Source organism: Pan paniscus, chromosome X, assembly GCF_029289425.2.
Source record: "Pan paniscus chromosome X, NHGRI_mPanPan1-v2.0_pri, whole genome shotgun sequence".
NCBI classification, from domain to species: domain Eukaryota; kingdom Metazoa; phylum Chordata; class Mammalia; order Primates; family Hominidae; genus Pan; species Pan paniscus.
Window position 1 is genome coordinate 41,295,992 of NC_073272.2, and position 72,089 is coordinate 41,368,080.

The 72,089-nt window shown below is 45.5% G+C and overlaps 1 long non-coding RNA gene across 2 annotated transcripts; it reads left to right on the plus strand.

Annotated features, from left to right (window-relative positions):
* Positions 1 to 2,393: 2,393 nt before the first annotated feature.
* On the plus strand, positions 2,394 to 22,580 carry LOC106634290 (uncharacterized). 2 transcript variants are annotated; one of them, XR_008622821.1, is made up of 3 exons: positions 2,394 to 2,577; positions 20,248 to 20,364; positions 21,864 to 22,580. It is a non-coding gene; the product is annotated as an uncharacterized LOC106634290 (long non-coding RNA). The 2 variants fall into 2 exon arrangements; XR_008622822.1 differs by lacking the exon at positions 2,394 to 2,577 and adding an exon at positions 16,182 to 17,739.
* The last annotated feature ends 49,509 nt before the right edge of the window (positions 22,581 to 72,089 follow it).

The following is a 72,089-nucleotide window of genomic DNA, read 5'->3' on the forward strand; positions in this document are numbered from 1 at the left end:
TGTGTCCCCTGAGACAGACTCAGACAGAAAACAAGCTGCAGCAGCGTCTCTGTGGATGGTGGGCCCAGGGATTCACAGCCTAATGAACTAGATCATGAAATCTCATTTGCGTGTTTGATAGCTCCTGCCATGCGCTCGGGTTCACTTAGGACGAAAAGAAAAGGGGGGCACTGGGAAAGGGCTCGTTTTTCGTGCTTTCAAAGAGTGGGAAGATTGATGGGGAGAGAGGTCCCAGGGGGCCTCCCAGGGAGGCAGACGTGGCCCAGTAAGCTGAGAGAGCTGGGAGGCCTGAGTCGTCACCAACAGCTGAATGGATGTCCTACACAAGCCCTGGCCAGCACGGCCGCCTGCATGGAGCAAGCCTTGCTGTTGACAATTCATAATTTAACTTACAAAGAAAGAAGCTATGCACATCCTCCTACCATCTCCCAGCAGGATGCTGTAGGAGGGTAGCCATGAGACCCCACAGAGCACCGCTTCTCAAACTATTGGTGATGAAGGACTAGTTGTTTCTTATTTTTTTGTTTTCCCAATCTGTCATGGACAAATCTTTGATAAAATACAACAAAAATAAATCACTGGAGAAAGAAACGAAAAGTAAAAAGTCCAAAGTTTTAGTATTTGGATTCAACAGATGTAAAATTACTCTGTCATATTGTTATAGAAGTTTCAGAATGCTTATTCTCAGTCTCGGTGCTATCTCGTCATTTATGGGTGACAAATTGTTCTTGAACCTGCCCTGGTCTGTAGACCACTCTTTAAATAGTGCTGTTGCAGAGGACTTCAGAACAGCTTTGTAGAGCCTCCTGCCCCCAATTAGTTATCCAGCCTGAGGGTTTGGAGGTGGGGATGAGACATCCCTAAAGAGAAGATCTCTGGGCAATGGATTTGGCAGGACAAGAATCCATGGCAACCTTTAGTTGAAACCAAAATTCTACAAATGTTGGTGCTTGTTACACTTTCATTCATGACAACTCCCTGAGGGACCCATATTGCATTTGGTCTTCCTTAAACGGGGAAACCAAGGCTCAGGGCCGTTCTGGGACTTATTCAAGTTCACAAGGAGCTTCCAAAGCCCAGGTCTTCCTCCTCATTTCCAATAACCTGTTCAACCAACTTCCTCGTTCTGATGGGAGGATGCCATTATCTACACAGGAGCCCCCTGAGGGAGATGTTCTCTTCTGCAAGGGCCCCTCTTCCTTGTGGTTGCTGACAGCTTCTGTGGGCATTGCTCAGATTCCTCCTAACACTCTTATCTGCCGTCCTCATTCCCTCTTTCATGAGGAATGGGATCCCAGTCCCTCCCAAAGGAAGGAGCTGAGCAAGATGCTAAATCACAAAACCTCTTCTTGTTGGCCACAGGAACCAGGAGATCCACCTCAGACATTTCCTCTCGCCCACTGTTGAATTGTACCTTCTGGAATTGAGAAGACATCCGGAACCATGGAGGTCTGGACCCTCTGAGCCCTTACTCCTGAACCCCTCTGTCTGAGCCTGTTTTCCTTATCACACTCAGAAGGGAAGGGGCTGTCCAACCCTGTTTCTCATCTAAGCCATCCACAAGCTCACGCTTGTAGACAGACCACCATCTCCCGGCCTGGCAGCTGTCAGCAACAGAAAAACCTGCTTTAGCCAGTTCCATCTTCGCCAGCAGATGTCACTACAGCCTGACCTCAGGTTACCCAAAATGAGTTCCTAATTTGGGTCGTGAAGCTCTAGGAGGACCACGGACAAACACGCACCCAGAAGAGAATCCTTTTGCCCTTTTTCTTTTCTTCTATGGGGCAAACTTACTGACTGCCAGTAAGATGTTTTTTATACCTCTGTTTCACCATCTGTAAAATGGACATTTCCAACATGTTCCCTATCTTCCCTACAGGGATGCTGTGGGATTCTGGAATGCCTACGATGTTCCAGAACTAATTGGTTCCCCTCCTCACAGGACCTCAGTTATTTCCTCAAACAGAGGATAAAATTAGAGCACCTTTATGATAATTGACTTGCCTCGCATTTGCCTTAACAGGTACCTGGAACCATCTCCACCTACTTCCGTTTCCATAGTAACAGAAGGGTCAAAAAAAACTAACAAAATAAGACACCTAAGAGGCATAAACAAAATATGCGATGGTGTGGGAGGCTGTAAAGTTTTTATTGCCACCTGTTTGGGAAGACCTGCATAATTCAGTCGTGCTCCTGGCATTTGTGAGCAAAGCAATCACCCCAAAGTTGTGGCAATAAAGCCTTTATGGCCCCCCATGCTGGCACGCCCGCTTTCTAGGTACAAAGCCCCAGTTTGATAAACTTCCGCTTCTCACATTTGCATAATGGAAACGGACTAGATTTTAAACCCAGGCTGTTGGGAGGCATAACTCGCAGCTCTCCTGGAAGTGAATCACGAGCTTTCCTGGGTGGAGGTAGCTGGAAGAGGCACCGAACCCCACCGATAAGACCGCAGGGCAGGGCAGGGGCACCAGAAAAGACCCTCCCCGCTCCCTTGGATGTAAGGCCGGGCCAGGTTTTGGTTGAAGGTCACATTGCTCCTGGGTCAGAGAACTATAACATCAAAGCGCCTTTATGGTAAGCACACTGGCAGAAAGAGCCTGTCTAGGGCAACTTTGGGGCAGAAAGGGTGGTTATAACCCAAGTATGTACGTGATGTTCTTTCCCCTCCGACCCTCCACCCCCATGCTGCTCTCTGGCACCCTCACATTTTCTGGTACCCCCTCCTTCAACCTGCCATCCATTGCCCACTATTCCCACAATTTTTTTGCAAAATGTGCACATTGCGGATGGGGGGAAGGGGTAGCAGTGGCTGCGCTTGGTGCCTCCCCCTCTCGGGAGATTACTGCAGCCCTGCCGGCGCTCAGTGGTAAAAGTTTGAACGTGTCTGCAGAGCTTAATCAAATGCTAATTCCGTGTGGTGAAAGAATTTGCTGGAATCTGCAAGGGAGCTCCTGGCAGCAAGAAAATGCGTTGATTCACTCCCAAATCTGCTTTGCCCAAGCCGGGTGCGATTTAGACTGTAAAGCTGCATTAAATCACAAAGTGCTGTGTGGATCACACAGCCATCCTTTGTGTCGTTAATGAAGGGAAAAACAGGGCTTTATTCTGAAGCTTTGTGTATAATCAGATGCCATGTTGTAAAGCTCTGGAAAACACACCAGAAATCATAATTGGGAGGAAATAAAAGGGTTAGTCCAAAACAGCATATGATTTAAATAAGAAGGAAAAAGAAACTGCCCCCAAGATTTGTGCGTTTCAAGAATCAACTTTTAATTCATTCGCAGGGAGATTACAGAAGGGGAGGAGCAGCCTTTAAAATAGTATGAAAAGCTAGTTTAGATGTAAATGAGAGATAATGGGCTTTCACCAGGAAATAAGCAATGGGGCCAAGTTTGTGCCCAGGGCTGGGGGATGGGGGTGACATCTTGGCCTGCAGGGCTCCGGAGCCCTCTAGCTCCAGGTGCCGCAGACAGCGTGGGGTTTGCGGCCTGTTAGGAGCAACGGGAGGATTTGGGGCACAGGGTCTGGTAACCAGCATTCGGAGGAAGAAAAAATGGTGTTGCCTGCCCGTGTTGGTTCCCAAGGGTCCTGGGGCTTGGCGGAGTTGGGGCTGGGGGAGGTCTTGATTGTTGCTTTAACACAGAAAATCTCCTTGGTGTGAACATTTTGAGGTCGGTAAGGAAAGGGGTTGGGGCTTTTACGCTTGTCTTACAGCTGGAGTTAAGGAGCGCTGCGCGGAGCCCTCCCCAGCCCTAATTCACTAATGATTTGCTTATTAGTTCAGATCAGGGAGCCAGCTTCTGGAGAGATGTGAATTGGCATTGATTTAATCCTCTTCCCAGCACGCGTTCCCGGCCCAGGGTGAGGCTGGGAAGGGAGAGGGGGGCTGCCAGCCCTTTCAAGAGCAAGTTGCTGCTTCTCCTGTCTGGCTTTGTCTGCTTTCCTTACCATCTGCTCTCAGGCAGAGAGGAGACATGGATGGAGGGGGCGAGCCCCAGAGTCCAAGCCCAGGCTCTAGATCTGGTTGACCCTAGTAATGCTGAGCTCAGTGGCCTCCTGGCAGGTACAGCATATAGATGAGATGCTGTGAAGGTCCCTCAGCTCTGGCATCTATCATTAGAGGGACTGGAGCCTCTGGAACATCTTAGTGGGGAGGAATTCTGCCCATAATGTATTTGGTGTCCTGTGAGCCAGGTGCTGTTTCATGTATGATGTCACCTGCCTCTCCGGTAGATACCATGATTATTCACACTTTACAAGGGAGGAAGCCGAGCCTCAGAAAGGTTAAGTAACCTGTCTAAGGTCACACAGGTAAAACATTGGAACCCAAGCTGTATAACTTAAGTCTTTGATCTTCACCACACATTATGTGGTTTAATCTGAGCTGCTTCTGCTTGAACATACCTTCTTGTTTGATTATCTCTTTATAAACTGCCATTGAGAACATTTTTCTCCATCCTTCTTCTAGCTAGATGATTTAATAATGGCCAGGGACTTAGTATTCTAGAGCATACTGCCCATGGTTCATCTTAGCAACTAAGTACCCTTTTCTGAGCAAAACAAGAAGTACAACCCAATGTTTGTTTTTTCCAACGTGATTGGCCCAATTCTAGTCCCAGCTCCGCAGCTTTGCTTGGGTGGTTCTCATGATCTACACTCCCCATCCTTTCCTTCTCCACCTATCTAAAGCCTACCAATACCCCCAAGACTTAATTTAATCCATTAGCACTCACTCTCACCTCTCCCACAGAGAGTTCTCTTTTCTAGACCACCATTGGGCACTTAACACACCTTCCTGCGCCTATCTTTCCATATGTATCTGTGCTTTTCTCCTTTGTCAGCCTGAGCTTTTAAGAATGGAAACTGAGTCTTCCACTTCCCTACATTTCTAATTCTACAGTGTCTTGAACATAGTGCTCCCTCAGAAAATACTTGCCTGTTAGCTGATTAATAAAACTTGGGACTTGACTTACGGTTTCTTTGGAAATCTCTGGTGCATATCTTTTCAATCCCTGTAAGCCTGGCTACTCCTCAACAGAGATCCATTACAGATCTCACTCAGTTTCTGAATGCTATTAAGGGTCCAAATAATGTTTGAGTTTCCAAGAAATCCCTGTAGTTGGCTTGTCCTCAAGTCAGTTCCAAAAGAATCCAACCAACATTTATTAAACTCCTACTGTGTGCCCAGGCACTGTGCTAGGCATGGAGGATATCAAAATTAATAAGATGTATAGGGTTTGTCTTTTCATCTGGAGTATGATTATATCCTGAACCAGCGAGCCATTGCATGGGGCTCCCCCAGTAATGGTAAGCTTTGTAAGAATTGGGATAATGCCCAGTTTTATTCACTATTCTATCTCTAGCACATTACACAGTAGAAGGCATGCTCAGTAAATGTATGTGGAATATGATTATGCAGAGAACTTTGCCATGTTATCTCACAGAATCTTTACCCCAACACAGTGAAATTCATATATTGATTTCCATTTCATTGACGAAAAAACAGATGCAGTGACTTTATATAAGTTTCTGGAGGTCATATGGTAGGGGAGAGGCGTGGACAGACCCATGTCTGTCTGGCTCCAAACTCATTTATCACATCCCTCACCCAGGACACCCAGGACTCCCTCCTGAGTCGGTAGAAGATGGGGCAGAAAGGTATGAACCAATTCTGGCAAAAGTGTAAGTTACCATCGACCCCTCAACACCCAATTCATAGACTAGCTTAAAAGAAATTGCTCAAAATGAGCCCACCTAGTCCTTGGTTTCTAAATACCATTTCCCATCAAAAGGAGGCAGCTTCCTCGGAGAAACAGATTAAAAGAGGCTGAAGAGACATGACGACTAAATGCAATATTGATCCTAGACTGGACTGTGGATCAGAAAAAGAACGTGCTACAAAGTACAGTATAGGAACTACTGACAAAATTTGTCTATGACCTATACATTAGATATTTTTCTATCGGTATAAATTCCTTGAATATAAAAATGGCCTTATGGTTATGTGGGAGAATGTCCATCTTCTTAGGCGAAATATATAGAGGTGAAGTGTCATGATGCCTGTAAATTACTTTCAAATGGTTCAGGAAAAAGATAGACAGCCAGATGTGTAAATATGGCACAATAATAATTCATGAATCAAGGCATGGGGCATATGGATGCTTGTATTATTTTTTCTACTGTCTGAAGGTTTAAAACTTTTCAAAATAAAAATTGAAAGAGGAGATAATTATGCAGAAATGGCCCTGAAAATGTTACCCACATCCACCAGAAAGGTCTGGAATGGAGACTGGGGGTCACAGTAAGTAGATAGCTGCTGAGAAAATGGGTACATTAGCTGATGTCCATTCTTACAAGAAGACTTTCAAGAAGCTTTTGTGGAAACAGACCGTTTTTTATAGGGTTTTTAAATGCGAAAGCAAATTAACTACTACATGCCATTAAATACAGAGCTATACCTGTGAAAACCCTTGAGTGGTAACCCAGGAGGAGGCAGAAGCAGGTTTGAGGTATCCCACCTCCACTTCAGAGACTAAAACCTGGGCCACTTATTACCTAAGGTAACACCTAAATGTCAAAAGGCAAGGACGGAGCCAGAGAGCAAAGCTTGCCTGTGAATACAAATGGGAACAGGCTTTCAAAATAAAGCTGAGGTTCAGGTTCCAATACTCCAAATGCCAATCAAAAGACTCATTTATTTTTTAAATATGTGGGTGAGAGTTGAGAATTACATCTGAAAGGCCACTATCCTGGAATAAGCATAGAATCATCCTGTAGATTTCTGAATATGCTTGTCTGCCTCAGCTTTGGCTTAGTGAGTTGGGCTGTGTGTGTGTGTGTGTGTGTGTGTGTGTGTGTGTGTGTGTGTTTTAGAATAACATGAGGAGGAGGCATTGCTAATTGAAGTTTTCATAAACGAGCATCTATTTGTGATTTTTTTTTTCCAAAATAAAAATTGGGGTGAAAGAAAAAAGAAATGCTCAGACCTGGCCCTGAAAATATCTATCAAAAGTGGATCTAGGGAGTGGAGATAGAATATTTGTAATTAAACCCTTGAGTGGTAATTACAAGGTGGCTGGGCGCGCTGGCTCACTCCTGTAATCCCAGCACTTTGGGAGGCCAAGGCGGGTGGATCATGAGGTCAGGAGATGGAGACCATCCTGGCCAACATGGTGAAACCCTGTCTCTACTAAAAATACAAAAACTTAGCTGGGCCTGGTGGCATGTGCCTGGAATCCCAGCTACTCAGGAGGCTGAGGCATGAGAATCACTTGAACCCAGGAGGTGGAGGTTGCAGTGAGTCGAGATCGTGCCACTGCACTCCAGCCTGGCGATAGAGGGAAAGTCCGTCTCAAAAAGAACAACAAAAAAAAGAGGTTGGGGGGATGAATTTTAGGTCTAAAATTTTGCCATAAGTGGAACAATCATTGATGACAGTGATGAACTTTTATGTCAACACTTTGAGGAAGGGGTCAAACCCAGAAGGCTTTCTGGAGACAGCCTCCCTGCTAATAAAAGTTAGGATGCTTTGGTTTAAGAAGTCTCTGATTTCTGTTAGTGAAGTTCTGGTGATGCCTTTAGTAGCTAGTGGCAGAATTTCCTCCTAACACCCGGCAGTTGAGGGGTGGTCTCTAACTAGGGCAGCTTACAAAGCAGATGACCTTGTTCTCAAGTGGGTGAGTTCAGCTCACTGCCAAGGAAAACTCTCACTGTCACCATGATCACCCTGCTATACCAAATAGCCACTCTAAAAGCCAGTTATGGGTAGAAGTCCTGCTCAGGGCTCAGGAGAGCAAAGCCTCTCTCCTTCCTGGCTGGGGGACATTTTGTTTCTCTCGAGGAGAAACTCAGAACAAAGGCAAGAACAGAGCTGAAGAGAACCAGGGGCAGACCCTGCCAACAGAAGATAGTTTCATTAAAAAAAAAAATAGGGACAGCCTTGTTCTTTGCTATAGGCCATGGTTATTGCTGTTTGGGTTTTGCTTTTGCTTGTGGGAGGTAGATTATTGCAGAGAACAGAATAATTCAACCTTCTGCTCTGCCTTTGAAAAGTTCTTATAGAGAAGTGTCCCCGGGCTGAAATAAAAAATGAGTCCCAGCAGGCCGGGCGCGCGGTGGCTCACGCCTGTAAGCCCAGCACTTTGGGAGGCCGAGGCGGGCGGATCACCTAAAGTTGGGAGTTCGAGACCAGCCTGACCATCATGGAGAAACCCCGTCTCTACTAAACATACAAAATTAGCTGGGCGTGATGGCACATGCCTGTATTCCCAGCTACTTGGGAAGGGTGAAGCAGGAGAATCACTTGAACCTGGGAGGCAGAGGTTGTGGTGAGCCGAGATCGCACCACTGCACTCCAGCCTGGGCAACAAGAGCGCAACTCCATCTCGGGGGGGAAAAAGGGTCCCAGCCCTGAATGACATTGAGTCTTTGGAATGTATTTAGATTGCCTTTTTGGTAAGTTCCTTTCTCTAATTTTGTAAACGTGCCATGTGCATTCAAAAAGAATATGTAATCTGTTGGTTGAATGTCAGATTCTATTCATATCCGCTAGTTAAAGTTTATTAATTGTGTGGTGCAAATCTTCAATAGCTTTATTTTTTGTCTCCTTTATTCATCAGTTTCAGAGGCAGGAATCTTAACTTCTCCACCTACACTTCCTGGTTTATCTATTTTATTCTCTAGTTCTGCCCATTGTTGTTTTAAATACTTGAGGTTGTGTTGATAATTGTATAGAATGTAAATTCTAATGAAGATAAGTATTTCTGTCTGTTTTGGTCTCTGCTATCTCCTTCAAACCTAGAGCAATGCCTAGAATATTATAGGCATTCAATATATTTTACTGGCCGGGTGCAGTGGCTCACGCCTGTAATCCCAGCACTTTGGAGGCTGAGGCAGGCAAATCCCTTGAGCTCAAAAGTTGGAGACCAGCCTGGGCAACATGGCAAAACCCCATCTCTACAAAAAATACAACAAAAAGAAATTAGCTGGGTGTGGTGGTGCACACCTGTAGTCCCAGCTCCTCAGGAGGCTGAGGTGGGAGAATGGCTTGAGCCCAGGAGGCATAGGTTGCAGTGAGCTGAGATGGCGCCACCGCACTCCAACCTGGGTGACAGAGTGAGTCTCTGTCTCAAATATATCTACATGAATAAATGTGCTTTCATAATTGTTATATATTCTAGAACTATTATTCCTTTTCTCCGTATGTATGATTCCCCTTTGTCCTTTATGATATCTGTAGTTTTTAATGCTGTTTTGTCTGATATGAAAATTGCTGCCCCAGCTTTATTTAATTTATATTTCCTGATATATCTTTTTCCATTCATTTAATTTCAGCTATTCTGTATTCCTTAGTTTTAAGAATACAAAATAGATCAAGGACATGGTGGTTCATGCCTGTAATCCCAGCAATTTTGAGAGGCCTAGGTAGGAGGATTCCTTGAGCCCAGGAGTTTGAGATCAGTATAGACAATGTAGCGAGACCCCATCTCTACAAAAAAATATTAGCCAGATGTGGTGGTGTGTGCCTGTAGACACAGCTACTTGGGAAGCTGAGGTGGGAGGATAACTTGAGCCTAGGAAGTACAGTGAGCCTTTGAGGGTACAGTGAGCCGTGATTGCACCATTGCACTCCAGCCTGCCCAACAGAGCAAAAAATAATAATAATATAAAATAGCTGAAAGTAGACAATAGCAGTCTGGGTCCTGATAGGTGAGTTTGGCTCACTTATATTTGTTGTAACTACCATTAGGAATTCATTTTGCCATCTTATTTCCCATGTTCTACTAACTGTAATTTCTTTTTGTTTTCTTTTTTTCAGACTATTGACAATATCAAATGTCTCTCTGCTAGTTTATAAGCTACAAATTCTAAGTTTATTCTTCTGGTGATTACCTATACCGTCAATCAATTTGTTAAACTTATCAATACCTATACTGTGGCAGCTCGTATTTTCCAAAGATGGTCCCAGCAATATCCCCCGTGTCAATACTATTCTATGTCCCACAATCGTATTCTACAATGGCATATTGACACTCCTCCCATCCAGACAGAGTTAGGGGTGGAGGGTCTATATCCTCTGCCTTAACTCTGGGCAGACTTGTGATTTGAGTGTAACTTGAATGCATTGTAAGTGACACTCAATGACTTCCAAGGCTAGGTCCAAAAAGGCGACACAACTTCTACCTTGCTTGTTGGATCATTGGTGCTGGAGCCCTGAACCACCATTTTTAAAGTCCAACTATCCTGAGGCTGCCATGCTATAAATAGCCCAAATAGCCCACGTAGAGAGGCCAATTAGAGAGGCCCTGAGACCGTGTGAAGAGAGAAGAATGCCCAACCAGCCCTCAGTTGCTACAGTTGCCTGTTGTTTCAGCTCGACAACAACAGGCGGCTGTAGCAATGGGGGGCTGGATGGGCATCTCAATGTGCTTCTCCCACATTGCTTCAGACACAGTCTAATTGTAACCACATGAGAGACTCCAAGCCAGAACCACTCAGTTAAGCCTTTCCAGAATTCCTGACCCACAGAAATCATGAGAGATAATAAAATGATTGTGGTTATTTTAAGCCACTAAATTTTAGAGTAATTTTTATATGGACATAACAACTGAAATAGATACATTTGCCTTAGAACAAGAAAAGTACTATATAGCATGTTCTAGCATCCTTCTCGTTTCTACCCACACTGCTACTGTGTTGATGTCCCTAGAATTTTGCTCTGGATTGATATGAATGTACTTGGTAGAATGGTGTCTGTTACCTTTTTGTTTATTTACTTATCTTTTAGCAACAGGGTGTCACTCTGTCACCCAGGTTGGAGTGCAGTGGCAAGATTATACCTTACTGCAACCTCAAACTCCTGAGCTCAAGCAATCCTCCCACCTCAGCCTCCTGAGTAGCTGGGACCACAGGCACAGGCCACCACGCCAGGCTAGTTTTTTGTTATTTTGTTTTGTTTTGTTGTTTGTAGAGACAAGGTCTCCCTATGTTGCCCAAGCTGATCTTGAACTCCTGAGCTCAAGCAATCCTCCTGCCTCAGTCTCCCAAAGTGCTGGGATTACAGGCATAAGCCCCCACTCCCAGCTCACTTTTACCTTTTTATAGAGCAATATGCATACTAAGTTATGAAATCTATCCTGCTGAGGATTCTGAATCTATGTATCATAAATTCTGAAAAATTCCTAGCTATTATGTCATTGAACATTTCTTCTCCCACATTGTCTTTATGCTTTCCCGCTGGAACTCCAATTAGTTATATATGAGAATTTTTTATTCTATTCTCCATATCCTTTCACCTCCCTTTTCTTTGTTTCTCTGTGCTGCATTCTGGGTAATTCTTTGACATCACTCTCTGGTTCAATAATTTCTGTTTAACTTATATACTGAGATTTTTTATTTCAATGACTGTGTGTGTGTGTGTGTGTGTGTGTGTTTTGTTTTTTGAGGTTTCTTTTTTTGTTTTGTTTTGTTTTGAGACAGAGTCTTGCTCTGCTGCCCAGCTTGAAGTGTAGTGGTGCAATCACATCTCATTGCAGCCTCAAGCTCCTGGGCTCAAGCTGTCCTCTTGCCTCAGCTTTCTAAGTAGCTAGGACTACAGACTCACACTACCACACTCAGCTAATTTATTTATTTATTTATTTATTTATTGTAGAGACAGGGTCTTGCTATGTTGCCCACACTTGTCTCAAACTTCTGGCTTCAAGCAGTCTTCCCATCTCAGCTTCCCAACACTCCAGGAATATAGGTGTGAGCCACCATGCCCAACCTCAGTGACTATATTTTTTTATTTCTAGAAGTTCAATTTAGTTTCTTTTAAAAATATACATGCATGTTCCTTTTCACAGTGTCTGTTTTTTCCTTTATGTTTTCATTGTTTAAAAACATAAGCTTTTAATCATCTTAAACATGCTAATTATGGGCCAGGCATGGTGGCTCACACCTATAATCCCAACACTCTGGGAAGCCAAGGCGGGTGGATTGCTTGAGCCCAGGATTTCAAGACCAACCTGGGCAACAAAGGGAGACCCCCATCTCTACAAAAAAAAATTTTTTTAATGAGGCAGGAGGATTGCTTGAGCTGGGGGAGTCGAGCCTGCAGTGAGCCATGATTGAGCCACTGCACTCCACCCTGGGTGACAGTGAGCCCCTGCCTCAAAAAAAAAAAAAAAAAAGCAAATTTTATGGTCTCTAATAGATTGTTTCATTATCTGAAGTTCTTGAGTGTCTAATCCTGTTGTCTCTTGCTCATAGTGAAATCTTTTTTCAACTGTTTTATATTTTTGAATTGTGAGCTCATCATAAACATGGCTTTATGTGTAGGAATTTTGTGAGGCCTGATTAATGGGGTCTCCTTCTGTGAAGTTTTGTTTTTGTTTTTGCCAAGCTGTCCAGAGGTTTCACTATCATTTTTATAATGATTTATGGCTGGGCACGGTGGCTCACACCTGTAATCCCAGCACTTTGGGAGGCCGAGGCGGGTGGATCACGAGGTCAGGAGTTCAAGACCAGCCTGGCCAAGATGGTGAAACCCTGTCTCTACTAAAAATACAAAAATTAGCTTGGCATGGTGGTGGGTGCCTGTAATCCCAGCTACTCGGGAAGCTGAGGCAGAGAATTACTTGAACCCGGGAGGCAGAGGTTGCAGTGAGCCGAGATTGTGCCACTGCACTCCAGCCTGGGCGACAGAGCAAGACTCTGTCTCAAAAATAAATAAATAAATAAAATAAAATTTCTGAGCTTGGGGCTCCAGCACCACATAAGGAATATATATTTAATTCCAAACCCTCATAAGATATAGTTCAAAAATTTCTCAGGAGACATTTTTTTTTCCCACTTGGAGCCTAGACCATGACAGACAAACCCCTCTGGGTCAATGGGCAGATTTTTTTCTAATCTACCCTCACACAGAGGTTTCCACTTTTACAGAATGTATGTATCACATGTCCAACTTTTTTGCCTTACAGGGACCCAAAGCATCAACTCTTTGTCACCCCCCCACCCACCCCTCCCACGACCTCAAGTGGACATTAAATGGTCTAAGGACCTAGAGTACAGAATCATTGTCTCTCCCCATTTGTCCCCACCCTAAAACAGTCACATAATCATTCACAAGCTCACTGCCCTAGTTTTCAGTACCTTTTTCATTCACAGCCCCTGTCAATTTCCTGTGTGCTCATCTATTCATTCAAATAAATATTCGTTTATTTCTAGATAACTGAGGAAAATGGGTTTTCAGGTTATCTTGATCACAGTATTTCCAGAACTAGAAGCAAAAATGTATTTATATAAGCAAATATGAAATCCACCAGTTTCTGAGATTTCTGGCCGTGATACTGATATTCTTTACTTAAGTATCTCTGACAGATAAATGTACTGGTTTACATTTGTGCACATATTTTTAAACATTGCAATGATAAGGGCTAGCCACTGCCCTAAGTTTCACTATATGCGATAGTAAAACTCCTGGCAGAATGTTTGGCCTGCTGAATGGAATTGTTCCTTCATAATTAGAACTCTGTCTTAGTATCTCTTCTGTTGGTCTCTACCTAAAAATACTCTTGCCTTTATATTTCAGTAGTACTATTAAGTCATTAACCAGAGAGGTAATTCTGAGTATGAGAAAAACATATATGGGCTTTGGATTCAGGAAGACATGGCTCTGTTTTGCTTCCCAGCTGGGTGTCCTTGGGCAATTAGTTCTATCTGAGCCTCAATTTCCCCATCTGTAAACTGAGGATGATGATACCTATTTTAACTGTATATTAGTCAGGGTTCTGCAGAAAGACAGAACCAAAAGGATACATAGATAGATAGACAGACAGATAGATACGTAGATAGATGGATAGATAGATAGATAGATAGATAGATAGATAGATAAGAAGATATTTATTAGGGGAATTGGCTCACACAATTATGGAGGAAGCAAAATCCCATGATAGGCCATCTGCAAGCTGGAGAACAAGGGAGGCTAGTAACATGGCTCAGTCCAAGTCCAAAGGCCTCAGAACTAGGGAAGCTGATGGTATAACTCTCAGTCCAAGGCCTAAGGCCTGAATAGGGGAGGCCACTGGTGCAAGTCCTGGGGTCCAAAGGTCAGAGAGCCTGGAGTTCTTATGTCCAAGGGTAGAAGAAGAAGGGTGTTTCCAATTCCAGGAGAGAGACGGGACAAATTCACCTTTCCTCTACCTTTTTATTCCATCTGGGTCCCCAGCTGATTGGATGGTGCCTGTCCATGTTGAGGACAGATCTTTCCCACTCAGTTCACCATTCACATGCCCATCTCCTCCAGAAACACCCTCATAGAAACACTCAAAAATAATGCCTTACCAGCTTTGTAAGTATCTCTGAAAGTAGTTAGGTTGACACCAAAAATTAACCATCACAAAAGGGTTGAGGTTAGAATTAGAAAGATAATGTCTATAAAGTACCCTTCAAGAAATAGGTTCTTCAAGTATTATTTAATCCACTTTTGAGTTCTTTTCTTTTAACTACATAAGTATGCCACTTTGACATCATCCACTATGACTAAGAGGGTATTCCTTCAATTATGAGTTCCTTTATCTCACTGATCACCACTTATTTCATTTTCTTAACATTAACAAAATTCCCCTTTTTATATGTTTTTGGTAATTTAAGGAGCAGTCGCGTTAACTTGAATTGCCTTAACAAAACCTCTATACCCAATAAATGTGCCTTCTTTCAGCCGTAAAGTTGATCATGGCTTTATCCGCATGTTTGTTGCTGGGATGATATAAGTAGGAAAGGCAAGTTCAGATGTAAGTATCTAGTTGGAAAATACCTGATTCAGAGGCTGTCAGAGCTGAAAGGGACCTTAGAAATCTCCAAAACGAGGAGTCTAAGGGACAGTGAAGAAAGCTGAACTTCCCAGGGTCACCCAACCACTGAGCAACAGAGCTGAGATCAAAAGCCAGACTTTCTGATGCCAGGAGCAGGGCTCTAACTGGAGTCATTTTCATGACCAAATGACAGAATTTGCAACTAACCTTTCGGTTGGATCATTTTGTCATCTGGAAGCAAGCCAGATCATCATTGTTAATAATTCCCCTTCCACTTTGTTTCAGTGGCTCTTTAAACCTATCAATTGTAGTTTTCCAGGGAGCCTTATGACTCAGCGTACACAGTGGAGTTGAATAACTGTGTGCTCAATGAAATAATGAAGAACTATCTGACATTATGTGCCATGAATTCTAAGCCTGAATAGAACCCTTTTACATTCTGGATTTCTGTTAGAAGTGGTCCTTATTATTCTTCTGGCATTGCTATTTGTATATGTTTTTAATATTTTCCCCACTCAATAACTGAAAACATGCCATCCTTTCATTCCTGGGTGGTTAATCCCTCTCAGACACAGGAAATTGGCAACCTTTCCATGATGAGTGCTCATCTCCAGACTGTACTCTAAGTGGTGACCACCCAACTGAGTGATGAATGCCATTTGTCAACAAGGAAACAGGCTGGGGCAGGGGTGAAAGGGGAGGCTCAGTGGAGATCCATTACTTCTATGAGAAAATTCAAATGTTTTATCTTACCAACAGTGGGTCGGGAATGTGCTGGATCTAGAAAGAGATGTATAGTCTCCTGGAGCTCAGCCAGATCCTGCAAGGGTCTTGAGCAGAATGGGAGGCTGAGGGTTAGTGAAAGCATGTGTCCTAGACTTTGGGAACAGCATCACTGTTACGGAACATGGCAGCAGGAAGGTACGAGGCCCATCAGCTCTGGTGATCTAGGTGGGCGGGGGTGGGCACCAACACTGATGCATCTTTGAGGTCTGACTGATGGGTTTGGTCTAGCCATTGTTTGGGGTGATGTCCTGAAATCAGGTGGACCTTCCTCTAAAGTGAAGGGCAGTGTGTCCTTCAAAGCTTGGAGCTGAAATGTGGGACCCCATAGGATTGGGCTGGGTCTGGCAGCTCACCATCAGACTATGTCATATGGAAATAGCTGTGCCATGGAGGTCCCTGGCACAAAATAAATTATTCTCTCCTTGAGCCTTGAACCTTGACCGTGTCCACTTGAGACTTTTGGGCCACAAAACTCAATCCATTCACAACAGCCCTAACCTGGAAGGTAATACAGAGAGCTAGTTATTCCACCAAAATTTGTGTCCCCCGCTTTGCATAGTATAGAGTTGTCATTGATACACAGTTGTGCAACCAGAGACTACATTTCCCAGCCATGTGACTAGTTCTCTCATCTATTGAATGAGAGAGAAAATGATGTTTATCACTCCCAGACTAAGGCGTTTAAGAAGTACACCTGCTTGCCTCATCTCTGTTCTCTCTTTCCTTTTCTTTTAGACTGGAAACTGTGGACACTCAAGTCCTAAGGCAGTGGTTCTCAGTGTGGTCCCTGGACCAGCAGTGTCTGCAACATCTGTTAATTCATTAGAAATGCACATTCTTACATCCCACTCCAGACTTACTAAATCAAACATTCTGGGGGTGGGGCCCAACAATCTGTTTTAACAAGCCCTCCAGGGGATTCCGTTGCTCACTAAAGTTTGAGAACTACTGTCGCTAGCTGATAGCAGAGCCACAAGAGAGAACTCTGAGTTCCTGAATCACCACATAGAAGACAGCCATATACCACCCAGAAAGATCTGCATCAGACTTTTCTATAAAATAGAAATAAAATTTGGTTGTGTTAAGACCCTGAAATTTGAGGGTTTATTTGTTGCAGCAGGCAAGATTAATACAGGCTGGAAGTCCAAACCTATCCCAAACACAATCGCAATATGGGGGGAGTGCTGAATATCACTGGACTCCTGACACTTAAGAGGGGGTACAGAAGTGTCTTAATATAGCTACAGTTAGTGGTGGCAACAGTGGGAATCGAAGATCAGAATGTAGAGGCCACAATGGTGGATCATGCTGCTCAAACTAGCAGGCCTCAAGCATCACCAGGAAGAGTAAGAGACATGGCTAATGCTGAATGTATGTATCTCCCTGGGATCCTCTGCCAGTCTCACACGAATGATTTTCACAGGAAACAAGACAGACGCCAAGGACCATCTGCCAATTGTCAGCTGACTATCCAGCGATATAACCACCGCTACTGGCAGACCAGGACAAGGTCCAGGAATTTTCCAGTGCCCATGAATCTACCAACACCTGGGTCTGAAACAGCTACTATCATGCTACGGGCCTCACTAGATTAGCTTCAGAAACACCTGCAAGAATGCAGGGCCTGGTAGGCAGAATTTTTAGATGACCCCCAGCTCCCAGTGACTCTTGCCTTTGTATAATCCCCTCTCCTCTGAGAACCTCTGAATATGATGAAATATCACTCCCATAATCATGTTACATTATATGGCAAAAGTGAGATCATCGTGGGTGGGCTTGACCTTATTATGTGAGCCCTGTAAAAGCCGAGAGTTTTCTCTGGCTACTGGCAGAAGAGGAAGGCAGAGTGACATGCTCCAGGAGGCCTAGAAGAAAGCAAGCAACCCTGTGGGCTGCCTATGGGGGCCACATGACAAGGAACTACGAGTGGCTTCTGGAAGCTGAAAGCAGTCCCCAGCCAATAGCTTTCCAGAAAATGGAGCCCCAGCCCTACAACCCCAAGGAGCTGAATTCTGCCAACAACCAGTGAGCTTGGAAGAGGGTCCCAAGCCTCAGATGAGAACCACAGCCCCAACAAACACCTTGATGTCGGCCCAATGAGACCTTGAGCAGAAAATCTGGTGACATCATGCCAGGACTTCAGATCTACAGAACTGTGAGATAATAAATTGGAGGTGTTTTAAGCATCTAAGTTGGTGGCAATTTGTTAAGCAGCAATGGAAAATTAATACACAGGATACCATGAGTCTGCCAGGGCAGCAGACACTGCCCATGCTTGGCTCTGACCCCCTCAGATCCCTTTGCTGACATCTGTGTGTCCTCCCCCATCTTCTGTGTGCTTTTAGTTCTAACAGCCCACACCTGCGATTCTCTTTAGCCAGCTGGCTTGGGGCTTCTAGAGCCGCTTTACCCAGTTTGTGCGGAGCTGGAAGTGCCTGGGAGTTTATGCTCCCCTAGGGAGACACTTAGTCAAAGAGCAAATGGCATGGGAGCATAAAATCCAGCTTCCCTGCCTCAAGTTGGGCTAAACTCAGAGGTATAACTCATGCTCCAGTGCTGCCCTGTGGGATCAGGTTAAGGCTGAGACTTGGCCCCAGATTGTGCCTTGCCTGGTTCCCTAGGCTTCCCTGCCCTGCTTCCCCAACCCCCTCACCAGTCTCCCCTGGGAGCCTCACCTAAGCAATCCTTTACCCCTTTCCCTCTCTGACCTCCCTCTCTCGGATGAAGGAAGAATCAGGTGAGATGATGTATGTGATGGCACTTTGGAACTGTCAAGTAGCCCCCCGTGTGAATTCCCTGATGTGCAGCTCTGCCTCTACCCTCCTCCTTAAATAGCAGTGTAGCAGAGTGAGGTGATTATCTGAGTGTCTGGTAATGGAGTTCCTTTCAGGGAGGAAATAGTCTTTGTTTAGGAAAATACCTTGAATGGGCAGGGGAGGCTCTAAAGGTATGCTTTAGAGGGAGACCACTAAATGAGGTCAATAAAATGCCTGTGCATAAGGAATGAACAGGAGAGGAGAGGAGAGGAGAGGTGGGCTGGTGGGAGAGGAAGCAGTCAACAGGCACCCATCCAGGAAGGTGGCTGGTGAGGAATGCACAGTGGTGTGGTGAAGGGAGAATACAGACCATCAGCCATCCTTGCTCTGCCAAGTTATCTTGCTTATGTGACTCTGATGTAAATCTCCACCCCAATCGGCATGAGCTCGAACCTCAGAAAGTCAACTGTATGCACAGTTGCCCTGTAGGAGCGGCTTTGAGGAAAATCAGGCTCCCGTTCTTGGCCATCCAGGAGCAGGGGAAGAGGACACCTAGATGTCATTCCAGGTTCTGGTGGTATATGCCAGCTGCTGACTGGCAGGCTACATCGGCAGCCCACAGGCCAAGTGTCAGTCTCAGCATGGCCTTACCTGAACTCACCATCTCTCCCTCCCAAGCCCCATCCCACTACAGGGACTCCAGTACTCCCACTGCCCATTCACAAACTGTGGCAGTTCGGGTTTCTCCCAAAGCAGATCGTGAAACAAGGACTTGGGTGCAGGTAGTTCATTTGGGAGGTGATCTCAGAGGAGGGGTTGGGCAGTGAGACTGGGAAAAGAGGCTAACCTGGAGAATGTGTGGGCAACTGGGCCTCTATCTTGCTGGAGGACCTCTGAAGAAGTACATAGAGCATACCTCAGAATTTCCCACCAGGCTGGGTGCAATGGCTCACGCCTGTAATCCCACCAACTTTGGGAGGCCAAGGCAGGAAGATCACTTGAGGCCAGGAGTTTGAGACCAGCCTGGGCAACATAGTGAGACCCTGTCTCTAAAAAAAAAAAAAAAAAAAAAAAAAAAAAAAAAAAAATTTTTAATTAGCCAGGCGTGGTGGTGCTTGCCTGTGGTCTCAGCTACTCCAGAGGCTGAGGTGGGAGAATCACTCGAGCCTCGGAGGTTGAGGCTGCAGTGAGCCGTTATTGCACCACCACTGCATTCCAGCCTGGGTGACAGAGTGAGACGCTGCCTAAAGGAAAAAAAAATAGAATTTCCAAGCCAAAGCATGGGAAGGTGGGGTTTTACCCATTGTCCCTCATAGGTTGATAATTGCTCTGGGGAGCGTTAAATCCCTGAAACTTTGAGATTGACCATTGCCTCTGCTGAGCAGCTCCCACAGTGCCAGAGAAAGCCCTCAGACAGAGCATCAGGGAGGCTTGGGCAGCCCAGGTGGGAAGCTGTCAGTGTGCAGGAGGGGCAGAGCTGCAGGTGAACTCAGAGATAGGCCACAGGCATGAAGGGTGGAGCACCAATGGCATCTGTAGAAAAGCCTCAAGCTCTGCCAGCTCCTCCTCACCCTTATCCCTCTCATTCCCTCTCTTCTACCTAACTCCTGGGCATCTGCTATCACTGCTCCTGCCTTCTCATTCTTAGCCACGGCTGAAGCTCAGTCCCTCATTCTCTCTCTCCTAGAAACAATAACTTTCTGTTATGGACTGAATTTTGTCCACTCTGCCCCCTAAAAGTCATATGCTGAAGCCCTGAGCCCCAGTGTGACTAGTTTGGAGATGGTGCCTTTAAGGAGGCAATTAGCGTTAACCGAGATCATAAGGGTGGGGCCCAAATTCAATAGGATTGGTGTCCTTATAAGAACAGGAAGAGATGCTAAAGCTCACTCTCTCTCTTCCCACAGGCACACAGCCATGTGAAGACACAGCAAGAAGGCAGCTGTCTACAAGCCAGGAAGAGAGGCCTCACCCTAAACCACCCCTGCCAGCATTTTCATCTTGGACTTCAAGCCTCCAGAACTGTGAGAGAATAAATATTTGTTCTTTAAACCACCTGTGGTATTTTGTTATGGCAGCTGACCAATACATTTATCTACTGATCACCCCACCTCTGATTTTACTCCCTCCCACTGTGATCAGAGTGATCTTTCTGAAAGGCAAACCCACCCTGTCTCTCCCTAGAGCAAACATTTTTGAGAGCTCCTCAGCACCTCCAAGATCAAACAGAGATCCTTGGCTGGGTGCGGTGGTTTATGCCTGTAATCCTAGCACTTTGGGAGGCTGAAGCTGGGGGACTGCTTGAGGCCAGGAGTTCAAGACCAACCTGGCCAACATAGCAAAACCCTGTCTCTAATTTAAAAAACTAACAACAGAGATCCTTGACATTGGCCCCAATGTCCTCCATGCCCTGTGCACTTATCCAACCTTGTTCTTAACATTTTCTGGCTTGCTCTCAGGATTCTGGCCACCTCAATCAAACACGCCATCTCTTTATTTATTTTAGCTTCCCAACTATGCCATCTCTCTGCCACTGCAATACTATTCCTGCCTCCTCAAATGCCTTTCTCCCCGCTGTCCCCTGACAAATCCCTGCTCCTCCATCAATGATTCCTGCCTCACCCTTGACTGCTGCAGCCAGAGTCAATTCCACCTCCCTGTTTGTCATGACCCCAACCTGGCTTCTAACTTCTTCTGTAGCACAGGCTTATATCAGGCTTGTCCTCTACCTGTCTGCCTGCTCCCCTGTGTATCCCAAGCATCAAGACCAGAGTCTGGGCCAAACACAGTGGCTCATGCCTGTAATCTCAGCACTTTGGGAGGCCCAGGTGGGAGGATCACTTGAGTCCAGGAATTTGAGGCTGCAGTGAGCCATGATCACACCACCACACTCTAGCCTGGGTGACACAGCAAGATCTTGTCTAAAAAAAAAAAAAAAAGTGTCTGACACATAGTAGATGCTCACATATTTACTAAATCAATAAGAGAAAGAAGGAATAAAGAATTATTATTTCATAGGTCACTGAGTATTACGATAGAAAGAAACATTAAAGATAATATGGTTCAAGTTCCGTATTTTACAGAAAAGAAAAATGTAGTGACTATCAACGCTCCACCCTTCCATTCTTCTGCTTTCCCGTTCTGGTGAAGATCAGCCTGAGTTCCCACTGCCAGGACTCATCTCTGCCTGGGGGCTTTCTCTGGCCCCTGGCACCTGCCCTGCCTATACTTGCAGCAGGCCAGAAATGCTAGGAATTAATGTCTGCTGCTGCTCCAGGAGCAGCCCGCAACCAGTGACTGACAGGTGTTGGTGTATGAATACCCCAGCTCCCTCACCCCTTCATCAAAATGTCACTGTGGCATATTCTGCACTGTCTTCCAAAGATCCCCAGCAGGACCGACCTCCAGTTTCCCACAGTAGAAACTAGTTTGATAATTCCTCCTTTATTAATTTCCTTATCTTCCCTGCCATCCTGGGATTACTTCCCAAATAAATTGCTTGCATTTGAATTCTTGTTTCCAGGTGTCTTCTAGAGAAACCCAAGCTAAGACAGAGACTAAAGGACAAGGAATATGACCAAGGTCACACTGCTGTTCAATGCCAAAGCTGGGTCTATGTGCTGACTCCTGACTCCTTCTGCCAACAGCTCATTCTACTGCCCAGCACAGAGAACTTTCATGGTAATCCCAGGCCCAGGTTTGCATGAGAGCCTTTCCCTGTGGATTCAAAGAAAGAGGCCCCCTCACCCTTAGTGAGGGGCTGGGCCAAGCCTGCAATGTGAGTGCCAGGACTAGGGCCCCTTTCTTTTCCTTCACCACTGTGCTTCATCCAATTACTGGGTCCTTGCATTAGCACTGCCCATCCCTGGGACATTACTTCTAAACCATTTCTCACCACCTCCCTTTGGAGCCCCAAACGTTCACCTCCCAATACAGACAATTCCAGCTGAAAGAGACTTTCTTTTGTGTGTTAGTTGGACTGGGCTACAATAACAAAATACAATATACTGAGTGGCTTATGAACAACAGAAATGTATTTCTCACCATTCTGGAGGCTGAGAAGTCTGAGATCAAGGCACAGGCATATTTGGTATCTGATGAAGACCCGCTCCCTGGTTCATAGACGGTGCCTTCTTGCTGTGTCCTCACATCAAGGAAGAGGACCCGGGACCTCCCTGAGGTTTCTAAGGGCACTGATCCATTCATGAGAGCTCCACCCTCAAGATCTACTGATCTTGAGTCCTCACCTCCTAATCCCATTCACCTTGGGGGTTGGGTTTCAACATATGAATTTTAGGGGGACACAAACATTCAGACCATAGCATTTGGAGAACCCCAAAATGTTCCAGCTTCACACCCAGCCCAGCCCTCGTCCCCACCCCTTTCCATTCAGGCTGAAGTGTATGGGAACACCGCACTGATTTCAATGAAGATGACAAATTCCAAGCCAAATACAATGAGTCTTATATTTGAAAGCTCATTTCAAGCCCCTAGAGCTCTGGGGAACTGGCAGTAAAAATCTTTCATTCATTCAGCATACACATACAACACAAAAAATACATAAACACAATGCCCATAGGCAACACACACACAACATACAATACACACAATGCAAATCTGGAATGCACACAACACCTAAATCCCACCAACACAACACACATACAATACAGGTAGTGCACATGACACATACAATGCATACAAATGTGACATATACAACATATAAACATAACATGCGCAACACACAGGGCACATGCAGCCCACAAAACAAACACAACACACTTATACCACCCACGTGTCCACATACACACACACCACTTCTTTTCTTCCTGTCCCTTGCCCACCTGGGCAGGAGGCAATGTCTGAAGCAAGCATGGCACCAGCTATGATCTCGTCAACACATGCGAACTGCAAAAGGGCCAGGCTGAAGACAAGGTTATTCCAGTTCATTTCTACTCAGCATTTTAACTGACTTTCTCCTTTCTTTCTCATGCCTTGGTATTAATTAGCCCCAGGATTTAAGTCTGATGCATTAGGCAAAAACAATTCTAAATGCTTTTGGAGAAACAAATTCCAAATTAGCTGTGGCTGAACATGCATCTATCTGAAAGGCAGGCAGCGTGAAAACCGACAGTGTAACAAACAGAAGAGAAGCCCCCTGAGAGGGAAGGCCAAAATCAGTGGTGTTTGTTGGCTGCCTGGTTCACAGCCTGGCCCAGGCACGAGCTGTGGGGCAGAAGCTCTTAGTCCACAGGAAGATGGGAAGGACCAAACAAGTTTTACATCCAGATTCCACATGAGAGAGAGTGACCGCAGTTCTCTCTCCTTTCCACATTCCTCTCCCTGGCTTTCTCTTGTCTTTGGAATAACACTGCCTAGAAGCCTAGAGAGACCAATTCTAAGGCTGCTAGAGGCAAAATCCATCTCCAATTTCTCCCCGCTCCAAGCGGTAATTTCCCTCCAGCTGCCTGTCCTCCTCTGCAGTCCACAGGGTGGAGGGCTGGGCTAGACCACTGCAGGGGCTGTGGAACACAGCTCAAGGGCCTAACACCTCACATCACGTTCTGTCTTTTCCCCTCAGTAAGACTTCCTTAAATGCAGGGATGTGGCACCTTGGTGGTTAGGGACACCAGACTTGCAAATGTTTTCTGTGTTCAGTTGCCTAACTGGTTGTATCAGCTGGAGTTTGACCAGGGAAGCAGAACCACTCTAAGTGCTCTAAAGAGTCAGGAGTTATCATAGACATCAACCCTGCCCCAGTGAGGGAGCTGCTTCAGCAGTCTAGGGAAGGCTGCTGCTTCTGTGCTTGGTGATGGCTCTCAAGGCAGCATGGGCAGCACTCAGGAAGAGAAGATGGGTGTGAAATGGAGGGGACCAAGGACAAACTGAGCCTTCGAGGACAAACTGGGACTTGCATCTATCTCTCAATACCTCCAACCTCAAAGGCATGGGTAACCTGCAGGCTAGGCCAGTGCCATCCACCATGTAGCCACACACACGCCAGCCCCAGAACTCCGAGAAGCCGAAGGAGGAGGTCTGGCAGGCACTGGAGGGGCTGTGGGCCCTGCTGCCACCCACACCAGCAAGGTGAGTCCACAGATCAGTGACAACACGTGTGAGCTGTGACAGCGCCTGCCAGCCTTCCTCCCAACTGTGAGAGTATAGGAATGGCTGCTGCTTCACTTCCACCCACACATCGCACAAAAATTTCACTTCTGGCCAACCCCAAACAGAAAGAAAAAGGAAAGGAATTCTGGGAAACATAATTCAGTCCAGTTAGGTTCACACAGTACAAAGCCATCAACTGGATAATTCCTTCCCCATCTATTCAATGCCCCCCCTCCAGTAACTCACATTTGCTCCAGATACTAAATAAGCTGGATTACTCATGTATGGGTCAACTGTTGCTATGTAACAATCTCAAAATCATAGCAGCATCCAACAATGAGCATTTATTTCTTATTCACAAGACTGTGGGTCAGCTGGGAGACTTGGTTCCACAAGTCTCTCATCCTCCTCCTGGGACCAGTGCAAGCTGGGGCGATGGCAGAGACCCAAGAGGACAGGCAGAAACTCATGAAGCCTCTTGAGGCCTAGGCCCCGAGCCAGAACATCATCCCTTCTGCTCCTTTCCATTGGCCAAGCAAGTCACATGGTCAAGGCCAAAGTCAAGTGATAGGAACATACAACTCCCCCTGTGATGAAACCATGGCCAGGAAGTGAATGCAGAGAGGGGTAAGCAATCAAAGCCAATGACTCAGCCCACCCCAAGGGAAACATTCCCTCCATCTAGATATATCTCTCCTGCCATCCCATCACCAACCCAAGGAGAGGGAGGGCATGCTTTTTACTACCTTTCTTCAACTTTGACTGCTCAGTTGATGAGTCTCAAGCTACATCTGTCTCATTCTTTTATCCCTGTCCTTCTACCTTTCTCTCATCCAAATCTTGTCTGGCGGGCGATCACAGGGGGAAAAAATCTCTTTTTCTTTTTCTTCATTTCATTTTTGAGCCAAAAACCATGTGATGCCACATGAAATTCTGCAACAGATACAACTGAACCAAGGAAAAGAAAGGCTGTTTTGAAGTGAAATTAGATAAAATAAAGAGTCAATGTCATCAATCTCTAACAACCCTTGAAATTGTCTAGAAGTACCATCCATAATCACTGCAAAGTTTCCATGTGCCTCCTCAGACCTAGCTAATTAATATCTGTTTCTCTTCAAGCCCCAGTATTGAGCTATAAGAAAATTTCTCCATTTAAAGTTACAGTTGGTGGTGTTTGTATTTAAGGACAATGATTACTTTCTACTAGCTTCTCTCTTAGGGTGCTCTAGAGGAGTGGCTGAGTTCAGCCACAGAATGCACTTGGCACAGTGCCCAGCACACAGCCAGATCTCACCACTGTTAGCCACTGTTAGTGTAGCCAGAGTCTTCATTACAAGAGCATAGTGCTATGGACAGCTACTGCTGCATAAGAAACTACCCCAAAATAGAGTGGTTAAAAAAAATTGCCATTGTATTAAGCTCACAGATGTCACGGGTCAGGAATTCAGACAGGGCACAGCATGGGTGGCCAGACTCTGCTCCATGTTGTCTGGGACCTCAGCTGAGAAGACTCCAATGGTGAGGAGTGATTTGAATGACTGTGGACTCACAGGGACTCACAGGGCACACCTCTCTCCTCTTTCCTCTCTCCTCTCTGCTCCCCACCACCTTGTGGTCCCAGGGCCTCTCTGCATGGCCTCTTCAGCATGGTGGCCTCAGGTTTGCCAGGCATTTTACATGGTGGCTCAGGCCTCCAAGAATGAGTTTTCCACAAACATGGCGGAAGCCACATGGCCTTTTGTGACTCAGCCTCTGAAGTCACATTATATCACTTCTGCCATCTTCTCGTGACTGAAGCAGCCACAAGCCCACTGGACTCAAAGGGAAGGGATACAGACCCCAATTCTCAATGGGAGAAGCATGAAAGAATGTTCAGCCATGTTTTAAAGCCACCACTCCACAATTTCTGGTACATTGACAGTTAAATAGGCTTTTGTGGGTTAACCAGGAACCTCAGAACTTTTCTTAGCAGTGTTTCTACGGGAACTGTGTTTTTAGGTCCCAATAAGAGACTTACAAGTTCACTTTGGAACAGAATTTATTTATAAGGTGGGACTTCCTGAATTCTCATTTCCCCCTCCAAAATGTCTAATACTGTGAACACTGCTACCAATAGTACTTCTTAATGCGCCATGCTGATTGAACACTTCCTAGGTGCTAGGCTTTATGCTACGTGGATTGTGTCATTGGATCCTCCCAACCACCCGATGGATGCTATGGTTATTTCCATTTTACAGATGGGGGAAGTGAGACTTAGAGAAGGCAATTGATAAGCCAAACGACATGCAGATGGAACTATGACCCAAATTTAGAAACCAAGTCTGTCTGATCCCCAAGCCCATGCTTAACTAACCACAGTGCATTGACCCCATAAATACCATTTGAGTAAACAAAAACCTCTGGAGATCCGTAAAGGCCAGAGGGCTCTCTCCAGGGGAGGAGGCCTAACAGGGGAACTGTCAGAGACGTAGCCATCAGTCCCCACTATGGGTGACTTGTTCTTGTGCCAGGAGGTCAAGGGGCACCAAAAGGACAGCCCTCTTTGCTGGGTGGATCTGGGTCACACAGTCCCTTCATGTGGTCAGAGCTAATTTGTGTCTTCTAGTCTTCCCTGCCTTGTCCCTAGCTCCCAGCCTTCTCTGCCACCACAAGTTCCATCTTTCCTAAACCAGAGCAAACTGAGCCACACTCAGCTTTTTGTCCCTAGGCATGGATGGGGAATGAACGGCGTTTTTTGTCCTGTGCTGTACAATGCCATTTGTTCGGACGCAGCTCTGGGGCTGTGCAGGGGATGGGGGTTGGGGGGAGTGAGGCGAACACAACCCCCTTTCTCCAGAGCTGGGTAACAGACAGCCACTGCGCACCCAGCGGGAGGGCAGGCTTAGACTGGAACGGCCATCGCCTGTGGGCTACTCAAGAGGAAAAGAGGTTGCTGCTCTGGTGAGTGTCCTGAGCTTCACAGTCAAGTGTCTGTGTCACCAGCACTGGCCATCCTCTCCCAACTCCCTGTTTCCCCAGCACCCCTCCTCCACACCGTCCTGCAGTTTAGGATGAGAAAACCCTCTTGTTTGAGGTCTTTGCAACAACCGATGAAAGCCTTTTTTTTTTTCTTTTTAAGAATTCATCTCTGCATTCCAGTGGGGACATTTATCACCCGGTGCCCAGGCTGCAGACATCTCCCTCCTTAAGATCCTCCTGCCCAGAAAGGCAGCCTTGTCAAAGACATGAAACCATCCCCTCTGGACATCTAGACAAGGCGCAGCCCTTTGGGCAAGCACGAGGCCGTCCCGAATGCCTCAGACAGTCAAAGGAGAGCCCTTGTTCCTGATCCAAATGGCCCGGCTACATGGATGCAGCTGGGTAGAGTGGGGGCGGCGGGGGTGAAGAAAGGAGCCAGCCCCCTTGGCTAGCAGCCTCAGGCACCTCCACAGGGCAATCTGAAAGGCCAGCCTGCATTCGGAAGAAGCTTCTGAAGCCGCCTTAGTAACTTAGTAACTCCGCCAATAGTTAAGAAAGCTCAATTGGTAACCGGTAGTAGATAACTACTGCAATTGTCTGCCTAGCACCCCATCTTCTAGTGAAAGAATCTTTCTTCCTTCTGGGCAACCAATTTCATTAAATGATCTGAGCCTTCCACGACCCCCCCACCCGCCCCATACACTGGACTCCAGGACTCAGCCCTGGTTGGCCAATCAGCGTATTCCAATACCCGGGCACAGTCATTGGGCACTTAACACTAGGTCAGCCAATCAGGGCCCTCCTTGGGATTTTTCTCCCAGAGATAAGAACTGTTTCCACCAGGGTAGGATGAGGCCTGCAGCTGCCAGCAGCTATCTTTTCCACCATGTGGCTTGAGGCTGGCTGGGAAATGAAGTGACAGAGCCCTAAAATTAGTGTTTGAGCACCTAAATCCAGCTATGTCTGAAGCTATTTGTTGGACATTTCACGTGTCTCCACCAATAAATTCTACTTTTTGCTGTAGCTGGTTTGAGTTGGGTTTCTGTCACTTGCACCCCAAAGAGACTGACTCATAGTTCCTCCTTGAACAAATATAAAGTCCTCATATTGGCATTCGAGGCTGTCTGTAATGTAGCCACAGCACAGACAACCCAGGCCCCATGGGGCAGCCTTGTCCCTGCTCCAGAAGTATCAATCCCAGCCCAACCCTCCAAAAACATGGATGCCCCTGACAAAGTGACCCTGGGAGCAACTGTAACTTCAGGATTTCTGATCATCTGTGGCCTGAAGAAGCCCCAGGAGGAACTTTGCCCTGTGGTCTGGGCAAGGCTCTACCCTTGGTAGCAGGCAGTAGCCAAGTCTGGGCACACAGCTCCCACCAAATCACCTCAAGCATGCTCACAGCAGCACGCTCTGGTGCCCCCGGTTGAAGGTGACAAAACAGGGATAGTCTCAGACTGCCCAGGGCCCACCTGCTCCCAGCGGCATCTCTGGGGCAACCCTCTTCAGGGCCGGTTACCAATCCTCCAATGTGAAAGAGCTGCAGCTGATTTCTGGCTGTGCGAGAAGGTGAGAGCACACAGGATCAGCAATTTGGGCAGGGTGCCTTGGGCAGGCCAGGAGAGGAGCCCAGGGAGAGCTGGGCCTCCTGCTTATCTAGGCAGCTTGGGCCTGAGTGTTGCATTTTTACTCCACTAACAAGGGGCTGGAATTTGCTTCCCCAACTACAAGGTAAGAGACTCCAGTTACATTGATATCTCTCTCTCGACACCAACGCACTCCCAGTGCCTTGCACAGAGTAAGCATTATGGCAAAGCTGCTGAAATTGAAAGCAAGCTTTAGGCTCAGAATTGATGTTCAGGCACACTGGTAAAATTGAACCAAGTGTTAAGACATTGAAATACTGAGGCCAGGCGCGGTGGCCCACACCTGTAATCCCAGCACTTTGGGAGGCTGAGGCAGGCAGATCACCTGAGGTTGGAAGTTCAAGACCAGCCTGACCAACATGGAGAAACCCTGTCTCTACTGAAAATACAAAATTAGCCGGGCATGGTGGCATATGCCTGTAATCCCAGCTACTTGGGAGGCTGAGGCAGGAGAATCTCTTGAACCCGGGAGGCAGAGGTTGCAGTGAGCCTAGATCAAACCATTGCACTCCAGCCTGGGCAACAAGAACGACACCGCCTCTCAAAAAAAAAAAAAAAAAAAAAAAAAAAGATGTTGAAATACTTAGGCGAAGGTTAGTAAATAACCACCGACCCAAATTCCCTAAGGGTTTCTCCTGCCACCTAGACTGCCAACTTTCCTATAATCTGCCAGCTGAAGGGTTAACTCTGGAGCCCTAGCCCAGTCCCAATAGAGCACCAAGGGACCTTTTTGATAGGTGGGTGGCCAGGCCTTACTGGTGGTTAAATATTCTCTCATCATTAGTTAAGCAGAAAGCCGGTGGCTTGGGGGCGAGTGAACCAAAGGCCAAACCCTGAGGCGTGGGGCACTGAGTCCTCACCAAGGACAGAGTTGGCCACCAAGCTTCACTGGCATTTCTCATTGAGCTTCCCTTCCCAATTCCTAACCTCTCTGCCAGCTCTGTGGTCTAGCACGTACTGTGTGTGTGTGTGTGTGTGTGTGTTGCGTATGCAGTGTGTGTGCACCTGTGTGTGTATGAACAACCAGGCACAAAATCAACCTGAATGGATCCATTCCACCAGCCTTCTTCCCCCTCCATGCTCTGCCCCAAGTCATTTTCTACCCCACACTCGCTATTTCTCATGCTCTCCCCCTGATGACCACACGCCAGATGAGAACATCACTGAGAGCCTACTTTATGCCAGACTCTACGTGTATAGCAGTCCTAAGTAAGTATTGTCACCTCCATTTTACAGAACAGAAAACTGAGGCTCAGAAGGGTTAATTATGTTGCTCCAAACCAAGAAGCAGGGCTAAGATTTGAACCCAGGTCTGAGGGAAGGGTACACCAACACCCACAACCTTCCCACTGTACTCTGCTGTCTCCAATATGGTCACATGCAAAAGAAGCTGCCTGTAGTGTGGCTAGCTATTTGGAACCATTCTGAAAATGGTCTGGCTCTCCTTCCCTGCCTGGATTATAAGCCCTCAGGTGCAGACACTCTATTCTTTCTCTCTCCTTGAGCCCCGTCTTCCTCCAGTACTGGCATTATTCAGGCATTCAATCAATATTGATTAAATTGAATATCATAAGATGCAGAGAACTAAGCCGTGTGGCCAGGAGGGTGGCAAATCTTTTAAAAAGAGCTAGCTGCAGGACATGGTACTTATCTTCAGTCTATGAAAGAGAAATAATAATAGTATCTACTTAGGATTATGGTCAGGTTCACATGCAAAAAGAAAATGTTGAGTATACAACGCAGGGCTGACACACAGTAAATGCTCAATAAATACTAGATAATATTACTGTTATTATTCCCACCCAGTGGTCTAAGCTTGAAATAAGCTTTTTAATTCCCTTTGCTCCATGGCAGCTCTGCCAATTGCTTCCTTCAGTGAGGAAAACACCCAGGAAGACAGATCTACATAACCCAATGACTGTCTCCCGGGCTCTCGTGGCAGAATGTGAACCACTTTTAAGGTCTCTCATAAACGCACTGCTCTACTGAGACCTTCGGAGGGTGGCGGGGGGGCTGCCGAGCGAGCCATTTTGTGCCTTATTTAGAAGCAGTCTTACATGCTGGTGTAAAGGTCGCTGTAATGCAGCCCACGTGACTGAGCCTGTGTCCAGCAAAAGTCCGTGGCCAGGATCCCCTGTTGAACCCGTTCCTGCTTCCTGCAGGTCACCAAGCACAGACCCACTGCGTGCCTGAATGCCAAAATCATTTAATGATTTAAAAAGATTGAGATCAATGGCTTCAGCAATTTCTGGGAAGCAGTAACTCAGTGAGCTGTGGAAGGTTCTCAATTTGCTGTCTGCAGCCTGGCCCTGTGGCAGGATTTATGCTGAATGGGCTCCACAAGGCAAATATATCCGGGGATCGGGCCCCATCCAATCACCCCGCCCAGGAAGTGCTGGCATACTAACATCACCCTCGCAGCTGCCAAGTCCCCCTTGCTCTGAGGGGCACTCTCTCATTTCACATTAATTAGAAGGCCATTTTCCAAGCATTTCCATCCCATAATGAAGGGCTTTCTGCAGTGCCTCAGTGAAATATTAAAACATCTGACTTGGAATCTTAAGAAAAATCCATCCCGCCTGCTCAGTCTGTCTGTATATTGTATAACCCTTTACATTCAGGGAGGAGTGGGGACGGAATAAGTTCAGAAATAAGGACAGCTTGTCCCAGATTCTGGCAGAGGAGATAGGGTGATGAAGGGGGAAATGACTACACCACCATCATCAAATACTGACCACTGTGCTGTCCTCCTCACCCCACATCTGCTTCTAATGGGGAAATACAGGGAACGGGAGAGAGGAAGGGATGGGACAATATGGAACACAGGATGAAAATAAGAACCTGTAAGAGGACAGAGTAGTCCCCTTGTGGTAGATGGTTATTTTGGTGGCTCACTGTAAACTACAACTCCCAGTATTCACCCCCTTGTGTAGTCCCCTCCCACTCTGACTCTGCCTGGCCATATGACTTGCTTTGACCAATGGGGCCTTAGAAAAAGTGATGCAGGCGGAAGCATGTGCACATTGTTCTCTTGGAACACTCTTGGGGTCCAGCCACCATGCAAAGCAGCCCAAGCCCTTTAGAAAGACCATGTGGAAGACCCCAGCCTTCTAACCATGCCGGCCAAAGAGCTAGGCATGTGAATGAAGCTATCTCAGACAGTCCAGTCCCATCTACCATTGCCTTCAGCCACACAAGATACCCCAAGCAAGACCAGCAAAAGATCCACCCAGCTGAGCACTAAACCCCGCAGAGTCATCAAAAATAATAAAAATCATTTTTGCCTTAAACTAATGAGTTCTAGGGTAGTTTGTTACTCAGCAATGAAGAAATAAAACATTCCGTTAGTTTCCCGTGAGAGAGGTCAAGACCACATTTCCTGGTGAGCCCTGATGAAAGTTCCACAGATGTCTGTCACTGGCATTCACTGATCTACTGTAGGTCCCCACTAACTGTCACCCTTCTGCTACCCACCCTACTCAGTAAAAAATAGGGTTTCTGCTAAATGCTTGCATCTACGTTTCTCACACAGTAAATCTTGATTATAAAGTGCCTCGCTCAGTCATGAACCTTTACTGTGATACCAAACCAGGGCTCTGGGGTTATAAGGATGTAAAATAAAATCTCCTTCATTCCACCCTGCATGCAAAGGGTGTGTTTGTATAAAGCACCGTGTGGATGCTTAGAAATGAGGTCTGATTTACTAAAGGGTGCTAAATTATATAGATATGTATACACATACACACATATAGTGATTATATAATTTCTTGGTTCATGCTATATCAGAAACTAAACATTGAAAGGCTGTTTTGCTATGCGGAAGTCCTTGCTATAATGAATTAATAAGAACGCTGTGCAATCAACATATTAATTGTATGTAAATGGTGTTTTTTAAATGCTTTAAAACAATTTATTCCCCTGAGCATTTTAAATAGGCCCCCTGGAAAGTTGTTTATGTAGTCATTTGCTTGGCAAACTTCTCTCTCTTAGTGGGTTCCTTCAACCCACAAATGAGCACTTGAGGAAACCTTACTGCCCTCTTCCTTTTTTTTCTAGGACCCAGGAGCAAGTGCCCAGAGGGTGGGGGCCTGGGATCTGCCCTAGTGGTTTTGAAATTGAATCACTTGTCCTTTGCCTCAAACGTCTCCTGTCCTTTCTTGCAATTAATACCTATCCTTCATGAGGTCTGGGTAAGGTTAAAACATCGGTGACAGCCGGGCGTGGTGGCTCAGGCCTGTAATCCCAGCACTTTGGGAGGCTGAGGCAGGTGGATCATCTGAGGTCAGGAGTTTGAGACCATCCTGGCCAACATGGTGAAACCCCATCTCTACTAAAAATACAAAAAATTAGCCAGGTGTGGTGGCAGGCACCTGTAGTCCCAGCTACTCAGGAGGCTAAGGCAGGAGAATCGCATGAACCTGGGAGGAGGAGGTTGCCGTGAGCCAAGATCACGCCACTACACTCCAGCCTGGGCAACAAGAGCGAAACTCCGTCTCAAAAAAAATCGGTGACTATCAGGGACAAAAGAGATTTAATCAAACCACAAAAAACTGCTCACGTAGCACTGTCATGTTCCCACCTGGGCATGGAAGGAGAAAGTTACACAAGCCAGACATCCCATAAGTTCCCAAGATGATCATTATTAAAGCAAACTAAATATGGCCTGAGAAGGACTCTGTACTTCTATATTTGGGTCCTTGTGGATGAACTGTAACCTAGCTTAGTAACCAGACAAAACTGAAAACCTAACTTAATAGTATGCACCTGTAACAATGGCTGGGTGATGGCCAATCCCAGCGGCCATACATCAACCACTCATTGACTGCTGAATGTTCAAACTGCCTTCAAATAAGGCAAATGCCGAGCTGTAACCAATCTCACTGTTTCTGTACCTCCCTTCCGATTCCTGTACGTCACTTTACCTTTTTTGTCTATAAATTTGTTCTGACCACGAGGCATGCCTGGAGTCCCTGTGAATCTGCTGTGATTGTGGGGGCTGCCCAATTCGCGAATCATTCATTGCTCAATTAAACTCCTTTAAATTTAATTCGGCTGAAGTTTTTATTTTATCATCATCAACATTAAAATGCCACAAGTCACTCAGTGCCTTCCCATCAAGCTAAAGCAATAAACAAGGAATTGTACAGCACCAAAACAAGATGTTCAATAAAGAAAATGCATGAATCTGTGACATGGAAAGAGCCACTTTCTTGTTTTGGTTTGTTTGGGGCTCCAAATAAATTAACCCAGTTTCCAAATTTTCAATTTCCAAATTAACTCAACTTCCCAGGGACCTTTCTGATAAGCAACGTTTCTAATAAATAGTCCTGATGTAAGGCAGTCCTGTTATCCATCTAGAATTTCCCCACAAGCCCCACAAAAGTATCATTCTATTTAATTTCTTGAGATACATACTCAAGAAGAAACGTGGATGGCCCCATATGTGAGGTGTACTTAGAATTCAGTGCCTCTCACCTGAATGTTTCAAGATGGGTCCTCAGAAAGCTGTTTTAAGTCTTTCTTCTCCCCACCTCTTTCTTCTCCCCACCGGTCTCCCTTGGGTTGGCTCCACTGATTTTCCCCAAGTTCCCAAGAACAGAAGCAAAAAGCTTGAGGGAACAATTAATGAAGCAGCTGCACGTCTTGACCTGAGGACATACAGCACAACTGCAGCCACCTTGGTGACAAAGGTAGCATTTGCATCTTATGGGCCAGGAACAAAGAAAGAAAAGAAGTAACAAGGGATACTGAATGAGCAATTACCTTGTTTCAACACAGTTTTAAATGTAGATGCATTACCTTATTTAATCCTCACAACAATATTAGGAAGTTGGTACTTTTATTATCTTCATTATATGGATGAGAAAACAGGTTCTGAGAAGTTCAGCAATTGACCCAAGGGGACACAGCTAGGAAGTGGGGGTGTGGGGTGCGGGGGTTTCAACCTAGGAACAATTCAGGACAGGCTCTAGGAGCTAAGCCCCCTAACCCATCAGATGCTCCAGGACCTCTAAGAACCCTAGAGTGGCAGAGGGCATTCTGAGCTGACTTCTGAAAAGGGTGTATTCTTGCCGGGCATGGTGACTTATGCCTATAGTCCCAGCTACTGGGGAGGCTGAGACAGGAGGATCGCTTGAGCCCAGGAGTTTGAATCCAGCCTGGGCAACATAGCAAACCTCGTCAAGAAACAAAGAAAAAAAAGAAGGAAGGAGGGAGGGAGAGAGGAAAGAAGGGAGGCAGGGAGGGAGGAAGGGAGGCAATGAGGAAGGAAAAGGGAAGGAAGGAAAGAAGGAAGGAAGGAAGGAAGGAAGGAAGGAAGGAAGGAAGGAAGGAAGGAAAGTATACATTCTGGGCCTGAACTGACCATGTGGCTTTGCCTGCTCCAACAGGACATTCTCTGAAGGAGGATGGGGCCAGCTGCGTGTTCCCCAGCTCAGGAACCTTCAGCAGTGATGAGTCGAGGGTCCCTCTGCCTCCCTTTTGCAGTCTAGGCATGTGGGAAGGTGTCGAGAGCCACCTGCTGCTCTCAACACAGCCAAAGCTGGCCATGACCAAACCCTGGAAAGGGGTGTGGAAGCTGCTTCAGATTCACCAAAGCACCTAGGCTAGGGTGCTGAGGATCAGGTTGGCCTATTTTGTACCGTTGTGACACTCCAACCTCAGACCTGAAGTTCCCCATTCCCCCCCTCCACAAAGCCCCTCCCAGTCAGACGGCAGCATCCATGTCTTCCAGCTGGGCAGGCCGGTGAGGGCAGGTGGGTATACCGCCCCTCCCTCTTGGCACCCACTCTTCCCTGGCTGCCTCATCCCCAAGGCACAAGATTTACAAAGACTAAGATGTAAAGAACAATTGAAAACAGGACCATAAGGGAGGCCAAAGATTAATACACAAACAATGGAATCATGGGAGAGATATTTGGAGCCTCCGTGGAAGGAATATTTGAGGGTGAGGTCTCTCAAGTTCACCAATAGATCACCAATTGGCCATTGAATACTTTTGGTAAAAACCAGGTCCAGGGACAGCCTGTCATCCCCACTGACCCATCAGGAGGGAAGTAGACTGAGACGGGGGTCCTGAAGCTCCCCTGCTGTACCTGCTGTTAACCTTTTCATTGTTGGATGGAGGGGCAGGCGGAGGGGGCAGTGGGGGCAGAGCAGCAGGGCCTGGGAGAGGGGTACTTGGGGAGTTGAGGCTGTTTACCAAGGAGCACAGCGGATTTTGATATTTTAACAGCTGCTACGGCCTGGCTTGAGCAGGCCAGCTTGAGTATGACCCAGGACAGGGTCTCCTGGTGGCTGGGAACCCCCAGGTACAGATGACTGCTCTGTAAGGCAGGTTCTCCCAGGCCCCCAGAAAGGAGTCCTCATGAAAGAGGGCCCCTTCTCAAGCACACACACTCTCTGCCACTACCACTGCAGATGCATGGCGTCCTGTAGGGCTAGCTCATGGAGATATCATCCCCACAGGGAGGACAGAATGATTTGCACTGAGCCTGAGCCTCTCAGGCTCTCTCTCTCTCTCTCTCTGGCCCAATGCCTGGTCTTTGAGGCTGCCTTTGTGAGAAAGAGGAGGCCAAGGCCCCCACTGGCTATTCTCTGTGCAGAGCTAAGTAGCCTGGGGGGCTGGGAGGAAGCCCTTGACCTCAGGGGCCCTAAACTGCAGCTGACAGCAGGCAGCAAGGGGGGGGGCCCTTGGGAATGGCGCTTTATTGAGGAACATTTGTCTTCATTTGGGGCAGTCTACATCTCATCCCACAGGCGTGCCCTGAGGCCCAAGTCTCCCTGACCCCTACCCTGACTGTCTCTGCACTGCAACCCCTGTCCCCTGCACTGGATTGAAGGGGAAGTTGTCTCTTAAAGCTCCTTGGAGCCAAGGTGACAGACCTCAGGGAACAATAACAGGAAATTCCCTCGCACCCTAGAATGCTCCCAGACCCTGCCCAGGAAAAGAGGCTTAAGATAGGGATGGGCACCTCACAGACTCAGCCCCAAAGACCTGGGTCCTCCCTGGCTAAGTGATTCTGCTAATTCCCACTCAAATTCAGCATAATAGTCATAGGTTTGGATAATGAAAAAATATGTACCTATGGTGTTCAGTATGCAAACTAAAGAATTAAATCTCCTCAAAATAATTGTGGTTGGTCAGGAGGCCCCCAGACACTGTCTTCTCTCTCATAGAAAGAGACTCTGGTGGAAAGGACTCTGCGAAGGGGCTTTAGAACCTGAAAATATCAGAGCGCAAGATTGTGGTGTGTTTTTCTTTTCCTGAAAAAGTCAGGATATTTAAAATGTTAGAAGACCACGAACTATGCCCTAGATGCTGCCACAAATCTGAGGAGCTGTTAATAAATCATCTCACCTCTCTGTGCCTCATTTTCCAATTTTTAAAAAATTGCCTAATCATCAAAGAGGCCCGGAAGCTAGGCTACCAAGGCGCGACGCTGTTTACACCCCAGACCCAGGTTCTCAGCTCGGCTTTGCTTGGGAAAGGCTCGGAACCTGTCTGGGCCTGGGGGGGTTAGCACAGAAGGCTTTGGTTAGCTGCACTGTGCTGAGCGCAGCTCTGCAGCGAGGTTTAGGGAGCTGCGGTGCGTTAGGCACAAGGCACGTGGCGCGCCTCGCTCCAGCACTTTGCAAACGCACAGCAGCGCAGGGCCAGAGCGGCTGGCCCCCAGGGGTGGGGGCGACCAGGGACAGGAGGTCCCATATGGTGTCGTCGCGTTAAAAACGTAGGTCCTAAGGGGCGAGCCGCGTCCGACCTCCGCGCCCCTGCCCGACGCGGCGCCTCGCTCGCCGGCCCCGCTCGCTGGATTCATTTCCATCTGGAGCGCGGCGCGTCCCAACCGCCCTTATCTCGCCGCCGCCGCGGCTCTGCAGGCGCGGGCGCCCCGGGCTCCCTCCCTTCCTCTCCCCTCCCCCGCCCGCGCCTTTGTCTGGCCCGGCGGCGCGCTCGGAGCCAGCAGGGCGGGTAATTGGCGGCCGGAGGAGGCGAACGGCCCGGCCCGGCCTCCGCTAATGAGCGGGCGGAGCCGCGGGGAGGGCGCGGCAAGGCTCCGGCGCGGAGCCGGGGAGGGAGCTTCCGTGGCCGCGCGGACCCCGGGATGGCTCTCCGAGTCCCGGCCGCCCCCTCCCGGGCTGTGGCGGGGACCGGCGCCCTGAGGGGCATCCCTTCCTCCTCCCCTCTCCCTCCCCTATCCCGTCCCCGGCGCGCTCCAATTACCCTGCGGCCGTGCCAAGGCCTGCGGCTGCCCCCGGGCCGCCCCCGCGTCCCCGGAGAAATGCCAGGGACAGAAGCGCGGGCAGGAGGGCAGAAGGAGGCGGCTCCCTGGGGGCTTCGCTGCGCTGCAGGGGACCCAGGCGGCCCTGGGGCACGGCCACCGTTGTTGTGGTGGGGGGGGCGCCCCCGGGGTCCGATGCCAGAGAGCTCTCTTAGGAAAGCCCTCAGGCAGCTGCGAAACCTGCTCCAGCATAGATGGTGATAAAACCCACCCTGGTTTCTAAATTAATTATACTCAATCCGCCTCGCTCTGCCGGCCCCGAGCTACACTTGTGTATCGAAGGGCGCGGTAGCCCCTCGGTGGGGGTGGAGGGGATGCTCTGTTGTTGGCTCCGAGAAACCTCCTTTCCAGGACTGTGTGCGGGAAGTGACAGAGGCCAACGGAGCTTTAAGGAAAATAGGGGCAGGAATAGGGGACAGAGGGAAGCCTTTCTCCAGCCAGTACCCCCGTCGACTCCCCCTCTTGGAAGCCCGCCCTGCTGCCATCACTGGCCCGAGGACCCAGGCTCCAGGAGCGGGTCCCGCTTCCTGTGGTGCAGTACTCAATTGTCAGGATTTCTACAACAAACTGGCCCTTGTGCCTCCATGCTCAACTTTCGCTCATCTCCATTGAGCCCGGCTCCGTCTCCATTCCCGCCGGTGCTTTGTTCCCTAGCTGCGTTCTGGGTTCTTGAAGTCACTAATGCTTAGCATTAACAGGATCGTTCGTGGCCGCCCTTTCAATCGTGGCTTCTCAGACTTGGGAGCTGAGGTTCTGCCTGTGGAAGGAAGGGCCCACACCTCAGGGACTTGGGGGTCCATGGGGGAGCCCCACACTGGCCCCAGCACAGCCTTAGGGTATCACAAGCAGCCTAGGACAGCCCCAGAGAGGGAGTGTCCCAGTGGCTTCCAGGATCACTTGACTTAATGGGGACTACCACATCTTAAGGGAAAAAAGGTCATTTTTCTTTCAAAGAGTCCCCAGCTAGAACCTTTCCCTTTCCTGCCCAGCTCCCACCACAGTGGCCACCTGGGAGCAGCCCACCCACAGAGAGCTTTTCCCCCTTTTTATTTACTTTTTTATTGAGGTATATATTTACATATTAAGTATAACTGCACATATTAAGTGCACTGCTTGATTCATTTGCGCATATGTGTATACCTGCATCATCACCACCCAGGTTAAATATGGAACATTGCCAGCAGCCCAAAAGGTTTCTGCTTATCTCAATCAGTCAACATCTCCCAACTCTTCTGATCTCCGTCACCATAAATCAGTTTTGCCTATTTTTATAAACGAAATGATGCAGCCTGCGCTCGTCGGTGTTTGGCTTCTTTCACTCAATGTCAGTTGCATCCATGCTATTGCATAAAACAGTAGTTCATCCTTTTTAATTACCGAGTGGTATTCCATTGTGGAATTATATGTCAATTTATGTATCCACTTGACTTTTGATGGACATCTGGATTGCCTCCAACTTGGGGCTGTTATGAATGAAGTGGTTATGAGCGTTGTTCTTTATTATATGTCTTTTGGTGGATACAAGGGCCTATTCTTGTTGGGTATACACACCCAGGAGTGGAATCGCTAGGTCATAAGGTAGGTATATGTTTAACTTTATTGCCAAAGAGTTTTCCAAAGTAGTTGTACCCAGTTAGCCTTTAAAGCTGCAATCAGGGCATAAGTGCTATTCAGAGAAATAAATTGCAGGCATAGCATAATAATGACGGCAGACATATGTTGAGCACTTAAAATGTGCTAGGCACTGGTCTAAAGGATTTGCATGTAATTAACACTTACGTGCGTTTCTATGCAAACTTTCTCACAGTGCCTAGTTTTGTCTTAGAATGTGCACAAGATCTCAGGGGCTGATCAGCACTGATCTTTGTATAGCCTGCCCCAATTAGGACCCATATACAATACTCTGTTGAATGAATCGGCTCCATTTTACAGATGAGAAAACCAAGGCACAGGAAAGTGGTGACTTGCTGGAGATTTGGGGGCTAGTAATGGGCAGGGCCAAGTCTGCAACTCAGGTCTCCAGGCTCATGACATTGCTGGCATTCTTATTAATGTAAGCCTGACTCCACTTGAAGCCTCCTTTGATTTCTTCCCTCTTATACCCCCGGTTGGCACTCTCAGCACTCCAGAGCTCCAATCTTTTGAGGCCCTTGGCTTTCATTATCTCTTCTTGTGTAATAAACCATCCGAAGACTTAATGACTTAAAACAATTCTTATTATCTCTTGGGTTCTGTGAATTTAGTGGACTCAGCTGGATGGTTCTTACTTGGGGTCTCTCAGGCAGCTGCAGCTGCAGTCATCTGCAGGCTGGACTGGGCTGGGTGTCCAAGACGGTGCATGCACGTGGCTGGTAGATGATTCTGGCTGTTGACCGGTAGCTCAGCTGGGGCTGAAAACTGGAGCACCTTCATGTGGCTTGGGCTTCTCACAGCATGGTGGTGGATTCTGAGAGGATGTGTCCCTGTCCCAAAATCAAGAGTCTCGAGAGGCAGGAAGAGGAAGCCACCAGGCCAATTAAGGGCTACACCAGGAACAAGTATAGATTCATTTCCATCATACTCCATTGGTCAAAAGAGTCACAGGGCCTCACCAGATTCAAAGGAGTGAAGAAAGACTTGATGGATGAGTGGCAGGTCACATTGCAGAAGACCATGTGAGAAGGCAGCTATATTTATAGCCATCTTTGTAAAGTATACCTTTACACCTTCCTTGCCCACATTTCTTGCTCCCAGTTGTAGGTCCAAGAGGGCCAAAAACATCCCTCCACGTCTTCGGTTTTTGAAGACACAGGGTTCCAAGGATTCCTTCCATTTCAGATCAAAACCACCACACTGAGTCTTCTCAACATGAGACCCTTGGCATGCCCCAACTGGACCCACCCTGTACTGTGTCCTGAGCCAGCTCACCATTCCTCCCTGGGTCCCTCCCCACACACATCAGTTCCTCTTCAAGCTCTGGTCACTGTCACCACTCTAGGATGTGAAACCTTAACCTTGCCCATCATGGTCCTCCAGCCCCAGCTGTCACTATCCAAGCCTTCACCCTCTAACAATCATCTCAGATAAATACAGACCCCTCTCAGGGCCCTGAGCAAACTAGGATTTTCCTGTAGCTACCTAAGGTGTTTAGGGAGGCAAACCTCTACCCCTACACTGCATTGGAAAGAACAGAGACTTTCTAGTTAGAAGACTTGAGTTTGAATCCTTGTTCTATTGCTAACTGGCTGTGTGGTCGGGCAACAGATCAAACCTCTCCATGACTTGATGCCCACATCTGCAGAATGGACATAATTATTGGACCCACCTCATAGGGCTGTTGTGAGCATTAAAGGCAGTAACCCATAAACATCTGGCATAGTGCAATGGAAAGAATAGACACTCCCAGAACCAAGTCTTCTTTTCCCAGACTCCAAAGCCACTTTTTGAAAGTGAACTTTTTCATATGATTAGTTTTTATATGTGATGAATTTTCGCAAGCAAACCACACAACCCACACCCAGATCAAGAAACAGAACATGACCAGCACCTAGAAGTCCCTGCCCCCTTGCAGTTCTACCCATCCCCAAGATGATCCAGACTTCTAACACCCGAGATTAATACCTGGCCACATTTGTGGCAGCCACTTCCCCTGCACAATTGGCAAACAAGATAGTCATCTATCTGGTGTGATTTGAAAGGAGCCAGAAAATCCAGCTCCCACTGTGCCTACATTTCCTCCATGATTGAGGCATTCCATTGTGTTAAGCATTGCTCCCCACCCACGGTTCTCTTTGAAGATGCAAATCCATCTGTGTTGGGGTAACAGCAATTCCCTAGTCTCGTAGAAAAAAAATATCTGGTCAACTTTTCACGCCAGCTCCCAGCACAGCTGAACCTTATTCACCATCAAAGAGGCAGAAAACAGACAAGCACAGAAGAAGGAAGACAGACTTTACCTGCCTCACGATTTGGCCCAAGGCTCGTTAAGACTTTTAGCATATTTTTTAATCTCGTGTTTAAGGGACTTAAGCCACCATCAAATAGAGCAATTTCATCAAGCCATCCACTATACAGAAAAGAAGCAGGTGGTGATAAAAATGAATCTGGTGGGAAGGGTGGGGGGTGTGGACTGAGAGAGAGTGCCCGTCCCTGTTTTCATAACACACCTTTCTAAGTCAGGCCCAGGAGAGTTTCTGGCGCTATGACGTCATCAGATGTCAGGCCTTTGACAAATGAGGCCGGCCCGCAGCTGGAGCCTTTGATAAGCCATTTGCAGGCGTCTGGGAGACATACACGCTGGTCTTGGGAATGCATCCTAGCCCCATCTCAAATTCACATCTTTTCATGTTTTTTTTTTAAAAGCATGCCATGCATCTGTGAAGATTCATGGCTTAAAATATTTTTTCTTTTCTCTGACATTTCACCTTTTCTTCTTATTTTATTTTTTTTAAGGAAAAGAAAATATTCGCTCCAAGGTTCATTTAGTTTCTGGGTAATAACTGTCAGATACTAACGGATAGCCCCATACATCCAGCATAAAATAATAGAATTTGTTGAGTGCCTTAGACATCCAATAATGGGTATGGTGGACAGTGTAGAGCTGAAGAAAGGTTTCTCTTGGTAAAAGAGAATGCATGCTATGGAAAACAAGACATAAAAGACGTTTATCAAAATGCCCTCCTGCACCTTCCTGCATTTGCATACACAAGTCCCCCTACCTAGAATTTTTTTTTTAACTTTCCCAGGCACCTCCTTTTCAGCCTGCAAGACTCAAATCAGCCACATCTCTTCCAGGAAGCATCCCCTTGCCTGTCTTCTGGACTCCCCCTCATCACACCCTGTCCCCATAGCATCCTGGGCTTGCTTCTGCCAAAGCACCCGTCATATTCCACTGTAGCCATCAAATGTACTATTGTCTTCTGCAAACTGCTAGCTCCTTGAAGACAGGGCTGGTGTCTTCTACACCTGCAATCTGAGCCCCTAACACTGTATGAGACTCAATCCAGCAGATGCTGTTGGTGCCAACCTGTGGCCCCCAGCCTTTACCACTTCAGTGCAAATCTCTCCAATTGCAACAGGCAGCATCTCCATCTTTGCCTGAGTGTTTCCTCTGGCTTCCAGAGCCCACTTTGCTGTTCCTGTGGAAGGCTGGAAATGCTAGAAAATGAATGCCCTTCCTAACAGCCCTCCAACAATGTCTGAAGGAAGTGGGCATACCCCTGTGCCTCCCTCCCTGGAGGGCAAAACTGAGGCTCATGTTTGACATTGTCTTCAAAATTCCTCAAGTGGTATTAAACTCCATTTTCCCTCATGGTAATAAGCTTGATAACACACTCTTTGTTGCCTGCCTTTCTTTTCTTCCCTGTCTCACTTGCCCGCTCACTCCCCTATCAATGTTTCCTGGGATCATCTCCCAAATAAATTACAGTACAGGCGGACCTCAGAGATATTGTGGGTTTGGTTCCCGACCACTGCAATAAAGTGAATATTGCAATAAAGCGAGTCACACAAATTTTTTGGCTTCCCAATGCATATAAAAGTTATGTTTACATTATAGTGTAGTTCATTAAGTGTGCGTTGCATTATGTGCAATGTACGTAGCTTACTTTACGGCCAGGCATGGTGGCTTATGCCTGTAATCCCAGCACTTTGGGAGGCCAAGGCTGGAGGATGCCTTTAGCTCAGGAGTTGCAGTGTGCTATGATTGCATCACTGTACTCCAGCCTGGGAGACAGACTGAAACCCTGCCTCAAAATAAAATAGAATAGAATAAAATAAAACCTTAATTAAAAAATGCTAAATACCTTATTGCTAAAAATGCTAATGACCATCTGAGCCCTCAGTGAGTCATAATGTTTTTGCTGGTGGAGGGTCTTTCCCTGATGTTGATGGCTGCTGAGGGATCAGGATGGTGGTTGCTGAAGGTTGGGGTGGCTGTGAAAATTTTTAAAAATAAGACAACAATGAAGTTTGCTGCATCGATTGGCTCTTCCTTTCATGAAAGATTTCTCTGTAGCATGAGATGCTCTTTGATAACATTTTACCCACAGTAGAACTTCTTTCAAAATTGGAGTCAATCCTCTCAAATCCTGCGGCTGCTTTATCTACTAAATGTATGGAATATTCCAAATCCTTTGTTGTCATTTCAACAATGTTTACAACATTTTTACCAGGAATAGATTCCATCTCAAAAAAACCACCTTTGCTTATCCATAAGAAGCAACTCTTCACCCGTTAAAGTTTGATCATGAGATTGCAGCAATTTAGCCACATCTTCAGATGCCACTTCTAATTCTGGTTCTCTTGCTATTTCCACCACATCTGCAGTTACTTCCTCCATTGAAGTCTTAATCCCCTCAGTCATCCATGAGGGTTGGAATCAACTTCTTCCAAACTCCTGTTAATGTTGATATTTTGACCTCTTCCCATGAATCACAAATGTTCTTAATGGCATTTAGAATGGTGGATCCTTTCCAGAAGGTTTTCAATTTACTTTTCCCAGATCCATCAAATGAATCACTATCTATGGCAGCTATAGCCTCATGAAATGGTTTTTTTTTTTTTTTTTTTTTTTGAGATGGAGTCTCACTCTGTCACCCAGGCTGGAGTGCAGTGGCATGGTCTTGGCTCACTGCAACCTCTGCCTCCCGGGTTCAAGCAATTCTCTTGCCTCAGCCTCCTGAGTAGCTGGGATTACAGGCATGTGCCACCAGAGCCAGCTAATTTTTGTATTTTTAGTAGAGATGGGGTTTCACCATGTTGGCCAGGGTGGTCTCGAACTCCTGGCCTCAAGCAATCTGCCCCCCTCAGCCTCCCAGTGTTGGGATTGCAGGTGTGAGCCACCACGCCTGGCCAAAATGTACTTCTTAAATAATAAGACTTGAAAATCAAAATTAGTTCTTGATCCATGGGCTGCAGAGCAGATGTCTTAGCAGGCATAAAAACATTAATCTACTTACACGTCTTCATCAGAGCTCTTGAGTAACCAGGTACATTGTCCATGAGCAGTATATTTTGAAAGGAATCTTTTTTTCTGAGCAGTAGGTCTCAACAGTGGGCTTAAAATATTCAATAAACCATGCCATAAACAGATGTGCTGTCATCCAGGCTTTCTTTTCTATTTACAAAACACAGGCAGACTAGATTTAGCATAATTCTTAGGAGAGGAGTTTGGGAATGGTAAATGAGCATTGGCTTCAACTTAAAGTCACCAGCTGCAATAGCCCCTAACAGGGGAGTCAGCCTGTCCTTTAAAACTTTGAAGGTGGGCATTGACTTCTCCTCTCTAGCTATGGAAATCCTAGATGGCATCTTTTTCCAATAGAAGGCTGTTTTGTCTACATTGAAAATCTGTCATTGAGTGTATTCACCTTCATCAATGATCTTAGCTAGTAGATCTTCTGGAACTTGCTGCAGTTTCTCCATCAGCACTTGCTGCTTCACCTTGTGCTTTTATTTTATATTAAGGAGATGGCTTCTTTCCTTAAGCCTCATGATCCAACCTCTGCTAGCTTCCAACTTTTCTTCTGCAGCTTCCTTACCTCTCTCAGTATTCGTAGAATTGAAAAGAGTTAGGGCTTTGCTCTGGATTAAGTTTTGGCTTAAGGGAATATTATGGATGGTTTGGTCTTCTATCCAGACCAATAAAACTTTCTCCATATCAGCAATAAGGCTGTTTCACTTTCTCATCATTCGTGTGTTCCCTGGAGGAGCACTTAATTTCCTTCAAGAACTTTTCCTTTGTGTTCACAACTTGGCTATTTGGTGCAAGTGGCCTAGCTTTTGGCCTATCTTGGTTTTCAACATGCCTCCCTCAATTAACTTAATTATTTCTAGCTTTTGATTTAAAGAGAGAAACATGTGACTCTTCCTTTCACTTGAACACTTAAAGGCCACTGTAGGGATATTAATTGGACCAATTTCAATATTGTTGTATCTCAGGGAATAGGGAGACCCAAGGAGAGGGAGAGAGATGGGATGGCCAGTTGGTGAAGCAGTAGGAATACATACAACATTTGTCGATTAAGTTTGCTATCTTATGTGGTCACAGTTCATGGCGCCCCAATACATTTATAATAGTAACATCAAAGATCACTGATCACAGATCACCATAACAGATTTAATAATAATAAAAACGTCTGAAATATTGTGAGAATTACCAAAATGTGACACAGAGACACAAAATGAGTATATGCTGTTGGAAAAATGGCATTGATAGACTTGCTCAGTGCAGGATTGCCACAAACCTTCAATTTGTTTAAAAAAGTGCATTATCTATTAAGTGCAATAAAGTGAAGTACAATAAAACAAGGTATACTTGTACCTGCATTCAAATCCTTGTCTCAGGGTCAGCTTCTGGAGAAGCCAAACTTTCACAGAACCACATAATAGATGCTCAACAAATGATTTTGGAAGGAATGAATGAATGATGGTTTATTATAGCACAAATACCAAAAAGAACTCTCTAGGGCTGGATTTTCTGTAGGGTCTGTATTATCCATTTTAAGTGACCACATTGAGTCAAAACAAAGTCTACTTGGAAAGCTTACTTCACTTTGGACAAAGCAGACAAAACCAAGTGCCAAGGAACTTGGAAGATTGCATCATATGGCATTGAGGTAGATAGTTGTACCCAACTTAAACATTAGAGCACAGGGGAAGCCTTGTCAATTTGGTTTTGATTTGGGGCTGCGGGCCACACTGGTTTCCCCTATTCCCTCTTCTGTAATCAATCATGATGCAGCTTCAACTGGGCTTTGGGTTCTGTTTAAGTAAGAAGCTGGCAGCCTGTGTGTGTGTGTGCACGCGCGTGCTGTCCTTTTCCCCAGGGAAATATCAGCAGCTGAGAGTCTGTGCTCACTGTGTCTCTCAGCTCCTTTAGCAAACACAAGGGGCTGGAAAATAAGGAAACTAGGGAAGGTGTTGTCAATAGTGCACAGTCTGATTTTACTGATTGCCTTTCCTCCAATGATCCGCTGTCCATGAGACTCTAGCTTGGTTCTAAGAGACAATTTCCCACCCAGGCTGATGTTTCTGCCACCTATATGATCCAGGGGGGCCCTTTCTGGAGGTACTTGAGCTTATTGGAGACAAAGCTGACCACTGACGTTCCTTCTATTTGGAAAATTCTTTGAAATTTTTAGAATGTCTACATTTTCAATAATCTAAGATGATTTGCCATCCTCATCTTGCTGTGTTTCCCAACAGGATTTCAGAATTGAGATTTTCTTCTTTAGTCCCTTTTATAGGCAAAAGAGACTGGAATATCCAATTGGCCCACATGTAGGAAAAGGAACCCAACAAAAATAGCTAATATTTACTGAGTTTTATAATATGCAGAAAGCTCTGTGTCTATTATTTCCTTTAACCTTCACACAACCCATGGGGCATTATGATTATCTCCATCTGACAGATGAGGAAAGTGAAGCCCAGAGAGATAACAGAACTGACCTGGAGTTATAGTTTAGTAAATGGCAGCTCAAAGGACACGCCAAGAGGCCGCATTCTTAACCATGACACTCAACCCACTCAACATCTATTGAGCACTGATTATTGCTGGGGTTGTAATGTAAACATTACTTGCTTTTCTTGTTTAATCTTCTATTCAGTATGTTCTATTCAGTAGCATTTGTCTTCATTTGGGTTCCCCCTGTAGGGGTGGAAAGATGTGCTATATCTCTTCACCCATCTTAAGGGTCACAGCCCACACTCCTGTAACAAAAGACAGGTTAGCAAGAGAAAAGCATAACAGATTTATTTAATCAAAATTTTATGTAACATGGGAGCCTTTGGAAATGAAGACCCAAAGACCCAGGGAAAACTATTGTTCTGCTTAGGCTCCATGAATAATGGGGAGCTGTATTTTAGCATGTTCTCGCATTGCTATAACGATATACTTGAGACTGGGTAATTTATAAAGAAAAGAGGCTTAATTGGCTCATGGTTCTGCAGGCTGTACAGGAAGCATGGTGGCGTCTGCTTCTGGGGAGGCCTCAGGGGGCTTTTACTAATGGTGGAAGGCAAAGTGGGAGCAGGTGTCTTACATGGCAGGAGCAGGACCAGGAGATGGGGGGAGATGCCCCAAACTTTTAAACCACCATCTCTCACTAGAACTCACTCACTATCACAAGAACAACATCTAGGCTGAGCGCGGCGGTTCACGCCTGTAATCCCAGCACTTTGGGAGGCCGAGGTGGGTGGATCACAAGGTCAGGAGATCGAGACCATCCTGGCTAATACCGTGAAACCCCGTCTTTACTAAAAATACAAAAAATTAGGGGGGAGTGGTGGCGGATGCCTGTAGTTCCAGCTGCTCTGGAGGCTGAGGCAGGAGAATGGCCTGAACCCGGGAGGCGGAGTTTGCAGTGAGCTGAGGTCACGCCACTGCACTCCGGCCTGGGCGACAGAGCAAGACTCCATCAAAAAAAAAAAAGGAAAAAAAAAAAAAACATCACCGAGGGGATGGTGCTAAACCATTCATGAAGGATCCACCTCCATGATCCAATCACCTCCCACCAGGCCCCACCTCCAACACTGGGGATTACAATTGAACATGACATTTGGGCAAGGACACAGATCCAAACCATACCAGCAGCTGTGTAGGAATGTGATTGGACAAAAGGGTATGATTTAATGGTAATAGACTTAGGTGGGAATCCCAGCAAGGCCTGTTTGTTCCGTTTTTTCTTGGCCTCTCTGAGTAGCATTTCTTCCTCCTGAGCATGGGGCAGGACCCCTCTGGAATGAGGGCTTCAAGGGAGAAGGGAGAAGGGAGAGAGGAGTGACCTTTCTCGGTTTTATGGTTTGCTTTGGTGGAGAGGGGCTCTGGTTTCTATGACTGACTTCAAGGAAGACAGAGGGGCAGGGACAGGAAGGTAGGGTAAGGTCAGAGAGATCTTGCTTCTGAGGCCTTCCAATCTCCTGTAGTTCAAAGTACTGAGCAGGTCAAAGCACTATACTTTGGGGTATTGTGTTCTGAGCCCCCAAACCACAAAAGGAGACTGTGAAATTAGGATGTGAGGGCAAGTCAGTTATCTGGAGGAGATTCCAGAAGACACCAGTAGAGGAGTAGGGAGGTGAGGCAGGGAAGGGAAGGCAGTCACTAATGGGTGCGTTACCAAGAAACTTACTACCATGGGCAACTAGGGTTCAATCTTGCAGGCAAGCTTTGGGAGACACTGTGGAACATGTACCTCAATTACCCTTTTCAAGGGACAAGCAGGCTAGGGTAAGCATCTACCTATTCCCAGTTGTGGGCTGGCTCCTTAGCCTGCTGCATGCAGGCAGAGTGGGCTCTGGTGCCTGAGGAAGCCAAGAGATGCAGATGATAACAGTTAGAAGACAGTCCTATGTGCATTGAAGTACAAGGGAGAAGGAAATATGGTCAAGGTGCCGATTGTGACTGCAATAGTGTTATTATCCTCATTGTACGGACGCAGAAACAGAAGCTTTATAATCTATGATAGGAATCTGGGTTACTATAGATGAAGGCCGTAGTAACCAGAAATCTTGAGATAGCAAGGACAGAAAGCACTGTTTCTGCCCTTAAAATATTCCTCACTTTAAACTAGATCAAGGGGGCCCCCCCAACCCTAGCATTGCATTGTTGAGGGGCTACTGGGTCTCCTTGGTATACCCCGAGGAAGACAGAGGCAGTAGACAGTGCTAAGAGAAAAAATGGGAATAACAAAATTGAAAAGGGAGAGATTTTGTATGCTTGCTATGGTGTGACAAAGCCCTAAATAGAAGACAATTCCAGACCACAAGAGCAATGTTTTAAAATTATTTTGATTATTTAAACAACAACAGCATCAATAAACAACATCAATAAAATGCCCTGTGCTTAAAGAGCTATCTCCAGGTTTGAGATAGAAAATGACATGTAATCAAAATGACTCTCCAACAGAAAATTCCCTGCTTTCACACCATGTTCAGGGGCCACAAACCCACCTTTGCCCAAGCACAGGAAGGAGGAATTGTCTTGAATAAAAACCTTCTTTAGAACTGGCCTGACTCTGGTGCCAGGTGCGGTGGCTCACACCTATAATCCCAGCACTTTGGGAGGCCAAGGCGGGTGGATCACCTGAGGTCAGGAGTTCGAGACCAGCCTGGCCAACATGGTGAAACCCCATCTCTACTAAAAAAAAAAAATACAAAAAATTACCCAGGCATGGTGGCACAGGCCTGTAATCCCAGCTACTTGGAAGGCTGAGGCAGGAGAATTGCTTGAACCCAGAAGGCGGAGGTTGCAGTGAGCCAAGATCGCGACATTGCACTCCAGCCTGGGCGACAGAGCAAGACTCTGTCTCAAAAAAAAAAAAAAAAAAGAACTGGCCTGGTCTGATTCTGAAAGCCATGGTGCCCTCAGCAGAATGTTCCTAGAAAATTTGTTTATCCCAAGCGAGAGAAGCCAATTCTACTAAGGAAATGGCTCTTGAACCATAAAATTCAAGTCATTTCTTTTATGCCTCTTAGCAGTGCCATATTGCCAAGTGTGATAGGCCGAATAATAGCCTCAAAGATGTCCGTGACCTAATCTCTGGAACCTGTGAATATGTTACCTTATATGGAAGAAGAAACTTTGCAGATATGGTTAGGTTAAGGACCTTGAGATGGGGAGAGTCTCCTGGCATTTTGGAGGTGTCCTCAATGTAATCACATGGCTCTTAGCTAAGGAAAAAGGGGAAGCAGAGGAGGAGGTCGGAGTGGTGCCATCTGGGAGGGATTTGACTGGCCATTGCTGGCTGCAAAGATGGAGAAAAGGGACCACGAGCCAAGGAATGTGGGCATCCTCTAGAAAGTTGAAAAGGCAAGGAAACAGAGTCTTCTGTGGAGCTTCCAGAAGGGAACACAGCCCTGCTGGCCCCTTGATTTTGACCCATTGAGAACATTTCAGACTTCTCACCTCCAGAACCATAAGATCATAAGTTTGTGCTGTTTTAAGCCATTACATCTGTGGTGACTTGTTACCACGGCAAAACAAAACCAACACGCCAAGATACCCTGGGAGTCCCCAAGCCAGCAGGCTGCTCAGGTCCACCGTGAGCACTGTCGGGATAGAGTGACATCACAATTACCCCTTTGAGAAGTTCCAGGGAAAACTGCAGAGGATCCTGCTTGGAAGACGGACAACAGTAGTTCCCAGGAAATGTCAGGGAAGTCCCAGTCCCCATATCCACCTGGGAGCTAAACACCACAAAAATTAGCAAGCAGTTCCCCCTTCAGGGATTTACTACATTAAGCAAAAATTCTACTCCAGCTGTTTCTCCATATTCCGATGGCTGTAATTGCATCTAGAATCATAAACCAAAGGTTCCCAAACCTGTTTGGCCTCAGAATTACCTGGGGGTACTTGCTAAAGACACCCAAGGCTACACAATCTCTGCCCTGAGGTGCTTCATCTCAAGCCCCTTAAATCAGAATCTCTGATGGTGGGGTGTGGGAATATCTGTCTTGACAAGCATCTCTAGGGAGATTCTAGTATCTGTCTGTGGACCAGGATTTAGGAAACCTTGTTTAAACTACTCAGCTTCAGAGTCTCATGCGATACTTCAACCAGCTGAGATAGTTGGATTCCCAAACCCACAGGACAGCTGTGTTCATGAAAAGTTTTGCCATAAGAATGTAAACTTGGCTGGGCACAATGACTCATGCCTGTAATCCCAACACTTTGGGAGGCCAAGGCGGGCGGATCACCTGAGGTCAGGAGTTCGAGACCAGCCTGACCAACATGATGAAACCCCGTCTCCACTAAAAACACAAATATTAGCCAGGCATGGTGGCAAGTGCCTGTAATCCCAGCTATTCGGGAGGCTGAGACAGGAGAATCACTTGAACCCGGGAGGTGGAGGTTGCAATGAGCCGAGATTGTGCCATTGCACTCCAGCCTGGGCAACAACAACAAAAAAAAGAATGTAAACTTGCAACCTAAGTGGCTTTCACCTGGACAATCTTTAGCTGAAGGTTGGTCCCAGAACTCAAAGTCCGTCATGTCAGCAAAGGCCTCTGCATGCAGGTTCCAGCTCCACCACACTTCTCAGACCCCTGGCCGCAATCTTGATGCCCCACTGCTTCAAAACCTCCGTTACTAGAAAGAAAAACTTGGGCAATACCCAAATACAGCGGATACTGCTGGTTGACTGCTCACCGGCCTCTCTTCCTTTCTTCCTTGCTAACAGAAGCCTGGTTTTGCTGGCAGGCAGCAACTGAGCAGGAAAGGTAGGACTCTCCCCAAGCCCCAGAGGCCCATTGCTGTAATCCAGCAATGGGAATCCCAATCCTCTTTGCCAGCAATTGGGAAAGAAATGATCCCATGACCCAATTTCAAATAAGGAGTCATAATTAGAAGTCTGCTGGGCATTTCAGAAAGATAGTTTTTTCTCCTGATAGAAGAGAAAGCACTTCAAGCCAGGTGTGGTGGCACATGTCTGTAATCCCAGCTACTCAGTAGACTGGGGCAAGAGGATCACTGGAGCCCAGGAGTTCAAGACTAGCCTGGGCACAATAGCGCACCCTATTTTAAAAAGATAGAGAAAGAGAGAAAGCATTTCAAGAAGAATTTTTTCTAACCCACTCTCTTCTTGCCTGCTTGGGACACTATTATGTGGGAACATAAAGCTTAGTGCTGTAACTGCCGTCTTATGTCCATAAGGTGACAGATTTAAAGGTTGAAAAAACATGCTAAAGATTGCAGAGCAGAAGGATGAAGAAGAGTAGCTCTTGATAAAAATCACCGGATAGCTTGACCAACCTTGTAAACACCTACCTGCAGGCTTCTTGGCGTGAAGATTAAATAAAAGTCTGTATTGCTTAGGCTACTGTTACATAGTTACTCTGTATGGCAGTTTTAAAACATGACCCACCACCACCATGAACAGAAGAATGGATAAAGAAAATGTGATTTATACAGTTCTCCTTTGGCATCTGTGAGGGATTGGTTCCAGGACTCCCACAGATACGAAAATCCACAGAAATTCAAGTCCCTTACATAAAATGGTGAAGTATTTGCATATAACCTACACATATCTCCCTATATACTTTATGTCATTTCTAGATTATTTATATTATATAATACAATGCCTACATGTCACTTTATTTGTGTGGATTCAACATATTAAGTTGGTGCAAAAGTAATTGTGGTAATGGCAAAAACCACAGTTACTTTTGCACCAACTTAATAGCACATGGCAAATTTGAGTTTTGTGTTTTGGAACTGTTTGGAATTTCTTTTTCCAAACATTTCTAAATATTTCAATTTGCAGTTGGTTGAATCCAAGGGTGTGGAACCCATGGACATGGAAGCCCAACTGTGTACAAAATAGAATACTATTCAGCCTTTAAAAAGGGGAAAATCCTGTCATTTGCAACAGCGTAGATGAGCCTGGAGGACATTATGCTAAGTGAAATAAGCCAGGCACAGAAAGACAAATACCGCATGACCTCACTCATATGTGGAATCTAATCAAGTTGAACTCAGAGAAGTAGAGAGTAGATTGATGGTTACCGGAGGTTGGGAGGGTGGGGAGGGAGGGAATGTGGAATTGTTGATCAAACGGTACAAAGTTCCAGATAGCCAGGAGGAATCGGGTTTGAGATCTATTGCACAACAGGGTGACTATAGTCAATAATAATGTATTGTATATTTCAAAATAAAGAATCCATTTCAAGTGTCTCACTACAGAAAATGATAGGTAAGCAAGGTGATGGATATACTAGCTTGATGTAATCATCCCATGCTGTATATATATATCCAAATATCACACTGTACCCCATAAATGTATGCAATTATTTGTCAATCAAAAATAATGTTAATCATAATTTTTTTTTTTTAAATGGAGTCTCACTCTGTCGCCTAGGCTGGAGTGCAGTGGCGCGATCTCGGCTCACTATAAATTTTTTTAAAAGATGACCCCTGACAATTTTTTTACCTCTCCTCCATTGAGAGGTAGGAGGTCTATGCCTCCTTCCCTTGAGTCTGGGTGTATGGCTACTTGATCAATAGAATATAATGAAGGTCTGTGTCAGTTTCTGGGCCTAGGCCTTAAGGAACAGGTCATCTTCTTCTTCCTGTCTCTTGGGACTCCTGCCCTTAGAACCCAGATTCCAGGCTGTGAGGAAACCTGAACAGCCTGTAGAGAGGCCCACGTGGAGAGGAACCGAGGTCCCTGGCCCTCAGCCTGGCTGAGCTCCCAGTTGGCAGCCAACTGCAACTTGCTAGCCATTTGAGTGAGTCATCTTGAAAGTGGATCATCCACTCCAAGCTGAGCAGTTCCAGCTGATGCCACACGGAGCAGAGATGAGCCTTCCTCACCAAGCTCCACTCAAATTTCAGATTCAGTGAAAAAATAAACATTGTTGTTTTAAGCCACTAAGTTTTGGAGTATTTTATTATAAATCAGTAGGTTACTGGGACACTCTGTCACTTGTAACTAAACTCTTTCAGATAGGTGCAGAGCCATTCTGTAGACCAGAAGTCTGCACATTTTGTGTGTAAAGGGCCAGAGAGTAAGTATTTTCACTTTTGCAGGCCATATGGTATCCGATGCAACTATTTGACTCTCCCATTGTAGCATGAAAGCAGCCATAGACAATAAATAAAGGAATGGGTGTGGCCATGTTCCAATGAAATGTTATTTATAAAAGCAGGTGGTGGGCAGAATTTGACCCTTGGGCCATGGTTTGCTGACCCCTTCTGTAGATCGAGACTACACATTCTGCCTCCTCCCATGCCCAATTCCTTCTGTTAGTCCTTGTCCTTTTCTTGCTGTCATCCCAGAAGAGACCACTGGACATATTGTCATTATCCATCACAATGTTTTCACCAGCCAGCAGGGAAGTTAAAAAACTCAACCCTCTACTGTGCATTGAACCTGGGGCCTGACCAAAAAGCCTTCCACGAGCCTGTGATTTCTCCCAGGGAGCCCAGACATCAAAACCATAAAGACTCTTCCCCAGGCAAATCATTACCCCCACTTGACACTCTATTTAATGGAAAGCCTTTCCCAGAAATAAGTATATTAAAATAAGCTTTGCATTTTTTACATTAACTGAAATTTGATGCAAATTGATAATAAATTACCTTCCCCTGCTCATTCATTTGGGAATCACATAAACTAGTTTACAGTTATGTATTATTACATTTCACATTAATATAGCCATAGGAAGCTAGGCTTTGGAGAAATTTGCTTCCCAGAAAACTATCAGAAATAGAGGAGGTAAAAGTGGGATTTGGTGGGATATCTGACTCTCCTAATGTGCTAGCCACTGAGAGTTGTAGAAAGTAAGGCACCAGTGCACCCCTTGAGGCCCAACTAATTTATCAAATGATCACTGTCTTATTTATCTGGCATAATTTTTGCAACTTCAGGATCTTACAGCATTCCTTTCTTTCTTTCTTCTATCCTTTCTTCCTTCCTTCCTTCTTTGCATCTTTTCTTCCTTTCTTCCACTAACTTCTATCTCAGTACCTTTGGAACCATTAGCACTACCTCTGGATGCAAAAGGTTTACAATTTAGTGGAGGTAAAGGTTAGACAAAGGTGCAAATTGACTAAAGGTATTCAAGGTAGAAGTTCTAAGTACACCTTCGCATCTAAAATAAAAGTTCAGTGAGACTTCTGTTTAAAGATGGTGGATTGAACACACACATTTATCCCTGCATCTTCTTGAAATATCACTAAACAACAAAAAGTGAATGTTTAAAAAGACAAAGCCACAAAGGCAAAGGAAATGGGCAAAGCGGCAAAGCAAGAAAAATTTAAAATATGGAAAGCAGGTGAAAGAGTAGTAACTAATTGGCAGACTTGAGAAAATGAACATTAAGCAAGCACTGAGGTTGGGGAGAGAGCCTAGAACCTCATATGCAGCATAGAACTGCTCAAATGCCCAGAAATGAGTGACACCAGATGCCTCTAGAAGTAGAGGTAAATGGGGGGCTGAAGATAAAAGAATTGGTTAAAAGTCTGTTTAGAAGACCACACTCCAGGTTTCCTGCTCAATTTTACACAGATCTGCTACTGTCCTTCTCATGGGATGCATGGTCCCTAGACAGCATAAAAATGGAGATCTCTGGGCAGGAGGTTACCAGGCAGAGTTAAAGTGTGAGTACCATCTGAAAAAAGAGGTAAGTGAAGTTAACATGCCAAATATCAGGAATACCTATGCTCTTCTTCACTCACTCCCAGAATGATGTCAGGCAGACTTATACCCACCCCTTAGGAAGGAAACTGGAGTATCCTATTCTGAGGATTCTGGTTAGCCCAAACATAAAGGTCTGAAAATACTGATACTCACTCTTAAATATCAACTGATAGCCAAGGGTCAGCAAACACCTGCAGGAAGCCTCTAACTTGAAAAAGAGATGCCAAAGCCAATCAGCAAAAGGACATAACTTGGTAGAGACAAACACTATGCAGAGAAAAGACACCTGAAAAAAGAAAACTATTGTTAATATTATCAAAGAAATAAGATGGTGATAATAGTTGAAATTTATTGAGTATTTTTACTATGTGCAGATACTATTCTAAGCCCTTTACATGAGTTAATTCATTTAATCTTCTCAATGACCCTATAAGGTAAGTAGGATTATTATCTTCATTTTTCAGATGAGAAAACTGAGGCCTAAAGAGATTAAAGAAGTTACCTAAATTTATGCAATGTGTAGGCTGGATCTAAATGCAAGCAATCTGGCTTCAGAGTCTGCACTCTACCAAATAATTTTGCATCCCTGAAGCAAGAATAAGATGATATTTTAAAATAACTTTTGGAAAACCCCAAAACAAAACAAAAGCAGAAAAGCTCCTGAGAATTGAAAGCGAAGAAGTTAAAAAGGCATTAGGACTGTTGGAAGATAAGCATGAAGAAAGTTTCCAGAAAGTAGAGCAAAAAAGACAAAGAAATGGAAATTAGGAGTGAATTGATAAGAAAATTAAAGGCTCAGTCCAGGGGGTCCAACATCTGAATCATAGCCTTTCCAGAAGAAGAGAGAAATGAAGGAGATGCTATCTTCAAAGAAAAGAATTCAAGAAAATTTCTTAGAACTGAAAAATATGAATTTATAAAGTAAGTATCAAGCCTGATGGAAACGGCTCTACATACAGGCACACCATTGTGAAAGTTTAGAACCCAGGACAAAGAGAAGGTCCCAAAGGCTTCCAAAGAGGAAAAAAAAAAAAACATGTGGGTTGCATTAAAAAGGTGAAGAATCAGAATTGAATCAGAGTACTCAACAGCAACTGGAAGCTAAAAGATGATGGAGAAATGCCTTCAAAATGGTAAGAGTAAATAATTTCCAATTCTACATCCTACACCCAGAGAAAATATATTAAAATATTAATATGAGGAAGTACAATTTATAACCCGAAGACATTTGCAACCATGAAGTGCCTTAAAATTTACATTCTATGCAGCCTTTCTCAGAAGGCTAATGCAGGATTTCCTTCACAAAAACAGGGTAGTAAACCAAAAAAGAGGAAGACATTGGATCTAGGAAACAGGAAATCTAATATGGAAGAGAATTATTACATCCCATTAAGAAAGGGGATCCCAGGAAGATGGTAAGGGAAAGACTGGGGAGGACAGTTATATAATAGGAGTAGGGAGGGAAAGAGTCCAAGTTAGAGTAGGCCAGAAGATTCCAGAAGTAATATCTTTAAGATGATGGAATTAACAGAAAGTTGTATGTGCTTGATTATATTAAGAGGAGATTTAGACAGCAAGGAAAGATCTGGAGGTTAACAATAGCGTACATAGAAAAATGCCTCAGTGATCTATTTCTGTGTAACAATCCACTCAAAACTTTAATGACTGAAAACAACCACCATTTTATTTGGTCACAATTTTGAGGATCAACAACTTGGGCTGGGCTCATCTGAGTGGTTCTGCTGGTCTTGCCTACTTATGCCTCTGCAGTCATTTGGTGGTTCGCTTGAGGCTGGATGGTCCAAGACAGCCTCTCTCACATTCTGGTGGTTGCCAGGCTATTGGCTGGGAAGTCTCAGTTTTCCTCCACATGGCCTTGCCAGCAGGATAGCTCAGACTCAATCACATCATGGTCTCAGGCTTCAAACTGCACCACATTTGCCAATGTCTGTGGCAGGCTGAATAATGCCCCCCAAAGTATGTCCACATAATCCCCAGAACCTGTGAACATGACCTTATATGGCAAAAGAGATTGTTGCAGATGCAATTAAGATAAGGATCTTAACATGGAGAGGTTATCCTGGATTGTGGTGGCAGGGGAACAGAGGAGGGGGACTGATGTAATCACAGTGGTGCTTATAAAAAGGAGACAGGAGGAGGTGGAGTAAGAGGAGAAGGTGATGTAATGATGGAAGCAGAGATTGGAGTGGTGCACCTTCAGGATGGAGGAAGGGGCCACAAGTCAAGGAATGCAGGCAGCCACTAGAATCTGAAAAAGACAAGGAAATAGATTCTCCCCTCAGAGCCTCCGAAAGTAACTTCTAAAAGCCCATCTTTTGGCTTTAGCCCAGTAAAATTGATTTCAGACCTCCAACCTCCAGAACTGTAAGAGAATAAAACTGTATTATTTTAAGCCATTAAATCTGTGGTAATTTGTTATAGTGGCAACAGGAAACTAACACAATGCCCCATCACCAAAGCAATTCACATGGCTGAGCTCAGATTCAAGAAGCAGAGAAACCAGCCTAGAGGTGGGGGAGCGGCAAAGTCACATTGCAAAGAGGTGTGCATTCAGGGAGGAATTATTACAACCATCTTTGCAAATCATCTACCCCAGGGAGAAAGTGAGAAAATAGAACTGCGTACTGCATGGCTCAGCTGTGAATATTGTTTGCATAGTCATAATAATGTGAATGCTGAATATTGATCTAACCTAAATTAGAATACAAGTATTTTGAGAGAAAGTGAGACACGGAACAATGAGTACAGGTGAGGGTGGTGAAAGAGAACTAAATACTTATATTTCATTAGAGGAAGTCAATAGGTATTAAAAGATAAGGCCCATAACCGAAAAATCCTGAAGTAGCAGTATAAGCATGTTATTTAAAGAGGTAAATACCTGAAGAGATAGCCAAAGGAAAAGGAAAGGGGATGGATTTGCCAGAGACTTCTGTGTGCTCATAAAAAGCCTCGTAGAACGATTTCACTGTTTAAATTACATGCATGTGTCGATGACCAGGTACATAGAAACTAGTATTTTGAAAGGAAGGTGCACTACCTTTCTTTTGGTCGTTGTAAAGATCTCATTTTATTTAGAACTGCCTCACTTATATAACAATACAATCTCTCACTTATAACCCAAAGCCAATGCTAAAAGCTACATTTTTTTCCTCACTGATGAACAAATAAAAATAAATTTAAAAGGCAACATTTTGCACAAATACATGTAGATAAAACTAAAGGGCCTCCAATAGAAATGAAGACTCCAAGCTCCATAGCCTGGAGGCTGATAAAAGGCCACCATAACGTTAGCAAGCGTTTGCCTGATAGTTATAAAGGTAATTTATACCCAGAACATTTCCACGCATGTGAGAGAATGACCCTCCATTTTACTACATGTTGTATTAATGTCAATCAATATATGTTTGAGGGCTTTATACATTATGGATAATAATGTTGGTGCTTTGCAAACCATTCCTCTTGGGGGAGCTACACAAAATTCTGCAGGAGAGAAGAGAGCAAAGCAACCAAGCCCTGGATGGCCAAGCTCTCTTTGGGTTCAGCAGATGTTAATCAGCTCAGCTATGCAAATGAGACTAGAAGCAGGCCAACTCCCAGACTGAAAACAGAAAATGCCCTGAGAGTAGGTGAGGCCATTTGAAATGAGAAAGTGGTATCTGGATGTGTTCAGGAAGGAGGTTGGCTGGACAGGGGACTTACTCCTGGCCCACGATGCTGTGCCAAGGAAAGACAGCCATGTGGGGGACTTTAGCCAAGTCACTTAGTTACTTGAACTTCTCGGTGGTTGCTTTGTAAAACTGGGCACATCAATCACCTATACAGATGCTCCTCAAGTTACAGTGGGGTTACATCCTGATAAACCCATCGTTAAAAATATTGTAAGTTGAAAATGTATTTAATCTACCTAACCCACCAAACATCATAGCTTAGCATAGCCTACCTTAAATATGCTCAGAGCACTTACATTACCCTATGGTTGGGCAAAATCATCCAACACAATAAAGGGTTGAATATCTCATGTAATTTATTGAATACTGTACTGAAAGACAGAAACAGAATGGTTGTATGGGTACTTGATGTACAGTTTCTACTGAATGTGTATCACTTTTACACTGTTGTAATGTCAGAAAACTAAGTGAAACCATTGAAAGTTGGAGACCACTTGTACTTGGAGTTGTCGTGAGGATTAGAAAATCTATATACTGTTTTATTTTATTTTATTTCATTTCATTTCATTTCATTTTTTAAGAGACAGGTTATCTCTCTGTCACCCAGGCTGGAGCGCAGTGGTGCTATCACAGCTCACTGCAGCCTCAAACTCCTGGGATCAAGGGAACCTCCCACCTCAGCATCCCAAGTAGCTGGGACTACAGGGGCACGCCACCATGCCTAGCTAATTTTTTGATATTTTGTAGGGATGGGGCCTTACTATGTTGCCCAGGCTGGTCTTGAACTCCTGGATTCAAGCAATCCTCATGCCTCAGCCTCCCAAAGTGCTGGGATTACAGGTGTAAGCCACTGTGCTGGACCCGTATATTTATTTTTGAAATGTTCAATTTCTGCTGGTGGTAAATTAAATTATTGGGCTTGATTCTTCCCCTTTCTCTGCTAACACAACTTCTGTCATGCAACTTGGCAGTCCATTCTCCTTCCCCAACTTGACTTTCAGCTTGGCCAAATGACTTCCTTTGGTCAATGGAATGTAGCTAGTAACCTGTATATCAGTTCTGAGCTTAGATCTGAAGAGGCCTCACTTGTTTCTGCTTGCCTTCCTGTGCCTCTGCCATTGGCCAGCTCTCCTGCTGGTCTAAGAGGGATGAGAAACATATGGAGCAAATCTGGAACCAACTTGCAGCTTAGAGTCAAGCCCAGCTGAGCCAGTCAAGATTAACAGAGCCATCCCACGTGTGAGAGAAATAAATGCCTATGATTGTGCTACTGAGATTTTGTGGGTGCTTTTTACACAGCAATAACTGACCGATACACATGGCCAAGCCAAGAGACTGAAAGGACAAGAGCAGGAGCTGGAAGGGAAGGAATCCAGGCAGCCCACCTATAGGCGGTGGCCATCTGGAAAGCACCTAGAGTGATATGATTTTAGAAGGAAGAAATTCCATGTGCTGAGAAGCTCAGGATATCTTACTAGAATTCTTAGGATAGGGAATTCTTACTCCATAAACAGAGAGTTTTGTGCGTTTTAAAATATTTATGCTGTAGGATTTCTTTTTCTCTTTAACTTTTGTGGTGGCCTGCCCATTTTTCAAAGGGGAAAGAAAAAGACCTGTGCACACACGATAGGGCTAAAGAGAAAAAGGAACAGTAAATTCCTGGGGTCCAGGCACAGACAGGGAAATAAGTATAAAAACATTGCTGAGGAAAAGGCCGAAATTCGGGGTGATAAAATCAGGGAACACAGGTGGCTTTTCTCGTCTGGAGTTGCTTCTCCTCTAAGATCTGCTTCTCTCATCCACTGGAGCATCAGCACTGTGTTAGGTTGAAGCATGTAATTCTTTTTTGTTTGTTTTTTAGACAACGTCTTATTCTGTCACTCAGGCTAGAGTGCAGTGGCACAAGGCACAATTATGGCTCACAGCAGCCTCAACCTCCCAGGCTCAAGTGATCCTCCCACCTCAGTCTCCCAAGAAGCTGGTACTACAGGTGTGCACCACCACACTCAGCTAATTTTTGTTTATTTTTGATTGTTTATTTGTTTTATAGAGATGGTCTCCAACTCCTGGACTCAAGCAATCCTCCCACCTTGGCCTCCCAAAATTGTTGGGATGCCAGGTGTGAGCCACCACACCTGGCCTCAAGCATATATTTCTTGTATGCAACCAAAATTTACTTGGGTTTGAATTGAAGGCATAATTCACAGTTGTTTCACTAGACCCTGAACTTCTTGAGTGTAAGAATGTCTTACTTCTCTGTGCACCTCCTGTGTCTAGCACAGTGCCTGGCCCATGTTACATGGATGGATGGATGGATGGATGGATGGATGGATGGATGGTCAGATGATGGATGCATAGATGGATGGTTTGGATAATGGATGGATGAATGAATGTATGCATGGGTGTATGATCAGATGATGGATGGATGGATGGATAGATGGATGGATGGATAAATGGATGATTGGATGTTTAGAGAGTGGATGGATGCATACATGCATGCATGGGTGGATGGATGGGTGGATATGTGAATACTCACTTCTTGTAATTTGTGGAAGTGTAAATATATACAGAATAGAGGCATTTTTGCTTAGAGATATTGAGCAAGGATTTCATCTAAGTTCTTAAATCACTTTGTATATTCTAAGTGCTCAAATATCTTTAGCATTATTGCTATCATTTAATAATATTTTGGAGCCTCCTTCACTAGCTGGTAGCTAACAGAACTCATTAAAACAAGTTCTCTGGTATCTAAGACCTTACTGTGTAATGAAATGTTAATGCAGTCTTTAAATTGCAACAGTATTTATATCTTTGATTAAATGTAATTTCTCAGTCTCATTAATTTATATTTTTTGTAGTCTAACTGCTAAGGTGTCAACTGGGGCAGGCATGTTACAACTGATGGCCAGGTGAACCAGATGGTTTCAGAAAATAGCTTCCCTGCCCCATGATGACAGAGTACACTGGGGCCCCAGCCAGCCCACTCTCAGATTGAAGCCACTGGTCACGAAGAGGATATGGTAGCTGGAAAACTCATGCACTGAGCACATCCAGATGAAGAGAACAGCCCATGGCATCGCAGGTCAGGGGCAGAGTATGTTTTCCCAAACACCAGTTGCCTCTGAATACCTTTCTGGTATGTTTTGTGTCTCTCTGATGCCCACGACTTCCCTCACTGCCACCTGGATTCTGCCTCCAACCTCTGAACACTCTCACATGCCTGAGAATACTCCTACCCACTACCTGCTCTCCCCTTCCCTTCCCTCCATTCCCACCTCAATCCTAACCTCAGCACCTGCCCCACCCCGGAGAGTATCCTCCCTGGCCCAGACCCTCCCACTGGCAGCATCAAGAGATGCAAGGGGAATTTTCAGGAGCTGCTGATGGCTGCATTGCTAATGTGGCTGAGAAGAGTACCTGCAAATGTCGAGCCACTTATTTCTGTTCATTGATTTCAATTTGCTGTGCAGTCATCTCCTGGGCTCCCATTGGCCCAAGCACTCAGAGCCCTCTTCAAGGCACTGCTGAGAGGAGCTCTGGAGTTCCTGGGGCAGGCCAGTCCTTCATCGCAGGGCACAGCCCAGAGCTCCATGGAAGCAACTTCAATATGTGGGCCAGCGCCGAGCAAATGGGAAAACATTTTGAAGCCTCAGGCTTCTCCTGAATTAAATATTTACTCATTTCATGCCTCTCCCTCTGTCCATGGAGAATCCAGCTCAAACTAAATAACAAAGGAGGTCAGGCTTGTGATCTGCACAAAAATACTTACCCTGCAATTATAGCAATATTGGGCCTTACAATTAATGCCAGGCCTGTGGAACTTGGAGAGGGTCCAAAGAAAAGCAACAGAAATGATGAAGGGGCAGAGAGATAAAGCTAGTAGGAAAAGCTAGAGAGGTAGGACTTGTTTTAAATGGAAAAGACCTTGGGGGTGGCTTAATTACAGTCTCCAATACATTTTGGGGCTGGAACATGGCAACGTGGGATCTCTATTTCCACTAGGGACACGCTTAACCTCTACCACCAGGTTGGCCACCTCGTGTCCAAACATTTAGATCTCATTTCCCTGTTAATAAAAACACATTGAGCACTCACCCGCTAATTGTGCTCATTCATTTAATTTTAACTTATAGAAATATATCATTGTACTAACATTATCTTCATTATGAAACATGCGCAAAAATAGAAAATACTCAAGGGTGAAACAAACATAACTTTTAATAGACATTCGAAACTGTTCTTCCCACATCTCAGTGGGAGTCCACCTCGGAGTCCACTGTCTAGACTGAAGATACTCCCAGCCGCAAGACCTTCATGACGGCAGGGACCTTGTCATGCCTTTCTTGTCCAGCCCCGTATCCCCAGAACCCAGAATGGCGATTGATCGGGATCCCCAGAAGCAGATCCTGAGATGGAAATTCACGTGCGAGTATTTGATTAAGGGCATGCTCCCAGTGGGAGGTGGGTAAAGGGAGCCAGGAAGCAAGACAGGGAAGGGGAGGGTGCCAAATACGAGGCGATTTCCTGCCAGGTCCCCGCAGAGGGAAGCTTGTGCCTCATACTGCCGGGAGCTCTGGAGTGCGAGTTACACCTCAGCAAGGGAGCTGGGCTTTCAGACTCTCCTACTGGTAGTCACTAGTGAACATGGCCTCGGGCCTGGAGCAGGCAAAGCGATGGACACCCCAGGATTTCTCAGGCTCTCTGGGGACGCAAAGTGGTGCCAGTAGCCTGAGGGCAATCCTCTGAAAAGAAGCCCCCAGTGCTGGCTGGAGAAAGCACAGTGCAGGGGGTTAGGGGGCTTGCAAAACATGGGGACTGTGTATACAAGGCGATGGGGGACAGCGACACTGTGCACTATGGTAACTAATTCATCGCATGTGCTCCATTAATGTTTACTGACTGGCGGACTGAACTGTGCAATGCATGCTCCCAAGTAGGTCCCCGTGCTCTCTGTGCAGGGCTGTGGAAACTTTTTCCATGAGAGTGGCTGGGGTGAGATGGCCAGTTTCCCTGCCCAGGCCTGGATTGCAGAGGAAGCACCGTGAAGAGCGTGGGGAGCAGTCCTCAGGAGATTGAGGCCTTTGTAAAACACAGACAAAGACAAAGCGTTGCCCCAGAGGTGGTGATCTGGCGAGCTGGAACAGAGCCTGCACTTTCAAAAACCATTTCGCTAGGCTTGACCGAGCAGCAGGGACCTGCCGCCCCTGGAAATTTGGGCCAAGGACCGAATGCCCCATTTCCCAGCTCATGCTGTGGCCGTGTGACCTTGAGTAGAGTTTGGCTTCTCTCAGCGTGGACATTTCTGCATGTATTAAAATGAGGCAGGCCAGGCTTGCTTCCTGCCTGGTGCACATGTAAATATTCTGCTTCTGGAAAACTCAGGAGCCTTTGGAAAAAGAGAAATGACAAATACTCAAATACCTGCAGCCACGGGTTTATCCTTTGTGGCTTAGATGGGCAGGCAGCCACCCAACAGCAGAGTGACTTGTTAGATGTGCTCTGAGGGGCCAGAGTTTGTCCTAGGGCCATTTTCGCAGAAACTAACACCCATGGTTCCCTGCTATGATGTTATCACCCTCTGTGCTCTGCACTCCATCTCAGATATATCACCATTAACATCTCACCATTCTTGCAGCATTCTTTAATGCAGAACTTTATTTCATCATCTGAAATGTTGTGGAGTTAAAAGTGTGTGGATGTGGATTCTAAGGCCACTGGATTTCTGAGCCACCAGACAATGATCAAATTTATATTTTTCTGTACCATCCACCTTTTAGATGGTGTTTATGTTTCATGTTAAATATAATTCTCTTTGGCTTCCCCAGCTGCCTGGGGCCTAGTTTTGCTCTGTCCTAGAGCAGCTCACCCAGGAGCTGTCTCTCCATGTGGCCCCTGGGGTCGATTTATTTTTCTCCCAATGCCTTAATGAGTGATGATTTCTAGAGACAATCAGATCGGCTGTGCGGGAGATTCAGCTCCATCATTATGACAGCCGGATACATCACAGGCACCATTTTTCAAACCCATGTTTTTCATCACACAGATATGACTTGATTAAACCTTTGTGATATTACATTGGGATATTTGAAAATAGCCTTTAGTGACCAGCATGTGGGTCTTGTTTCTGATAAATCTATTACTGCTACGTGAGTTACTTTTACATATAGGATTTGAGCGCAGAGACTTTGAAGCCAGAATGCCTGGGTCCAAATCCCAACTCTGCCACTTACTGCTGGGTAACTTTGGTCAAGTTACTCAATCTCCCTGTGCCTCAGTTCCATGATCGATAAACCAGAAATAATATTAGTAATAAGATACCTACCTTATAAGGCAGTCACCAGGGTTAATATGTGTGAAGTGCTTGGCACATAGGAAGAGCTATATATATATATAGTTTGCTATATATATAGTTTGCTGTATATATATATAGTTTGCTATATATATAGTTTGCTATATATATAGTTTGCTATATATATAGTTTGCTATATATATAGTTTGCTATATATATAGTTTGCTATATATATAGTTTGCTATATATATAGTTTGCTATATATATAGTTTGCTATATATATATAGTTTGCTATATAGATAGATAGATATATAGTTTGCTATATAGATAGTTTGCTATATAGATAGATAGATAGATAGTTTGCTATATAGATATATATATAGTTTGCTATATAGATATATATATAGTTTGCTATATAGATATATATATAGTTTGCTACATATATATATATATATAGTTTGCTATTATTATTATTATCATCATCATTATTTGCTCCACACTACTGGAAACTGATGTTTGAGAAGGGTAAAGGAACTCGCTCAAGAGGTGGGGACATAGAGCCAAATTTTATGTCCAGAATCGATTGTCTGTGCTAGCTGCTACCTGACATTTTTCTCCCTTCAAGGTTGGCCTTTATGTGAAGATAAATAAAAATGTTGCAGAGGAGGAGGAGGCACAAAGATAAGTTAGTTAGCCATATCCCAGACCTTCACCCCCAACAACAAGCAAAAGGAGCAACTGAAGTATACAGTCAGTCAGTCAGCAACCGAGCCTGGATTAAGCATTCACTATGTGCCAGCCCTTGAGGCTCTCCCATGCTATCTAGAGAGCTGGACAGAGACACAACTGACCCAGCACACCATAAGGCATGCCAGAAAAGACACCTGCACCAAGTACTAGGGGAAACAGATGTCTGGGGAGAAGGGACAAGCAGGGAATCTGGTTACTATTGTTGGCTCCCCTAGCTCATTCCTTGTATCAATCCGGTTTCCGTCCACACCTCTGTGTAACAAACAACCCTGAAGTCTCAATGGCTTATAGGAACAAGCATTGTATTTTCTTCAGTTGAGCTTGGCTCCAGACTGCAAGTTGGCTTCAGGGCTGCTTCATGTATCTCTGCCTTCTAGATCCAGCAGGCACCAGCACAGGCTCTGCCTACAGCAACCAGCAGGCGAGCAAGAGGCTAACACAAATGCACAGGCATATTTAAAGCTGTCAGTCTTGTTACTTCTTCTGACTTCCCATTGACCACAAGTCACATAGCTCAGCAGTATTAATGACACAGTGAAGTTCACTCTGCCTCCTCTGTCAGGTGTACCTGCAAAGTCACATTGGCATGGTTGTATAATCCTATCATCAGGATGGGGTAAAAAATTAGGAGCAAAATGCAATCTACCATGAGTGCCGTGGGCGTGGGCAAGGGCAAGAAAGGAGAAGAATGCAAGTTTATACAAGCACTAAGAGCTGCTCCAGGAAACAGGGTGTGGCTATTATATTTATTAGGTGAGAGACAGACACTCGACTCAAATTCCCTCCCACTTAAGCAACACGAGAATACATTTGTTCCATAACAGGGAAGTCTGGGGGTTTATGGAATTCCAGTTTGACTCTTTCCAAAGGCTGAAATGATGTTGTCAGGATTCAGTCACACATTCTCCATCTCTCCATCCTGGTTTTCTGTCATTGGAAATTGGACTTGTCAGCCTGAAGATTTTGTGGTCTTAACAGCTTGAGATCCCAGAGGGAGAGTCTTTCATAGCATTCACAAAACAAACCTCAGGGAAGCTGCGGATTGGCCTAGTTTGCCCATCTGAACATTCCTGAATTAATTACTATGACCCTAGCATAGAATGCTCTGGGTGACCAACTAGAAGGGTGGTGGCTTGGGGACACAATGATTGTCAGCCTGATCAAGATCATGTGGAGTGGAAGATAGCCACTTCCCCAAGGGGAATAAGGATATTATTTCAGGACAAAGAGAAAATGAATGCCAGGCACTCCTAAAGATTCCAGGTCAGTAGGCGCTTCCATTATATCTCACTGCCTAACCAACCACCCTGGAACCTAGTGGCTAGTCTACCTTGGGCTCACTTATGTGGCTGCTATCACATGATGGGTTCACTAAGACTGGAGAGTCTAAAATGACCTCATTCACATGTCTGAAATTTGGTGCTGGCTATTGGCTGGGGTGCCTCAATTCTCCTCCACATGGCCCCTCACCCTCCAGTTGGCTAAACTGGGCTTCTTCACAGCATGGCAATCTCAGGGGTCCAAGAGAGGATGAAAATTCAAGCTGCTAGGTTTCCTAAGGCCTAGTCTCGGAAGTCACACAGAATCACTTCCACCACATTCTATTAGTCAAAGCAAGTTACAAGCCAGTCCAAATTCAAGGGGAGAGAAAATAGACTCCACTTTTTTTTTTGGACAGGGTCTCTCTCTGTCACCCAGGCTGGAGTGCAGTGGCATGATCGCCAGGCTATTGTATTTTTAGCAGAGACAGGGTTTCACCATGTTGTCCAGGCTGGTCCCGAACTCGTAAGTTCAAGTGATCCACCTGCCTCGGCCTCCCAAAGTGTTGGGATTACAGGCGTGAGCCACCGCTCCTGGCTAGGCTCCACTTCTTGATGGAAGGAGAGGCAAAGTCATTTGGCAAAGGGGCCTGGGGAATGAGAGGATTTGTTGCAGCCATCTTTGCAAACCACTGTAGGTTTGGGGAGAGCCCAGGACTCTTGGTTGTCAAGCTCCCCACACCCAGATGATATAGACAAGAGTGGTCGGGGCACACATTAGGTTCCTCACCACCGCAGTACCACCCCTGTCAGACTGCTCCACTCACCCCCTACCCAAATCTCCCCTTCAAGGCAAACCTCAGGCACACACCTTCAGCAGGAAGCCTGCCTTATCCCTCTGCCCTCAGTCCACTCCTGCAGCCACTGTTCTAGGGTATTCTAAAACCACTACTGTAGTCTCTTTTCTTGCCTTTTCCACTGTGAACTTCTAAAGCAGAGACTTTCTCTCCAAGATTATCAGATCTTGGAGGGCAGAAAAAACATCTTAGTGACACAGACCCTGCTCCATGGCACTGGAGACAAGGCAAGGCCCTCATCGACACTTAGCAACTGACAGATGGAGAGAGCTGCCACTCCCTGTGGGACTCTGCCTTTCTTCCAATGCCTCCTAAGATAAAAATCCCATCCCCGTGGTTGGGTAGCTTTCCAGCTCTTTTCTACGGGGAAAAAAGAGTAAAGTAGGGGAGCAAAAGGGAGAAGAGCTGAGCTATAAAACTGCTGAATCCAAAATGAAGGAGGGAGTAGAGCCAGTGTGCAGCTTTAATTCAAAAGAACAAAAAAGAATACTGCCATCGCTACAAACCACAGGCTCTCTCAGTTCTTGCTACCTCACCACCCAGTAAAGCTGGCCCAACTTCAGCACTTTGCTTGCCTTCTGCAGCCTGGCTTCACTCCACGGGCAATGAAAACCAAAGCCCAAATGCCTTTCTTCCATTTCTCATTCATTCAGTTCTTAAGTAACCAGGAAAGAGCATCATATTAGGAATCAGAAGAAGTGGCATTATCTAATGTTAAGTGTGTCTGCTATTATCTAATCTCATTAGAGAGGCCAATGTAATATTTGTAATATATTGCTGGACTCCCATAAGAAAGGAACTTGATATAGGAACCCACAGGGGTTACTGCTATGAACTCTATGGAGTCCACCCTCACCCACCAAACCCCAGTTTCTAGAAAGTTCAATTGTGAAGTGTAATCCCACCATTTGGAAGAAACACAAGATCTCCTCCCACGCCATTCAGCAAACACCAGGGAAGCATCCTGCCCTTTTCTGGGGCTTCCATCTTTGACAAAGTTTCCGAAAAGTCTCCAGACCATCTGATAGGCATCCCATGCACATCTTATCAAAAGCATAAAGCTGCCTTATTTCCTTTGGCAGAGGTGCTTGTGACGTAACTCCAGAACCCGTGCTCAGCTGGAATGTGGACTGCCTTCCAAACGCATGCCACACTTCCTCACAGGGACTGCCCTTGCCTCTGCCTGGATCATTTGCGAGGTTTGAAACGCATCCATATTAAACACAGACTACAGCATTTTCCTTCCCATCAGCATTCCACAGACTCGATATCGGGAGACAATTCAGCCCGTTGTACTTAGCTGGAAGGCTGGAGTTCTGACAAGCCATTTCATGAGAAATATCCCTGAGAAATTGAGAGGGTTGGCTGACAGCTGGTCACCACAGTGTGATGTGTGCTGAGAAGGTCGATGCAGCGAGATCCCTTCGTTCATCCACTCAGCAAATGTTTATTGACTGGGTACTAAGGCGCAAGCCCCAGGGAGTGGTAGGATGCTGAGCCAAGGAGTGGACCCTGCCCTCAGGAAATTCACAGTCTGGCTAGGGAGCAAATTCCTTCCCAAACAACCGCTAGAGAATAATGCACAGCCTAGAAGTGGTAAAGCTTTAACCAGGAGACAGAAGAATTGGAAATAGTGAAGTCAGAGCCCCGAACGTTGTATGGAGGAAGTGAGATCCAGCCCATACCAGCTACTGGGCTAGGAATGAGTTCCTCTGGGCTCATCAAACCAGAGACATTGGAGATAAGATCTAGAAGGAGTAGAAGCCTGAGGAGGTGGTAAGATAGATTGGTGAGGCAGAGGGGTTCAGAACAGGCTCAAAACTCATTCCATGTTTTCTCTCTCCAACTGTCTGTCTTTGTGCCTGTATTTCATTTTGTCTTTTTTCTGTGTTTCCCTCTTTCCTCTTAGACCTCCTCCTTTTCATTTCTCCTCCTCCTCTTTATCTCGGCTCTGTCTGTCTCCTTCCTTCATCATCATCTCTTTCCCTTTCTACATTCCCCTTTTAGATTCTGATTTCTTTCCATTCTTTTAACCTCTCCATCTTTTCATCCTTCAATCTCTTTTTCCCCCTCCCCCAACTCTGAAAAAACTAGACAAAAGAAGAAACTAAAGGACATCTTTTTTGGCTCATTTACTTCAAGATTATTCTGCTTGATTTTTTTGTTTTGAAAAGTAAGAAGTGAACCAGACTTTAAAGGGGAAAAAAATAAACAATATTCAAGTTTCAGATTTTCATAAGTTGCATCATGTGTGCTCTTCAGTAGGTATTGGCTGTGTTCACTGCTATCAAACACAGAAGAAATGCTGAGATTATTTTTTTAAAAACCCACAGGGAAAAATAGCAAGAAAAAAAGGTCAAATAATATGGACAAGCAATTCATAGATAGGAAACCTCTAATGAATAAAAAGAGGAAGAGATTGTCAACCTCCGCAAATTATCAGAGAGATGCAAATTAAAACAACATTAGTTCAAACATAAGACATTGGCAAAACTTATGAAGCTGAATAAAACCAAGTGCTGTAGAAGATGTGGGGAAAGGGGAACTTTCATGCACTGCTGGTGGAACTGCAAAGTGATATGTCATTCTGAGGGATTATCTGGCAATGCTTAGGAATGAAGTCTGTGTAAACCCTGTGACCCAGAAAGCCCCCAGGTCTTTACCCCAGAGATGCGTGTGATGATGGTAGGTACATATGACAGAATTCCATGTAGCAGTCAGAAACAATAGACCAGATTTACATACAGCCATGGACAGGTCTTTAAGACAGCGTGTTGAGTGCAAAAGGAAAAAGATTTATAG